At 44.3% G+C, this 58,644-nt stretch overlaps 6 protein-coding genes and 2 long non-coding RNA genes across 10 annotated transcripts in view; 3 read left to right on the top strand and 5 right to left on the bottom strand.

Annotated features, from left to right (window-relative positions):
- Positions 1–7,418: 7,418 nt before the first annotated feature.
- LOC100830419 (asparagine synthetase [glutamine-hydrolyzing] 2) lies at positions 7,419–14,205 on the bottom strand. Of its 2 annotated transcripts, XM_014899265.2 has the most exons (15): positions 14,061–14,205; positions 13,767–13,969; positions 12,696–12,834; positions 12,109–12,204; positions 11,823–11,964; positions 10,825–10,920; positions 10,562–10,656; positions 9,531–9,692; positions 9,291–9,371; positions 8,988–9,209; positions 8,598–8,732; positions 8,408–8,488; positions 8,243–8,329; positions 8,017–8,124; positions 7,419–7,915 (listed from the first exon to the last, which is right to left on the bottom strand). In XM_014899265.2, exons 1-15 carry the CDS (start codon positions 14,190–14,192, stop codon positions 7,664–7,666), a joined length of 2,031 nt encoding a protein of 676 aa, XP_014754751.2. In that variant the 5' UTR covers positions 14,193–14,205; the 3' UTR covers positions 7,419–7,663. The 2 variants fall into 2 exon arrangements, with proteins under 2 accessions (XP_014754751.2, XP_003568184.1); XM_003568136.4 differs by having other exon boundaries at positions 13,767–14,144.
- Positions 14,206–17,064: 2,859 nt separating this feature from the next.
- LOC100846593 (putative E3 ubiquitin-protein ligase RING1a) lies at positions 17,065–22,639 on the top strand. The gene is made up of 10 exons (XM_010232911.3): positions 17,065–17,423; positions 17,572–17,692; positions 19,418–19,476; positions 20,006–20,087; positions 20,238–20,358; positions 20,466–20,507; positions 20,627–21,151; positions 21,743–21,844; positions 21,950–22,150; positions 22,238–22,639. The coding sequence occupies exons 1-10, from the start codon at positions 17,222–17,224 to the stop codon at positions 22,268–22,270; spliced, it is 1,488 nt and encodes a 495-aa protein (XP_010231213.1). The 5' UTR covers positions 17,065–17,221; the 3' UTR covers positions 22,271–22,639.
- A 2,650-nt stretch (positions 22,640–25,289) lies between these two features.
- LOC104582626 (ribosomal protein L11 methyltransferase) lies at positions 25,290–27,523 on the top strand. Its single transcript, XM_010232910.3, has 7 exons — positions 25,290–25,720; positions 25,840–25,923; positions 26,044–26,184; positions 26,377–26,442; positions 26,595–26,762; positions 26,855–27,184; positions 27,288–27,523. Exons 1-7 carry the CDS (start codon positions 25,400–25,402, stop codon positions 27,384–27,386), a joined length of 1,209 nt encoding a protein of 402 aa, XP_010231212.1. The 5' UTR covers positions 25,290–25,399; the 3' UTR covers positions 27,387–27,523.
- Positions 27,524–28,717: 1,194 nt separating this feature from the next.
- On the bottom strand, positions 28,718–33,783 carry LOC100830106 (glyoxysomal processing protease, glyoxysomal). Of its 2 annotated transcripts, XM_010232909.2 has the most exons (15): positions 33,609–33,783; positions 33,460–33,506; positions 33,187–33,370; positions 33,050–33,100; positions 32,790–32,864; positions 32,231–32,347; positions 32,021–32,152; positions 31,813–31,916; positions 31,296–31,381; positions 31,130–31,224; positions 30,362–31,058; positions 30,047–30,248; positions 29,714–29,802; positions 29,439–29,612; positions 28,718–29,323 (listed from the first exon to the last, which is right to left on the bottom strand). In XM_010232909.2, the coding sequence occupies exons 1-15, from the start codon at positions 33,672–33,674 to the stop codon at positions 29,286–29,288; spliced, it is 2,157 nt and encodes a 718-aa protein (XP_010231211.1). In that variant the 5' UTR covers positions 33,675–33,783; the 3' UTR covers positions 28,718–29,285. The 2 variants fall into 2 exon arrangements, with proteins under 2 accessions (XP_010231211.1, XP_003568183.1); XM_003568135.4 differs by having other exon boundaries at positions 28,728–29,612.
- A 1,666-nt stretch (positions 33,784–35,449) lies between these two features.
- LOC100828891 (germin-like protein 8-4) lies at positions 35,450–36,601 on the bottom strand. The gene is made up of 2 exons (XM_003568131.3): positions 36,445–36,601; positions 35,450–36,223 (listed from the first exon to the last, which is right to left on the bottom strand). Exons 1-2 carry the CDS (start codon positions 36,563–36,565, stop codon positions 35,664–35,666), a joined length of 681 nt encoding a protein of 226 aa, XP_003568179.1. The 5' UTR covers positions 36,566–36,601; the 3' UTR covers positions 35,450–35,663.
- Positions 36,602–43,761: 7,160 nt separating this feature from the next.
- Positions 43,762–45,002, top strand: LOC104583134 (uncharacterized protein K02A2.6-like). The gene is made up of 2 exons (XM_010234878.1): positions 43,762–44,258; positions 44,996–45,002. Exons 1-2 carry the CDS (start codon positions 43,762–43,764, stop codon positions 45,000–45,002), a joined length of 504 nt encoding a protein of 167 aa, XP_010233180.1.
- Positions 45,003–45,100: 98 nt separating this feature from the next.
- LOC112270831 lies at positions 45,101–50,194 on the bottom strand. The gene is made up of 3 exons (XR_002963324.1): positions 50,106–50,194; positions 45,671–45,673; positions 45,101–45,112 (listed from the first exon to the last, which is right to left on the bottom strand). It is a non-coding gene; the product is annotated as an uncharacterized LOC112270831 (long non-coding RNA).
- Positions 50,195–55,936: 5,742 nt separating this feature from the next.
- Positions 55,937–58,644, bottom strand: part of LOC112270832 — a 13,841-nt gene continuing 11,133 nt past the window's right edge. The window contains exon 3 of the long non-coding RNA XR_002963325.1: positions 55,937–56,096. This is a non-coding gene — a long non-coding RNA (uncharacterized LOC112270832). The remainder of the gene's footprint in view (positions 56,097–58,644) is intronic.

The raw sequence follows: 58,644 nt of genomic DNA, 5'->3' as shown, positions 1-58,644 counted from the left end.
ATGCTTGTCCACCACTGCTCAACCGACCGCATATGCACCCAGGTCGCTGGCTCGATCTCCGTTGACCTCATCCAATCTTTGATCATGTTCCAAATACGGGTCGAGAATTTACAACGAAATAGCATGTGAGCGGCGGACTCAGGCTCTCTTTTGCACAACGAGCATAGCCCACAGTTGGGCCAACCTCTTTTTTCAAGGCGATCCGCTGTCCACACCCTATTGTTGATAATGAGCCACGCGAAAAATTTGCACTTCGGAGGCGCCCAATTATTCCAAACCACCGGCTTCATTTGACTCCGCGTGAGACCCTCGAACTGGATCCGGTAAGCCGATGCCGCAGTGTAGGCGCCAGAATTTGAGAATTTCCAAGCGATGCCATCCGGGGATCCCTCGGTAAGTTGAATCTAGGCGAGTGTAGTTCCAAGGGAGAGAAATTCATGAATATGTTGCACAGTGAGACCTTGGGAAAATGTCAATCTGTGAGATCCAGTTCTGGTCATGAAGAACATTGCTAATGGTCACGCCCCTCTTCTTGGAGATCCCAAAAATTAAAGGAGCGATATCTTTAGGCTTCTGTCCATCCAACCAAGGAGCATGCCAAAATTTTGCCGTGCGACCATCATCGATAGTTATTTTTGTCGCGGCATAGAACAGGTCCATGTCCGCAACATCGCACGGGTTTCCCGTTCCAACCCAAACCCGATCTGAATCTTTCCATTTAAGCCAAGGCCAACGAAGGCGTAAGGCCCTTGAGGATTTTTCCAGGTCAAGGATCACAAGGCCCCCAAAAAACTTTGGCCTGCACACCATCTTCCAATTTACTTTACATTTGCTTCCAGACACTATCTGTCCCTAACCATAGGAAAGCTCTTCTAATTTTGTCTATGCTTGTGTTGACACCTTGGAGAAGAATCAGCGGGGTGAGATGATAAATTGCTTGAGAGGTGATGACCGACTTGACCAAAGTGGCACGGCCCGCCGCTGTGATATTTTTTCCTTGCCAAGTGACAAGTTTGCTTGCAATCTTATCCTCAAGATGCATGAAGTCAATCCTCCTGAGGCGACGGATGGAGAGCGGCAGGCTAAGATATCTCATCGGAAAGCTCGTACGCACAGTCGGGACCAAGACATCTCATCAGAAAGGTCGTACGCACAGCGGGGAAACTATTAAGGACAACCTGGAGATCAATACCGCCGCATCTAATGGGAGCCACATATACTGTTACCATGCGTAGAAAGCCAACATGATACTCATGACTGGATCGACGCTGTCTCCAACTGTCCATGCTCACATATACTGTTACCATGCGTATGGATCTTGAACCATGCGTCCTAGGGAGGATGTTCGGTGGTGCTAACATGTACGTATGGCCGTGATTGAATCTATTCGATAGACGCCACTAGGTCACTAGTCGATAGATTAGTTAAGAGCCACAGAATAATTAATTGCACGTGATGCACGTGTGGGGAAGAAAAACGAAAGGTACCCGATAGTGAAGTCACGTCTGGGTGAAGCTAACAGACACGGACAAATAGGCCGTTGTAACCATGGTCCGCACATGTATTTCTCCCTACGTGAAAAATATATAATTCAAATACTCCGTATGAAAGAATCTGGTATTCTTACCTCCTGCTCCCCCGACGTACGATATGGCCCTCCAATATTCTTGCCATCTTGTGGAAGATTTGGGCAGAATCGATCACGGCTCAGGCTCACGCCATTCTTGTATACATCATCGATTATCACATCCTCTGGGTAAAGTCACTGTCGGATTGTGGGGATCCTCACCGTCCCCTGTGATTGCTTCAAAAGTACAAAATATTTCATCCATACTAAGAAGTGCAATACGATATGAAGTCACATTCTAGCAGTGTTATTTATTAATTGGGCCAAGGAATTTCAGCTTGGTTAAATGAAGAAGATTTTTTTTTGCATAATAATCCTCCACTCCCTTCTTGCCAAAACCAGTCCCTACTTTCTAATCAAATATCCGTATACTACTCCCTCCATTTCACAAAGGTTGACGTATTTTGTTTCGTTAAGACAAGGTTTTGACCGATGAAAACTCTATTCATATGTGTTTTTTCATACATGAAATTTATATCAATGGATTCATCTTTAAAAGTACTTGCTAATGATCATGATTTCGTATCATATAATTTACATATTAATAAATTAATTTTTGCTCAAAAGTTTGTCTTAACGAAACAAAATACGCCAACCTTTGTGAAACGGAGAGAATAGTATTAACAGAGCTTGCTTTTGGGGGAGCAGTCAAAATTTCTTGTGTCCTTTCGATGTGTTCGGCTAAAAACCATGTCATCCTGTTTGTACATACTCTGCTTTTGCATCGAAGGAAAAGAAAATTCGCATGGATGGTGAACGACGTGGCCAATTGGTTTTCTCTAAACACTCGCGTAGAGGTAGAGTCGACTCGCCGCCTTGAATTTTACTCGCGTCTCCACCGGCTGCTAACCGAGAGACAGTTGTCCCGGGAGAAGCCTGCTCCCCTCCCTCGTGCACCACGCAGGTCGGTCGCCGCACTCTTTTTCCCCCAGATTAGATTAGATGCTAAAACAACCTCGGCCGACACACTTGCTTTATAAAACACACTACTACACAGCAACTTCTAGCCGGAGATCACACCTCCTGCTGTAGCGTGGGTCCCGGCCGGCGGCTGGGTGGCATAGTTGGCGGATTACGCTACGGCGGATCTGGTCGCGGCGGGGAATAATTCGCGTGAGCCGTGGGCGAAGAAAAGAAAGGTGGAAGGGGGGACCCCCCTCCTCCGGGACGGAAAGAGACAGCGAGCCCCAGCGACCCGGCGGCATGCATCCCGCGTCGCAAAGCGCACGTACGTGCCCGCGTCCCCGTGGTCGCTGTCCGCATTACCGCCGCCGCCTGGGGCCCGTCCGCCCGTGTCCGTGCCCACCGCGGAAGAGACGTGGAGCTTACGACGTGCCCGGCCGGCGCCGCGCGCCTTTAACCTTTTCATTTCTCATCCTTGCCCAGCCCTCGGAGTCAGTGAGACGTCTCCGTATGCAAAGAGGCGTACTGCTAGTGCTGCAGCGTCCCAACTGTAGCCGGCCGGCCAGCAAAGTCCTCTCGTCTCGTCTCTCCACGCGGTTTGGTGCCGTGCAAGGAGTGGCCCGCCCGGCTTTGCCGATGGATCGATCGACCTGCCCCGTTCGGGTGGTTTGTCTGTTTTCTGATGATATACGTACGCGAGATTCGGGAGGCGCCGTGGCGGGGTCCGGCAACGCTCGTGGATCGCATGACCCTCGCAGATTCGCCGGATCGTCTTCGCGGCCGCTGCTACTACTACTCTTTTCGGGTCGTTGCCAGGGCGTCTGCGTTCCAGATTCCCGTTCCACGAGTCAGCGACAGCGTGTGCCTGTGCGCGCGTTGGGTTAATTAATCTGCTTTTAATCCATCCCGGTCGTTAGCCGTACGCGTCGTGTCTAGCTGAGATCACTCCGGAAGGAAGAAGACCATGGATTACACATGTCACGGAGTGGTAGTAGTCGTGCTCCTGAATCCTGATCCCCCCGGCTTCTTTTGTCTCCTTGTGACTTTCGTTGACCGTACTCCGTGTAGCAGTAGTAGGTGAAATCCGTGTCATCGTGTGGACGCTGCCCAAAATATCAGTATATTGAATTACTTATCAGATGGGCGAGCTGAGCTACGGCCAACTGCCGGAGGGAGACTGTGACAACGGCGTCGTGTGCTGCGCCTGTGGGGACGCACGATGGAAATCGATCGTGAGTGAGGTGGATTCTGGATGTGTCCGCCCTCCTCGGTGACGCGAGAGCGCCTTGTGGACGCGCGCGGCTGCCATCCCATCCCATGACGTTTCAGATTTCGGCGGATACGCACGGCACCTCGATCGGTGATGGATGGTGGTTTGGTTTGTTCGGTGCGGTTCTTTTTCCGGTTCTTGCCTGGTGGGTGCTCGAAAGTGCGGAGCTTTTGCGTCTGTTATAGGAAAGGCCTTGTGTTCCGGAGTACCGTCCCTGATCTTTATCGATTTCTCTCCTGCCATGCTTATGCACAAAAGCTACCGTTACCATGGTAAATCAGCGTGATGAGTTCGCATGCAGAAAGTGGCTCTGCTTGCAATGCTACCTGTATGCAAATATCTACAAGACGAACATACTAGAAGACTATACAAGGATCATTGTATTTCAGCGGGGAGCAATTGGTTCTCTCGCCTGACTACACACTAGGATTAACACGAAGTGGTGCTCCATTTCCATTCCATGCAATCTCATCACTGGCCTTAGCGGTGCGTGTGTCGAGTAGTGTGATTCCAGTACTGCAATCCAAAAGGTGATGTACTCAATCAAGTAGTACTGTATCTCGCTAGAGCGCGTAGCTGATATCCGGAATCCAGGTGCTGCCGGCGACATTGCAGTGGCCTCATCGGCTGCGTGATTCCTCCTCGCGCTGCATGGTCATGGAAGCTGATGAAAACCGCAAGATGTAATATTTGTACCTAATGGTCACATCACCTCAAATTCGGTGGCCAACAAGGAATTAAAATGCATGGATAATTCGGTAAGCGATTGCAGGTTTTTGTGAGATTTGGTAAGACATGCATGTGGATCTGAAAGAAGTACATTTTTTTAGAGGATCTGAAATAAGTACATGGATCCGAAATAAGTACTCTCGCCAACGATGTCTTAGCCCGGCCCGTGCCAGCAGCACCCTGATCAAACCCCACGGCCCAACTATGGCAAATTGGGCTCGCACAACCTGAAACACCATACATAGCACAAGCTGTCTATTCTAAAAAAAAAAAGCACAAAATGCCTCACATAGAGAGAGTTGTTTTAAAAAAAAAGATGCCTCACATAACAGAGTGGCACAAGAAAAATGCTCGCATATCCAGTGCTTACGGAGAGCGAGCCCAATCCGATCCCGTCATCTTGAATTGTCGCATGGACTGTTTGTCACGTCACTTCAACGATAATAGGTAGTTTCAGTTTACAACTCCATAATGGATCACAGACGAAGCAAACTTCTCAAACTTGATCAAGAGCATATATGATGAGGGCACGGATCCTCAACTGTAACAACATCAAGATATGCGCGAGGGAGGAGAGGAAGTCAGACGCATCAAAAGTGAAGATGAAGGATACAAGTTAGAAAAATGACTTGTGTGCAAGGGGCAGCCAACGACGAGAATGATATGCTCAGGATGCACCACAAGTCGTGTCCGACACGTCTAAGGAGCGCCCGGATTTGTGAGTCCATATTTGAGTCTGAGTCGAATTCTAGTTTGAGTTTGAGTTGGAGTCTGTATTGAGTTTTGGCTACTTCTCGTCTATATAAACAAGGAGTACGCCTAGGTTTAGGGGAGACCACGTTTTAGCTTATTTAGAACCTTTTGTTGAATCATTCATCTGAAAGTATATAATTCCTCTTTGTTTCGATCAGGAATTTTACCTACACCATATTCGCTTCGATAGGGTGTTTTATATACTGAAAGTTTGAGCGTAATCTGTCGTTCCGCTGGGAATTGAAAGATTGCGAAACCGCTTGTGGTCGGCGGACTACTGCGCAAGTGTGTGGTGTTGCGAATTTCCATTGGGTTTCAAGTTCGTCGTGCGGCGACGGGTGAACAGCCGGAAGATTTGTAGAATCATACAAGTTATCCTCGTTGCTCTCTGAGAAGATCGGGCCACCCCTTATCATCTTGGTATCAGAGCGCTACGAAAAAAAAGGCAAGAGGAGATTTGTGGGTGCACGTGTAGCCAAGAAATTCAGATCCAACTTCACGGCACGTCCCGACAAGTCCCGACAAGTTCCAGCAAGTTTCCCCGGCAAGTTCCGGCAAGTTTCCCCTGCAAGTTCTGAATTCTGGGAAGTTTCTGGCTTCACAAGGACAACAAGGAAAGGAATAAAAGGAAAAAGAGACATTGGTTTCCAATCAGATTGCACATACGGGTGTACTCAGCTTATTTGGACTCTTAGCGTACAGGAATTTGTCCTGTTTGTTCGGGGTGATATGCGAGGTGTGCTTCATTACATTCGGAGGATGCTTTATGTCTCAATCAGATTGGTGGCGCCGACAACGGAAGTGGCGTCGAGGGCAGGCCAAGCTAGCCGAGAGGGAGGACGTGGTGTGGCAGACCGGCGAGGTTTGAAGATGGAGTGTGGCGATGTTGCTGATCTGACTCCACCCGCTGGAAAAGACCTTTCAGCGTTGAGGACAACGCTTTTTGAAGAAGGGGGAGGATAATGAGGGTACGGATCTTTAAGCGCTGATATCCGACATCAAGATATGCGCGAGGAAGGAGAGGGAGGCAGACGCACCAAAAGTGAAGATGAAGGATACAAGTTAGAAGAATGTCTTGTGTGCAAGGGGCAGCCAATGACAAGGATGATATGCTCAGGATGCACCACAAGTCGTGTACGAATATGAGGCGCACCAGGACAGCTTACGACGAGTCCGACACATCTAAGGAGCGCCCAAATCTGCGAGTCCATGTTTGAGTCTGAGTCGAATTCTAGTTCTAGTTTGAGTCTGAGTCGAATTCTAGTTTGAGTTTGAGTCGGAGTCTGTATTGAGTTTTGGCTACTCCTCGCCACATTTTAGCTTATTCAGAACCTTTTGTTGAATTGCTCCAAGCATTCATCTGAAAGTATATAATTCCTCTTTGTTTCGATCAGGAATTCTACCTACACCATATTCGTTTCGATGGGGTGTTTTATATACTGAAAGTTCGAGCGTAATCTGTCGTTCCGCTAGGAATTGGAAGATTGTGAAACCGCTTGTGATCGGCAGACTACTGCGCAAGTGTGTGGTGTTGCGAATTTCCATTGGGTTGCAAGTTCATTGTGCGGAGACGGGTGAACAGCCGGAAGATTTGTAGAATCATACAAGTTATCCTCGTTACTCTCCGAGAAGATCGAACCATCCTTATCAATATAAGGTAACACAATGTGTTGCATCAGCTACCACCAAAAACATAAAAAATAACAAAGGTCTCGTTTGTCACTAGTGTATTTTTTTAGTGATTAGTGTATTGATATATGAGGGGATTGGGTATTCACCCAATACTAAAAAAAAACCTTTCATTTCAAAACACTAGTGTTTTTTAAAATACTAGTGTGAGAAGTGTTTTTAATTGATAAAAAATGAAATATTTTATGAGAGAAAACTGGGATAGTCCCCTCTATTCCTTCCCCTGCATGACGCGCCAAATGTCTGTGCCTGAAACCCCAACAGCAGGGATGCTCGGCACCCCTGTTTGTTCGGCGTTGGCACAGGTAACCCGGCGACGGCCTGAACAATGAACTCAGAAAGCACACAAAAAATAGAATGGACAAACCGTGGCTTTATAGTGGTGGATATGTCCTCGATATTGTTCATTCCGGATGTCGATATTATCACCCAAACAAGAAAGCAATGTAGGAGTCTAATGAAACTTTGAAATTAACCAACTGAAGAATATCAATCACTGAGATGTATTTACAATGCGATGCTCAGCCCATAAACGAACTTAGTGCATATGGAACCGAAACATTATGGCAAGCATCAAGGAAAACAAGTCAATTTCTACACTGCATGACTTAAGGAACTGACTACAAGCTGCTGATTAAGCTGGAACAAAACTAAACAACATTTTTTTAAAGCATTTTATGGGACCATGGAGCTCAAACAGCAGCGGCTGGAGCAACGGTTTTGGCTAGGCTTTCCCCATGGGCTGGACGGAAAACGCTTTCTGAGACGGGATCTGCGGATGCAGGAGCCTTTTCTAGAGAATCTTCATAAGCTGCATCATGCACACCGAGAGCAGCACGACCGGAGGGGTCAAGGTGTTTGGACCAGGCGGCATCCCATTCAACAGCTTTAGCAGTGCTGCATGCCACACTCGGGCCTCCTGGTACAGTTGACCTAGCAGCATTCTGCATAATTGACAGGTTCGTCAAATCGAGAGCATGCTGACTTTTTTTTATGCAAATGAAACATCTGAGAATATCATGATAAGAGTAAATAGCTTCCAGACCTTGGGATAGAATTTCTCGAATACTGTCCTATAATAGTAAGCTTCTTTTGTTGTGGGTGTGTTTTCAGGGTAAACAAAGCTAGCATTCATCATCATGGAATCCGACACCTGAACAATGAACAGAAAAACTGAGTTCTGAAGAGGGGATAAAAGTGGTAAAAACATTGCAAGTTGAATTAATATACTGTGAAGTTATGAATAGTTTGACAAAGAAAAGATGGTGTACATGTTCACTAGCATGGTCCTTCAATCCATCAATCCAACTGTACCCAACACCATCGCTGAATTGTTCCTTTTGCCTGTAAAGAATATGCTGCTCGCAGAAAATAAATCGTCAAGTCTGTGCAAATAACAGAGTAAATAGAACACAACAAAAGTTAACTTCTCCAACCTTAGGTAAATAGGGCTTCTCATCATCATCAAATGCATTGCGTAGAACCCATTTCTCAATCCGGCCAAGGTCACGTCTTATCTATTATTATTTTCAAAATGATAATTATAAGTCATAATGCAGGTAAGAATAAACGAAACATAGATAGATTGAAATTACATGCACTACAATGTTATAACAAATTACATACCATCTTATATTCGGGATCAATATCCATTGCTACATTGATGAAGTTTTTGTCAAGGAAAGGAACACGAGCCTCAAGACCCCAGGCAGAAGTTGATTTGTTCGCTCTCAGACAATCATATAAATGGAGAGCTTTTATCTAAAGGTCAGGCGAAACAACTCCCATAAGTTCATCAGCTAGCCATGCTGTGCACATGCACCATCTGAACAACTTAGCATATACTCCCTCCGTTCCATAATTCTTGTCGAAATATTACATGTATCTAGATGCTTTTTAGGAATAGATACATCCATTTTTTTGGCAAATTTGAGACAAGAATTATGGAACAAAGGTAGTATATAAATCAAAAAGAGCAATCGCAATTTAACGGTACTAACACTGATCTTTAATTACCTTCCGGCATGTTTCCTCGTGGAATTCCTTCTTGTTTGGTGCCTTATGAAAGTAAAGGTAACCACCAAATATTTCATCTGAACCTTCTCCTGAAAGAACCATCTTCACACCCAACGATTTGATTTTACGAGACATTAAGAACATTGGGGTACTTGCTCTTATTGTCGTTACATCATATGTCTCAATATGGTAAATAACTTCTTCCAGTGCATCAATGCCCTCCTGGTATTTTATTGATAGCAACGAATAAGAACTTCAAAATGTCTCTTCTTACATGCAAAGGAAAAAAACCCGATAATGAACCTGCACTGTGAAGTGTAATTCGTGGTGCACTGTGCCAAGGTAGTCAGCAACTTCCTTAGCAGCTTTAAGATCAGGAGAACCCTACAAAAATGCAAAGCAGAATGATACTGTCTGTCATCTGTTGATACTCCATAGAAAGTTTCCTCTTTTCTGCTAAGAATACTCATAACAGCAAGAGAACAACTAGATTTAAAAAAAGACCTGACATGATACACCAGCACACAATATTAAGAAATGTACCTTCAAACCAATGCAAAAGGTATGGAGTTGGTTTCCCCACTGCCTGGCAACTTTTGTTTCTGCCAAGTGCCGTGAAACAACAGAAGCCACCAATGAAGAATCAAGTCCACCAGACAAGAGAACACCAAATGGCACATCAGTCATCAGCCTCTTAATAACAGCCTGCAGCATTTGTAAGTTATATAAGAAAATATAGTAGATGGTATAGGTAAAACACTGAAGTTAAGAAATTGTATTTACACTCCCATTTAGTTACACATACAATCAGCATGGTTTAGAACGACACGTCATGTATGTAAGATCTTAATATAGAAATGGACACACTGAAACATCACTGTGGTTGCAGGGTGCTGCAATAACCTATTACTCATGAAATACCAAGCGGGATATTTCGAACAAACATTGCCTAACCAGAGGCATCAATACATCATATCAGCATCAAATCATATCTGGACCATTTTAAGTTTTTAACCCACTATCCAGTCTATGGAAGGATAAACCATACATAATATTTCTAAAATCAATAAATCATACTCCCTCCGTCCAACAAAGGATGTCTCAACTTTGATTAAATTTGAATGCATCTATACACTGAATCATGTCTAGATACATTCAAATTTTGACAAACTTGAGACATCTTTGGTTGGACGGAGGGAGTACATGTAGTTTCTGGGGTGGAGTATACACATACAACTTTTGGTTAAAAAAATATGACAATCTGCCACCTGTGCCAAAAACATGCATATGTTGCTTGCTTTTCCACAGGTCACAAACTTTTCATATTTGTAAACCAAAATATACACGCATATACTTCACACCACAGGCTGCAATTATGTTTTTTACTTTACAAAACGATATCGTCCTCCAAAAATCAGACAGGAGCTCTAGATATGATAGCCCAAAAATGGTTTGAGGGGGCAACTGAGACAGGGGAGAGGGGAGTGGGCTTATTGATAAACCTACATCAACAAATCAAATATACTTTATCCATGGTACGAAAATGTAACAGAGAGGAAATGGAAAGGCACAACCTTCTCAAAACTCTCTCGGATGAGAAGAGGATTGTAAGGAGTTGAGGGAATGCTTTCTGAGAACCATGGTGGGTTGTACCACCTCCTTAGGTCACCTAGAACGGATGTTAGAAAACAGATTAGCAGGCAAAACAAAAGGATACTTGCAGCATAAATAGTACTAGCTCAAACCATTATTGCCTTCAGGGTTTAAAAATTTACATTTCTGGTATCATGCAGAATGAAATTGCCAATTTGTCACAAATGTAAAAAGAAAAGTAAACCTGTTTTGCTCGAGTACAAGTGGCCAGGGGGGAAGGATATGAAGCGTTCGCAATCATCGCTCAATGCCTTCATCTCTGAAGAAAACCAAACTGACCCTGAAAACCAATAAATATACAAATTAATCCTTAGTAGAAACCAATTAAATCGATAAGATTGTGACAACTGTGATAGGTGCTGACACTACACTGTGCAGTTGTTCCAGATTCCAAGGAATTTTTTTACTTGTGTATATCAAAATGAGCACTTCTTTTGTTGTTGGGCAACAGCATTGCCTAGAGACAGGTTTCCAAATATTAGATTCAGCAAGATCAGCCTGGTGGACTGGTCAGTATTAAACAAAAGAAGAGATAGGCAACAGGGGGAGCCGGCATTAAGCCAGTTGACTTTGCATGCAATTTAAACTTTGCGTTTGCTGTATTTGCACATACAGTCAACCGTGTTTTTTGACAATACGAAGAACTCAGCATCTTTGCATAACTATCCATATACTGAATTAGCTGTTAACTTGGCAATTCTTGTGTATATCCCGGATGGCAATCTACATATTCCCTGTCACACATTCAAACTGCAAGATATCGCAACCTAGATAACACTTCTACATTCGAGTTATCAAAGTCCAGATGATGAGATACAAATCCAATATTTTATATTATTTTTACGAATACCACTACAAATTGTTTTGTGGGATTTATGGCTATGATAGATATAGGATTTTTTGCTCTTTTCTGCAAATTAGTTGGTCTTATTCCATTCTACTGTAATCAAATAGGCATTTGTTTGATCTTAATCTGAACTTAAATGAACATAGACACAACCAGTTTTTCTCCACCCGTAGGTAACCAAATTGAACAACTTGATACATGGAACAACCACTAAAACAGTGGTATAAACAAGCAAACCCTGCCAAGGGTCCAGATCAGGAAAAAAAAATTATGACCTAACCTTCCTTGTTTTGTTCAAAAGGACAAATAGCTAAAAGAACCGGTTCTTTACATACCATCAAGACCCCAGCCCATGTATAAAGGACAGATGCCAATTGCATCACGAGCAGCGATAAAGCTTTTATCACGCGTGTCGAGAAGCACAAAAGAGAACATGCCATCCAACATGTCAACAAATTCTTCCCCATATTCCTCATACTGTGAAAAAAAATACATGCAGATGTTAACAAATGTGTGTAGTGGAAGGTGATGTTTAGATGAAGATATCAAAAAGTGTTGGCAAAAGCTACACGAGATGACACCAACAGAATTTGCAAAATGGACATATAGTAGATGACTTACTAAGTGAGCAATAACTTCACAATCACTACCAGTTTGGAACTGGTGAGATTTCAGATTAGCTTTCAGTTCTTCATGGTTATAGATCTCTCCGTTCACCTGAAATGTCAACCAAAAGGTAACAAAAACTATCAAAAAGAACAAACCATTGATTAAAGTCGTGCCAAAAGATGCGATGAGCAGAGCCCAATGACAACACATATAAATCCCATGGCAAAATCATACAGAGACATAAGAATTGCCAAAAGAAGAACAGTAAGACATATCATATGTTATAGGTTGAAAAATGAGCCACTATGAGCACAACAATACTCCCTCCTTTTCACAAAGGTTGGCGTATTTGGTTTCGTTAAGACAAGCCGTTGACCAATAATTACTATACTAATATGTAAGTTATATGATACCATGATCATTAGCAAGAACTTTTAAAGACGAATCCGTTGATATTAATTTCATGTATGAGAAAAACATATCAATAGAGTTTTAATGGTCAAAGCCTTGTCTTAACGAAATAAAATACGCCAACCTTTGTGAAATGGAGGGAGTATGTATGAAAACAGTGAAATTTCATTATAAATCCAGATACATACAGTGACAACAACTGATTTGTCCTCATTGTACAATGGCTGGTCTCCAGATGTGGGATCAACAATAGCCAACCGCTGGTGTGCAAGGTAGCAATCCTGATATGTGTGTATGCCACTCCAATCAGGGCCTCTGTGCCGTAACCTACAATTTTTTTTGGCAAAATTCAATTCAGTGGTACATAAGCAATTCATATAATGTGCCGTACTGCCATATCTTGCCCAAAAAAATTAACTAGCAAATGGCGCACATAAATTTTAGTCACTACAGTACAGAACATCTGCATCTGGATCTAATTCCAAATTTAATGTAACACTACTTTATTTAAATCGCTCTAATCTAAAGATGGAAAAGGCGAACAGGATGACGTAGCAAATTATGCCTTGCCAACATTTGAAATCATACTCTCCGAGCATAACCGTAAAAGATTTTTTTTTACACACAGAAGTGAAATTTTCCACAGCTTGTGTGTAAACTGCCTTTTACCATAATTCTTAACATCCCAAACATCGTTCTGGCGTATTGTCACACGCCAAGGACAACATGCACATTCACAGGCATTAACTTCCCATGCCTTGACAGATTGAGTCAAATTACAGCACACCATACCAATACAAAAATCCATGCTTGTCACCACAAACGCAAGATCCAATAAAATGGACGCATCACTACAGAAACTACATTTTAAGCAATTTGAAGTAAATAGTTTGAAATTTTATCAGCATGCAAGAGGAACATCTCCTCAGATTAAAAAAACTGCCGATACTTTCCAAATGAACACTTCAATAAAACTGTCCATACTTTCCAAATGAACACTTCAATGTTCTGTACTTCGCCAAATCTACGCCGACATACTGTACATTATACTCAATTTCCAAAATCCTCAAGAATAGCTTCACACTGTAGGTAAAATAACTAAGAGTAGTTAACATAAAGCGAGCTCGACATCATCAGAGTTGTCCCACATGTACATGTCGGCAGGACGACGATTCCCAACCACACAAATGCACCACCAAATTTCTAGCAATTCAGGGACAAACGGAAACAGTAGGGGATGAGACGGCCGGGCGTATTACCGGCGGGAGAGCTCGATGATGCGGGAACGCTTGGCGAGGGAGACGTCAGCGACGCCGAGGACAGCGAGGATACCGCACATGGTGGCGACCGGCGGCTGGGCTACTGCTGCCACCACCAAGGGCGGAGGACCCGGTAGGACAAGGTAGGGCGGCCGCCCTACCTTGATTTTTGCCTCGGTTACGAATTGGGGAAGATGAAGGAGCTGAAATGGGGAGCCAAAGGGCGGGATCAGTTCGTGGGGTGATGGGAGGAGAAACGGTCGGGAGCGAGAGAATCGAAGGGGAGATAGATACCGGCGGTGGAGGCGCTCGCGCGAGGAGGAATACTCGCGACGGAGCGAGGGGGTTGGGGCTCTCGGCAGCGGGATGGGGAGGAAGGGTGGCGGCGCTCGCTCGAGGGCGACGGGGTTGGGGTATAGATGCCATCGGGCTGTGCTTTTTTCAAAAGATCGAAAGCCCAGCGAGCTAGGCCCGAGTGTGCCAGGCCCGAACTAATCGGGCCGGGCCGGCCCGCCTGCGCTTCGTCCTCAGACCGTTTATATTTTTTTCTCGGGATTAAAACATTAGTTCATTAACCTTCTTAATTCTGGCCCAACCCACCATTTTTTTTCTTTTAGCCCATCCCTTCTTGTTTGTTCCATCTCAACCTTTTTTTTCCATTTTTTTCTCTAATCTGGCCCACCCAACTTTTTTTTCCATTTTTTCACTGATCTGGCCCATGTGTTGTGGCGGGCTTCGGTGGGCCCACGGGGCTTAACGTGCCCGGGCTTGGTGAGATTTTGAATTTGGCATTTTCATTGAGGAGAGTATTCATGCCTTAGATGCCAAAAAATAGAATTCATTTTTCTCGAAGACCTCCAAAAGTGGAAACATAACTCAAAAGAAAATGACAACAAAGTCCAAAGATTTTAAACGGTGACAAAAGTGGTTACAGAAAGGGCGATTCGGGTATGCAGACAACACATACACGTGATGGACCATCGATATAGAAGGTGACAGCCTCATGTGCCACGTTTTGTCGAGTCCGGCTCTTTCGGCCCTATTTCTAGGAATTAATTTTGACCAATCAACCTTTTTTGCTCACAAAGTTGTATCACACACGCAATCCAGCATCCTAATTAAGGTTCATATGCAGGTTACCATTTTTTTTTACGGAAACAACACAACCCGTTATTTAGTGCCAAGAGGATTGATACGAGATTGACCCCGAGAATATGTAAAGAAACACAGTAAAAATAATAAAAAAAAAGGTAGGAAGAAAAAGGGCATGAGCATATTTACCAAAAACCGTAGATATATTGTGTACTAAAATGTCCTCGCTTTTTACTTGACGACATTTCTTTAGCAACTTACAAATCTTATGTAAATTTAATGAAAAATATCCATGCATGCTAGATCCACTTGATATCTTCGAAGCACTTAATAAGGCCCAAATGAAAACACTACAATGATCGACAACTATTGTGAAAATCGAGTCTCCGATCACCAAATATCTTGAAACGGAGTAAATAGCGACGGACGTACTAAACACAACTAGGGAAACGTGCAGCCGATGCAACAAAAAAGGAATCACATTCTTCCTGGCAATAGCAATCACATTCATCTTTTTCGAAGACCTTCAAAGTGGAAACTGAAATCATAACAACGACAAAAGATGTTAAGGAAATAGCAATGTTGGCGGTTAAAGAAAGAGCGATGCGGGTATGCCGGCCACATATACGCGTGATGGATGGTCGATATAGACGATAACCTCATGTGCCACGTTTGTCGAGGCCGGCTCTTTCGGCCCTATTTCTAGGAATTATTTTTTACCAACCAACCGTTTTTGCTCACAAAGTTGTATCACACACGCCATCCAGCAACCAAATTAAGATTCATACACAGGTTACCATTTTTTACGGAGCAACACAACCCGTTATTTATTGCCAAGAGGATCGATACGAGATTGACCCCAATAATACATAAAGAAACACAAGGAAAATAATAAAAAAAGGCAGGAGGAAAAAGGGCACAAGCAGATTTACCAAATTTCGAAGATATATTGTGTGCTAAACTGTCCTCACTTTTTACTTTTTACTTGACGACATTTCTTTAGCAACTTACAAATCTTATGGAAAATTAATGAAAGTTATCCATGCATGCTAGATCCGCTTGATATCTTCGAAGCACTTAATAAGGCCCCAATGAAAACACTACAATGATCGACACCTATTGTGAAAATCGAGTCTCCGATCACCAAATATCTTGAAACAGAGTGAATAGCGATGGACGTACTAAACACAAATAGGGAAACGTGGAGCCGATGCAACAAAACAAGAATCACATTAGCAATCACATTCATTTTTTCCAAAGACCTTCAAAAGTGGAAACTGAAATCATAACAACGAAAAAAGCTGTTAAGGAAATATCAATGTTGGTGGTTAAAGTAAGAGCAATGCGGGTATGCCGGCCACATATACGCGTGACGGACTGTCGATACAGACGGTAACCTCATGTGCCACGTTTTGTCGAGGCCCGCTTGTTCGGCGCTATTTGCAGGTATTAACTTTAGACTAAATAATCACGCGTTTTTTGCGCACATTGTCGTATCACACACGCCACCCCAACCTAATTAAATTTCACACACAGGTTACCAACTTTTTTTACCTATCTTGTATACAGTACCAAATTGTTCTCAAATCTTACTCGATGACATTTCTTTCGCAACACACACATATCTTATGAAAACTTTATGAGAAATATTCATGCATGCTAGATCCACTTAATACCTCCAAAGCACTTAATTAACGCCGCAGTGAGAACTCTACCATGATTGACAAGCCTTTTGAAAATCGAGTCTGCGATGGGACGATCTGTTTTAGCAGATGCAGGGGCTGTGGTTCCCGTTGACCTAAGAAATTCACCGACGACACTTACCGGCTCCGAGACGGCGACGAGCATTTCTTTTCTGCCGGTCTATTTTGCCTCGGAACAACTCGACTGGAGTTAATTTTTGCCCGTAGCGATCACCACCCCCTGAACACTATTCGCCAGCGGCTTCGGATTTTGCTCGAGGGGACGAGAACTCTCCCATCGAATATCCAACGGCTGGAAAGATTGGGAAACCGCAGAGTAGCCGCGCGCGGGTTTGGCGGCGGCCGGGCGCCCCTGCATGCGCCGCGCCTCGCGGTCACGGCAGACGCGAGCCAACGAAGCCATCCCACGCCGGGCCGGGTCGACGCAGCGGCAGGCACCAACCCAAAGTTACACGCGACACAGGAGTACTACATAGCAGAGGGGCACCCGTCCCCTGCCTGCCTTTGCCTTTGCCTTGCCTTGCCTTTCTTTTCCTCTCGCTCTCCGCCTCGCCTTCCCCCTCTCCTCCTCGACTCGAGCCGCTTCTTCCACCCACCTCCCCCTCCTCCTTCTCACTCGCCCCTCTCCTCCGAGACGAGCGCAGCGCGGGGTGGGCCGGAATGCCTGCGCAGAAGCGCCCGCTCCCGCCGTCCGCTGGCGGCGACCAGGACGGCAACCACGTCGAGGAGGAAGCTCACGGCGCCGCTGTTTCTGGCACCGAGGCCGGCGGCGGCGGAGGCGGAGGCGGAGCGCGCTCCCCGAAGGTGGTGGCCGCCAACGGAGCCGGCCCCGCGGAGCTGGCCAAGGAGCGCCGCGACGGTGGTGAGCTCTTCCACGACGTCCCTCCCGACGCCGACGCAGCCTCTCCTCTCTTTTCCTTCGCGCGATGCGTACGCGTGCGCTACGCATCGCGTTCGCTGTTCCTGCGTTGGGGTCGCTAACCGGCTTGCGTGTCTGATGGGCTTGGCAGATTCCGATGCGGCGGAGGAGGCGCTGCAGCAGGTGGAAGGCGGCGTCGGCGGCGGGGTCGACGACGAAGAACGCGACGACGACGACAGCGAGTCGTCGGAGAGCGAAGGCGACATGGACGAGTAAGTGGACCCGTGAACGACTCTCCTCCCTCCTCCACCCCTTACCATCTCCTTCTCCTCCGCCTCCTCTGCCCTCCGTTGTGATTTGCCGTCTTCGTCGCGCCGCGTCCCCGTACTACGGCAGCTTCGGTTTTCTCGGGGTGGTACCGAGGTCCGGAGGCCACCGTCGGGAGGAGTCTGGCCTGGCCGGCGGCCGCTTCGTCTTACCTCGACGACTCGAACTCTCCTGCAGCCTCTGAGGCAAGGGATCTTCGTGGCGTCGTGCCCCGTATGCTGGCTTGGGTTTTGTCGTGGCGGCGGCGGCGGCGGGCCCCCTCGAGTCCTTCTTGTTAGGCGGTGGGAGCCGGCGGCACAGGTGCTGGCCGCTTCGTTCGTGCCGCGCCGGCGCCAGCCCTCCCGTCACCGCCGAGGCACGGGATGGGATCTTCTGTAGCATGCATGCTTCCGTCATACGGCTCCCCGGAGGCGCAGTGCTCGTGACGGCAAATGCCTGCGGCGTCGTCCAGGATGGATCGCCGCACGCTGAAGCTGTTACGCTGGAACCGCCAGCCACATCTGAATTGGCAGTTCTATTCGTCGTGGCTCATCTGTTCACTGTTTTTCTTCCTCCTGATTCTTGTGCAGCCACGGCCAACACTTCCGTCCTGGCTCGTCGCTGCTAGCCTGACCTGCTGGATCGCAATAATCTTACTATGCTTATGCTTACTCGCCCGTGTGAGCTCCCTGGCCAGGCCAGCATGGCCGCCCTACAACCTGTTCATCATGTTGAATGGTTCTGTGGAGACGCCATGCTCTAGTGGCAAACATCATTCAAGCTCATCCATCCCATATAAGATCTCCCAGTGGGTTATCAGTTTCGTAGCAGGTGTCACCTTCTTCTGTACTGGGACCTCTTCTTCGTGTTCCCTGTAGTGCATTGGAAGAGACTGCGAATTTCTTGGTCATGAATTGTGCTGTCGTGCTCTGAATATCTGCTCTCTGGTTCTACTGTTGCTATCCTGACCTCCATGATTGCGATAGTTCTTACCCTGTTTAGGTGTCTTAACTCAGTTTAGTGCACATGAATTTCTTATTCTTGTGATAGCTTATGATTATGCCTTCCATCAGCTGTCTTCAAGAATCTTTCCTCAGTGCTGAAACTCACAGCTGTGTTTATGAATATGTCCTCGCAACTGAAATTCAGGAATCGAACATTGTAGATCAGAGTTCTTTTGTGTCTTTTTTCTTTTTTTGCGAGAGCTTCTCTATTGTCTACATGTGTCACTGTAGTTAATACTAGCTTCTAGTTGCAACTCTCCTCATCGTGTTACTGTTGGGGGTCAGTGCATTTTCGTAGTAGGAAAACAATTTGTTCATTACATAAACTCTGTTGTCAGATTTCGGCACACATACCTTGTTACATTTGATACAGATAATTACATAGGTGCAGTCTTCGTAGACCTCCTATTGTGTATCTTTTGGACTTCTTTGGTACTGCTTAGAACCGTCAGCTGGTTAATTGAATCCAATCGGCTCTGCTTCCACTTGTCAAATTTGAGTTTCCAATGTTCAATTACTGCTCAGGTGCCAATAGTTCCATTTTTCCTGCTGTTTCCTGTAATCCTATTATGGAATACATTCTCAGTTATTGTTCTCAGTAATTGATGTGCCTATGGATACTGGAATATTTGATTTTGGTGTTGAAGCCTGAAACTGGTAGATAAACAATATTGTTTTCTCATGCAGGTTTATAGTAGTGAAACTAATGGACATACGGAAGGAAGTGCAGTGCCCTATATGCTTAGGTAAGGATATGCCTTTCCATTGCCAACTCGCTTCCAGGTTCATAGATGTGAATTCTTTTTTGCTTTGCGCAATTTCTGTCATGGTAGTGTTACTTGTAATTACAATTGGATGATGTTATTCTATAGATCTCAGGTTTTTACTACTCCCTCCGTCTGGAAATAAGTGACTTGGATTTGTATAAGAATCTATACAAATCCAAGTCACTTATTTCCGGACAGATGGAGTACTATTCACTAAAAATGTTGAAACTAGCAAATTCAAGGTCCACATGTTTCTATTATGCAAGTATGCATACTCGTACTGTTCTCAGATTAATAAGGTGTCTAGGGAATATGTGCCTCGTTTTCGTTTAAAAAAGTCACACAGCAAAGCTTATGATCCTCACACACAGAAGTTTGTACAAGTGCAACTAGCTTTGCACATATTAGAAGCTAGGTTGAATAAGCTTTTAGTATGTGAAACTAAGTAGCATTGTCGTGCAAACTGTCATATCTTACAATTTTCTTGTCTTATGGTCCTATGTTGCAGGCATTATCCGGAAAACAAGAACTGTTATGGAGTGTTTGCACCGGTTTTGTAGGGATTGCATAGATAAGTCAATGCGGCTTGGGTATGACTCTTGTTTTATTTGTCTTAATTGTCTTCTCTCATTGTCGTATTTTTAAAAATGGTGGAGTTCCAACCTGGTTGGGGTTTGAAAAATCCAACAACATAGTACTTTATTTCAATGACAATATAAGTGATGCAGTGCTTTTTGCAGAAATAATGAATGCCCAGCATGCCGCACTCATTGCAAGAGCAGACGTTCCTTGAGGGATGATCCTAATTTTGATGCTTTAATTTTGGCTTTATATCCAGATATTGACAAGTATGAGGAAGAGGTGATGCATAAGTACTCCAGTTGTTACACTTAGTTCATGTAACTCTTTTTTACTAGTTTTTTTGTAGTACCTATGCTAGTGACTCTAATTAGCCTTGACATTGACAGGAACTCGCTTTTGGTGAAGAGGAGAAGACTCGCAACAAAAAGGTGGGTTTATTTGGATGCCAAGCATTGATGCATTTACGCATGGAGATAAATTATTTGCCCTGGCCATTTCTTATTTGGGTTCTTTTTGTTATTGACATTTGTTTCATTCCTCATGGAAGATTCAAGAATCCATTGCCGAAACGTTTCGACGACAAACGGAAGCACTTGTGAAGAAGCGTTCCACTGCAAAAGCAATTGCTTCTTCAAGAAAGACTCGGGGGAATCTGCGGGCAAAGAGGAGAGGACGAACTAGTTCACCTGATATTGTCACATCTGATATTGATGACGAGGATAAAGAAGAAAATGGCAATGATGGCAGCAAAGAGTCGTCTTCTGTCGATGATCGTTCTCCAGATGTAAAGGTAAAAAGAGCTCGGAGGTGGCCTGTGCCACGCCCATCCCCTTCGAAGACTATTGGCAGTATCGATGGTACCTATGAGGGTAACGATGATCTGGGAGGTGTCAGAGATATCTTGACTACTTCTCCACTAAGGGGAGAGATGCCTGCCTGGGGCAAAAATGGCACCCGCAGTCAAACTAGTAGACATGGCAATTCTGGCGGTTCCAGTGGAAGAATGGTAAAGAGTGGGCGTGTTGCCAAGATGGTGGACCATCTCCGTAATGCCGATGAATCTGATAGTAAGGTAAAAACAGACCATGGGATGCAAATAGTTTAATTTTTTTTGTTCCTCTCCAAAGAAACTACAGTTACTGTTTCCTACTTATGCTTTGGGGATTTCATAATACTCCCTCCATTCTGGATAGTATATCAGTTTCCTTTGTCAAACATTTTCTAACTTTAGCTAGCCAAGTTTATAGATAAAATATTAACATCTAAAGCTACCATGAAATATGTTTCATAGTGTATTTATTTGGTATATTGTAGATGTTGATATTTATATCAATAAACAAGTCAAACTTTAAAAAGTTACTTAGGACAAAACTAACATGCACTCTTTTAGGGAATAGAGGGAGAGTACTATAAACAGACTAAAAGCAACGGGGAATAGCCTCTGATGGCATTTTTGCCTTTCTGGTTTTTTGCACATCTGATGCATCCATCCCTCTGTTCAGCTTGTTGTACGTGTTCCTCTGTGTTTTTTAGTGTCGCATAGGCAATACACACATCAACACAAGCACATACATGCTACTCTCCGCTAAGTTAAATCTTGTACAAGAAATCCATGACTTGTATCTATTAGATCTGCTGATCTTTTTGTGTCTCTTTTGTGCAGTTGTATCTTGTTCTAAGTCCACTTGATGGACAAAATATGCCTAAATTGGAGAAGCCCTATCTCAGTTGTCATTCTACATTCTCTGTTAGCCATCTATGCCAGGTGATCACTTGTCACTTGCTTCTACATGCTTTCTTTTTTTAATGCAGTTTCTGTTGACATGGATCCAAATTATTAAGCAAAGAGTACGCTTCTGCATATTTTCAGTTTGTTGCTCTTCAGTTGTCACGGCAAGCCAAAGAAGTTGAGATATACATTAGGAAGAACCCCGGAAACAAATGCTTTGCAATGAAAGACACCGATGCAGCCGAGGAAAAGCTGGATCTGTTCAATGGCTTAGAAAGATTGAAGGAAGAGGAATCACTTGCAGAACTATACCCTGCGTTTGCCTCTCGTCAGGGGGACCTGGTAATTCTCTCTCTAAATGGCTGTCTAACTGCTTGTTTCACTAATGCTGCTTTCTGATGATCTGTATCCTTTTCCTAACACCCCCAGGAACTGATGTACGCTCTGAGAACTCAAGGCTAGATCAAATCTGTGGCACCAGCTCCCTCCTGCAGTACTTGACGAATCACCGCTTGATACCATGGCCTGCAGGGATGTACATGCGGTGAAAAGCCTGTACATAGGTCATTCAATATAGCAAAAATGGGGACAAAGTTAGCGTTTCTTGATGATCGTGTCTTATTTATTTGACTTAATTGTGTTATCTTGTGAAGTATACCTGGTTCTTCGTTGGTTTAAAACCATAAAATTGACTGGTTAAACTGAGTAGAAGTGTAAAACTGGCTAATCAAAGGTACCTGGTTCCATCCTTCGATGTAATTGATGCTGCCGCGCATGCAGCGTGATTCTTGCGTGATGTCTGTCTAATATTAAACCCTGAGCTGATTTTAACCCGGCAGCTCTGTTGCTGCGGATGCTGTAACTGCTACCGTTTACTCCAGTCTCCTGTTTAAAGCGCAGCGGAAGGCGAAGACCATGGCAGAGTCAGGGGTTTCTGGCTTTCTGCACGCGCCAGAGGCCCGTTGGAGACGAGTCGAAGCCGGCGACGGTGCGGAAGTGGTGTCTGGAGACTGGATGACTGTTGAGAAGAATAAATGACCGGTGAAAGAAAAAAACAGATGATCCAACGGTTTCATCGACAGCAATTTTACTTTCTCTTTGTTTGCGAGGAAATTTTACATTTTAGAACAGAACGGCATGAGTCTTTACGCAGTCTTTCCATTTTCCCTTCCGCGTTCAACCAGATCGTGTTAAGTTGTTACTGTGACGATTTCAAAAACCAGAAGAAGCTAGCTCGTGTTAATTACGGGTGACGACTGCACGGGCCTGCAGACGGCCGTTGAAAAATCAGCAACGGACGTCGTCCGGTTCTGCCTCTCTGCCAGTTTGACCATCTCTTCTCGAGTCACTCATGGGCACTGCGTCAGCTTGGCGGAGTGGAAGAGCGAAGAACCGTGTAGACGCTGGTCCGGTCGTTGTTTTGACCCTCCGCCAAGTTGACTGGGGCTGTGACGCTGTGTTGCAGCTGCATGCTGGAGCGAGGGATCCCACCAGACACTAGCCTCTGCCGGACACGCGTTTCGTCAACCCGGGACGCGCAGGTTCTCCAACCGCTAGGCTTGAACGAGGAGGGCCCAGTCTCCGCGCCGCGGTTAAACGGCTGGCACCAGCTGACTCCTAGGCCGAGCTAGTTATGGTTCGTCCATTCAGGGAGATGCTTCTGGCGGCCTAGCCTGGCCACCTAGGGAGGAAACGACCAATGGAATCTCTCAGGGGAGAGAATTGGATTGGAAAAGGGAAATGCCGGATGGAATATCGTCGGAGCTCCGATGTCGCCGTGTGTCTGTTTTGGACTTTTGGTACCAGTGAGAAGCTGCATGTACTCCACGGTTACCGAAGAGGTTGCATGAAAATTCATGCAGTGTAAACGTGACGCGCTCTGTTTCTTTCTTTCTAAAATACCACTTGGCATTCATTTTCATATTCACATGCAATTAATTGCATGAGATATTCAGTTTTTCCCTAATTTCTACTACTTGGTACAACATTCCTTCATCCAATAGGATGTTACCATTAACATTATTTGCATAGGAAAAATAAGAGCATAATGATTAATTAGCCTTTGGAAGTCTAAATGTATACTCCCTCAGTTCCTTAAAAAATGTCAAATTAGCTTTTATTGAGACAAAGTTTTGACTACAAATTAATGTGATGAAGTGTGGTTTATATGACATGAAACCACAAGTAGTATGAAGTATTTTTGATAACGAATCTAGCGATACTAATTTCATGTCATATAAACCACGCATTGACATAGTAATCTGTGGTCAAAATCTTGCCTTAAGCTAATATGCCATCTTTTAAGGAATGGAGGGTTAAGAGCTAATATGACATCTTTTAAGGAATGGAGGGTTAAGATAGATACGTACTAACCACATTAAATATGCATATTGATACACCCCTCTCAATGTGTTTTACTTAAGCATCTTTTAATGCATTGTCTATTAATTAATGTTGTATCTAAAGTATTCCCTCCATCCACAAATAAGTTTTAAGATTTGTCCAAAAAAAATATACTTCTCACTTTTCAAAGCACTTTAGACTAAGAAAAAAATATTTCTCTCTTGTTACACTTTCTTCATGCACTTAGCTCATTGGAGGTGGAAGAATTAAAAATGAGAGAGATGGTGGTTGGCACTTGGCACATTACCAAGCACATACAGCTGTAGTTATTTAACAAATTTGTCGGAATGGCGTATTTTTTTGACCGACCCTTTGACCAAGGGTTACTGTATCAACCTGTGACTTATCTGATACAAATCATGACCATAAACAAGTACTTTTGAATACAAATACAATGATATCAATTTTATTTAACAAAAAATATATTCCCTCCATTTCACAAAGAATGGTACGCACGCATTTCAAGATTTTGCTTTGACCAATAATTAGACTAATAATTTGAGACTTATGTGTTACAAAAATTATATCATTGGATTCGTATTTCCAAAACCTTTCCAACGATATAAAATTTGTAACATATAATCTACATACAATTGATCTAATCGTTGGTCAAAGTTCGACCTCGAAAAGCGTGGACGCCATTCTTTATGAAATGGAGAGAGTATATTAGTAGATTAACTTTTGGATCGGAGAAAGTACTGGAGCAGTTAGTATACAAAATTTGAGACACTTATTATGGATAGGAGGGAGTACTCATGTTTATAGCTAATTATTAGACATGCTGAATGTTAGACTAGTTATAAGCTATATAGACCACACTGACAACATGTTTATAGCCAGCAGTTGGTTGTACCTTGCTCTTAGAAACTCCGTTTGTGCTCGCGACATTGCATTCATTCCTCGATTGTGCATGATCGAAGCTGCCTAGCTTATTGCATAGGAGCATCGCAAGAACGAGACTGGGGAAGAGGTTTTCGATCCGAAAACGCTGCAAACAGCCCTGCAAAAATGAATGGAACAGACGCTGGTTGTACACTTGTACTGTAGTCACTGAAACCACAGGTTGCATTGCATTTACAAACAAATTCGAGCTCCAGAGCTCCACGGTCCGTACTGAAAGACTGAAACCGTTCGTTCCGGCGCAAGGTGCTGCGCGGACGGCGCAGCCGCCGGCTGGCCGAGAGATCTATGCTGCCGCTGGTGCGCGCCGTCGGCCGCGCTCCTCTCCGCCGCCTCCTGCTCTCCTCGCCGCGATGCTCCCCTTACACCGTCAGCGGCGGAGGTGTCGCGCCCCTTCTCCTGATGCTCTCCGCTCGCCCCTTCCGCGTCGGAGAGGGCTCCACGGCCTCGAGGGCGGCAGCGGGCGGAGACTCCTGGCGGGGCATGGGCTCCCGCGCGGTTAGTGTGGACGACGAGGCGCCCCCCAGCTCCAGCTCCGGCGGCGGCGGCGGCTACGACTTGTCCTCGCCTTACCTCTCCGTCCGCATTCGCTGCCGCAAGGAGGATGCTGTCAGTACCCGGCCCTTCCATTCCATGCTTTTACCTATTGCAATGTTGCTCTTTTTAATGTGAGCAGTTTCTAGCCTCTACAAGTGTTTCCCCTGACAAAAAAAAAAAACGGCATCCAGGAACTGCTCTCCGAGTCTCTCCTGTGCTTTGGTGCTAGCTCCGTCACCGTGGATGACGTTGAAGACGCTGCAAATCTTGAAGAAGTGAGTTTCTTCCTCCGTGCATTGTTTAATTCAGTCATGGTCTGGCCAATTCGGGCTGAAGAAAATTTGGGCTTATTGTTCATTCCTTGAAAGTTATAGACACAATCATTTGCTGTGCAGATCTCCATAACCTCCACATTTGCATACGGGGAAAACGTGGGATCGAGCGTTTCAAATGCTGCAAGCTCAGCTGGTCTGGATTACACCCCAGTGTATGAAACCTCTGTAGGAAAACAGTGCGATTGGGTGGCAGTTGTGCAGGTTACGACTTGGGATCTCTATCACTCTATGCTCTACGATTTTCATATACATGATCTGTGAAGTCCATTGTTGTACTCATTTGCTCTCGAATTCTCATACCAGCTGCAAATCTCACTTCGCTGCTGTACTGCATTCACAGATACAGTGATTTTGCTTGGCAGATACTTGAAAAGATTACTGTTATGTCTGCAGGAAACGTACGAGTCTACTCAAGTTATCGATGACCTTTGGATTATTCCTAAATGGAGAACCCCCCCTGTATGTCTGCATTGTGCAAATATCATGCTGTTTCCTTTTAATGTCTTCACAGAATGATCTTTTACTGATGTTACGTTTGACTCAGCATCTACTTAAGTACTTCAACTGAGAATTACTTCATGCATCATGTTCATCTTTTTCCACAATGACAGGATCCACATGCCACAAATATAATTATCAATCCAGGTTTGGCTTTTGGAACTGGGGAGCATCCCACAACTAAGTTGTGCCTTTTATTTCTAAGGGAAGTTATTAAGGGGGGTGAACATGTCTTGGACTATGGAACAGGCACTGGGGTATTGGGTATTGCGGCTCTGAAGGTATGTCTTGGTGCTCTTATTGTTCACTACAACAATTTTCACGAAAAGACAGCAGTAATACCCATGCGCTCATTGTTGGCTTACGAATGCAGATGGGTGCTGCTCTATCCACAGGGATAGACATAGACCCTCAAGCTGTAACATCCGCTTGTGAGAACATGTTGCTGAATGGTTTGGATTCCAACAAAATGCTAGTGTATTTGGTACCGACTGATGCTGAGCCTTCATCCTTCTCAAGTAGCATTGACAAATCAGAAGAGAACAAACCCACCTATAACCCTGAGTTGAAGTCCTCAAGAGGGACATATGACATTGTTGCAGCAAATATACTCCTGAATCCCTTGCTAGAGCTGGTCGAGGACATAGTTGGTTATGCAAAAATTGGTGGAACGATTGCTGTTTCAGGGATATTGAGTGAGCAGGTAAAGGAATAGATTATTTCAAAATTTAAAATGTCATATACCGTTTTTGTTTTCTTAATTGTGATGCTTCTGTACCCCCTGAGTTATGTGTCATCTAATACAGGTTGCAAAGGTTGAAAAAGCTTACTCCAGGTACTTGGACAACATATTAGTATCTGAAATGGATGGATGGGCCTGTCTTCAGGGAATTAGGAGAATGTAGAATTGTGATTTTCTTTTTCTCCAATTGTAAAGGCAGATTGACCATACTTTTTTCGTGACTATTAAGAGAAATTCTTGACCTCGGTAAAGTTTTTCGAGAACATGTCTTCAGAAAAGTAAAAATCCTAGTTTAACTGCTCTGCTCATTTTGGTAGGATTATTTGAATATTGTAGAACTACACTGCACAGTATTCTAATGCATGTTTCACAATGCCTTTGTGAGGTGTGACTCACAACTGTTTCACACCTCTTCCCGGGCTGTAACACATGTAGTTCAGTCTATATATGTTGGGCCTAGATATATGCATATTATACGATTTATTGATTTTTAGTCTTTGAATGAAAGGCACTTCAGTTTGTAGGTATGAAATTGCTGGTGCATTGTTCGTTTGGTCTCATCAAACATCCTATTATTCTGCATGCTCACGCGTTGTGTAGTGTTAATTGATTTATAAAGTTTGTTCTACTTTTCTTGCACAATTTAATTATGAGTGATTTGTAAAGTTTGTTCTACTTTTCTTACTCAACTACACATATAGACATTTTGTAGAGTTTGCTCTACTTTTCTTACTCAATACATATATAGACAGCTAGGTAGCAGTAGCACAACAAATTAGTGGAATCCTCATCTCAACTGGACTCCAGAGAAAGCCTCATCCTCGGCATATAACGAACTCATCGTCCTTCTGAATTCTGATCAGCAGGATAATATGCTCTTACAGTTTCTTAAGCCAGCAAATAGTTTTGCGCAAAAAAAAAAGCCAGCAAATAGTTCGTCTCGACAATACTTGTGTTTTTCTTCCAACTTGGCTAGGAACGAATTGAATTCGTGGTGGGGACGAGCTTGTCATTTTCATCTTCCTCTTGATCCATCCATGATAGCGTCAGCCACAATCTCCTCCTGCTCCGAGGACAGTGGCAGTGGGATGCACAAGCTCATTGCGCGTCCGGCCGTATCATCGGCCATCAGTGCTGGCCTTCGGCTTCTGCAAAACCAACTACTGGGTATTGGGCTATTGGCCATCCCTCCTCAGCTAGCCCAGATAGGATTTGTCATTCTCTTCTTTTTTTAAAGATGGAATTTGGTGGATGGAGAGCATGGGTGTCGTCTCGTTTAAGGCGAGCCCTAGCTCTGCTACGGTCCGGAGGAGTTTCTATATGCCCACCATTTATGAACTTACAAGAGAAAAAAAATACTTTTAATTTTTTTTTATGGACGATCTGTTTAAAAAAAATCCTTTTAAAAATCCTTTCCATGATGGATTCAAAGGCTTTGACAGGATGAATAGGGAAACCTAGTTTCAGACTAACATGCTTTAAAGAAAGTTTTCAGACAGCTGCAGATGCTACAAACAGTATTCTTAGTCCAAACAGCATTGTTAGTACAATTCACGGGGTCATTATGACAAATGGTACACAGTTTTGTTGTCGTTGTCAGTTAGTATAAACTGTATTGCTTCCTGTATATAAGCAATCGCTGAAGATGTCTCAACTTTCTGAAAACAAGCTCAATGCGCGACCCTTATACCCGGAAACAAACTATATATAAACCAACACATGAAGTATCTTTCATGAAAGAAACTTTGTATGAATCAATCTAAAGTATGCCATGAAAGTTTGTGCCGATCTTATAGAACGTTTCAGTCAAGAGCCTAGCATTTCTTTCTTCTTCTCTTTTCTTCTTTCTTTGTTCTTTTTGGCTCTTGCCTTTGTATTGCTGTCTGCACTTGCGCTTCTTGCGCCCCCTTCTTAATGAAAATGACATGTTGCAAGGTGTGTTCGAGGAAAAAAGAGAGTCTAGCATTTCCATGGTGGAAATGACATGCAGCAAGGTGTGTTCGAGGAAAAAAGAGAGCATGGCATTTCCATGGCGGAAATAGACAGTCTGTCATTTTGTCGCTCAATCTGAATCCCTTGATTTTTCATTTTCCTCCTCTCCTATATGTCAAGGGTGCCGGTACTATCAATCGGTGCTTTGCAGAAACAATTCCTTAAATTTTACTAGGAATCTTGTGTCTAAGAAATGCCTCTATATCAGTTCTAGATTTCAAACCTTCTTGCTGATCGGCGAGAAACTTTGAGAACTTCAACACTTTACCCTCTCCGCTTTTTCCAGGGGAACTACTGAGAAATGGGAGCGATGCTGGGGTTTGTGCCAATGCCCACACTGATGAAAGCAATTCATTGGGTTTGTCCAACTGCTCTAAAATTGTGGAATCTTCATTTGCTGCTCAAAAAGGGGACAAGGTTGACAAAAATGCTCCTATATAGCATTGGGAGGCACTGTGATGACTAAAGAGAAATGATTTGAACAAAGTTAGGTAGCACCTGAATACTTGAAGACCATTTCCAAAGAGTTGCAGGGGATGCTGAAATTCAGACGAGGTATTGTGGTCCCACCACCATGCTTTGCATTGCTGGATATGGTAACAACAGAAATAAGTTGCTGAAAAAGGTTAAGGACCTTGCTAGAATCAAAGAGAACTAAGATGACTGCAAATCCAGTTTTAAAGTCTAGAATCAAGGTCATAGCAGAATCAGATCACTGCATGAGTGAAGAAGGAAAACTAAGATGACTGTAAAGTTAGTTTTTGACTATCGCATATCCACCACAATAGTTGGTAATGTTGATACAAATCACATAAAACTTAATGTTAATACCTTGTTATTAGCCCAACCATTCGACCATGGGAATTAATAAGAACACCACCACTAGCCCCTGGATGAACTGCCGCTGTTGTCTGCAGCATTACTGGTGTGTCCATAGTTTCAGCCTCCAAACTGCTAGATAGATGAGAATGTTGAGCTGATGGGATTTTGACAATTTTTGAGACAACCCCAGAGGAAAGAGAGGAACATAGACCTACAGCCAAATACTCAAATATTAACAATATAATAATAAAACAATCAAGATACAAATGTCATAAATTGAGCACTATTTTGAAAACTATGATTCTTACTTATCAGGTTTGTTACCTGATCGAGGTCCAAGAAGGCCATGCCCAACAACATATACAGAAGAGCCTGCTGTTGGACAAATGAATTCTGGTCTAATTGCACAAAGTTCAATTGCAACCATTTCCAGTTGAAGCAAGGCAACATCAAGCGGCCCCTTGGAGATAAAGACCACGCTAGCACTGCACCAGGTCTGTCTTTTCCCATGATCCAAACGAACCGATATTCTCTTCTCTCTTTTGAAACCCAAATTAAACAATGGAGCCTCATGCTTAACAGCATCTTGGTTGGACATTTTGCATTCTTGTGACTGCAATAGTTTATTTTCAACTTCACGGACATGTTCTCCAGTAAGTGAGGTGATTTCATTTTGTAAACCTAAAGGCGAAGTTCTCCCAAATCTCCAAGGCTCCAAAAGATGAGCATTTGTCAGAATTAAGCCATTCTTGTTGAGGACAATACCTGAAGCCCAAGATGTATCACCAACCTTGACAAGAACAACCGAGGATATAGCCTCTTTGAGTGAAGCTGGAATTCTATACTGATTATGATGATTGGCTGAAATAGAGACGGACCTCCTATAGTTATCCATGGCACATGATTCCACCATTTTACTATCTGCATTTTTGTCATCAAGTAGATCATTTGAGGCTTGCTCAATTCCTTCCAGTTTGTTGCTGCTCCATGCAGTGCATATTCCATCCCATGTAATCACAAGCTGTCATGCAGATATCTAAGCTTGATATCGGTTATATGTGCAAAGCATAACACTGGTACCAGTAAACTCACCTGAACTTGTATGCTGCTACCTCTTTGTCTTAATGGCTTCATCAGCATCCCCACAAGACAAGAATTTTTGTCAAACACAGGAGCACCTTCCATACCTTAGAATATTTGAAAATTTGTTAGCAGCTGATGTAATAATTCATGTTCAAAGGGAGAGTGATATTTATACCAGGAAGACAGTGGATATCGGCCATCAGCAGCGAGCTCCTGACAGCGCCTGGAGGTAGGCAATTTGCAACAGCACCAACTGATATACTGCTCAAAGAACAATGATAATAATATGGATTATTCTGTCAGCACCTCTTTGTTTTCAAATAAATGTGGCACAATATAGTGGATGATAGCATGCATGTCTTTCCCATGTCACAAACTACAACAGCTATTTGACAATGAATGAGCCTTTACAGGTTCCTAAGCATGCCCTGAACAAAATTAGGCTGTGCTACTGTTTAGCTTTAGTGAGGGAGGATGCACAGATAGAATACAAAGAGCAACACTTCAGAATTTATTATTATTTCCATAACCAGATATGTAATGACATCAAGTTTTCAACTGTTTGGAGTTTCATGTTACATTGATTAATAGCATAAACTAAGAATTTAATTGAAACTAACTGATTGAATCTACGAAAGAGCACTAGGTGTATATGTTTACAAATGAAATTAAAGCAGTAGAATAAAAATTACCTGTTGAAGAAATGGAATGGTGACAGGATGCCAAAGGGAGACCCTACTACCAGCAAAGAGTCTCCTCGCTGTGGCGCCGGTGAAACATTGATATGTATTTCATTCTGGTCACCATTGGCAAGATCATCAACTCAATAAGTCCACATTTTAATTCTGGAGGTGCTAAAGATCAATGAAATGAAAATTAATTTGAGAAAATGAATCTTACACTTGATGTTAAGGATGAAACTCCTAGTATAGCAATTCTTGTGGCGGACTTGGCTAACATTGATGGTTCAATTGACTCAGCATATGCATTCTTCCTGTTAGACTCAAGAGAAGACCTGACGCCATTTTCAACCTGATAATGACTGATAGTGGTAAGTCTCTGATTGCTATAAAATCAGGAAAGGCAACTTTAGCTTGATGAATAGACAACCTGCTTCTGATTGACATCGGCCAATGGCCAGCCAACATCCCATGATGAGCTTCCAAACACTGAACCATCATGTGTTAATAAGGATAATATAGATTCAGCTGATGCTGCAACATCGACCTAAAAAAAGGAAACTGAGGTGCTGAGTTGATGATGAATCATATATTTTTCATTTATAGTGACATACTATATAAATATCTAGAACCTTGCAGAAGTATTACCAAAATAAATGCAGTTCTGATTTTAAATTACAAGGTCTAAGTTCACATTGTTTTTTTCTGAGCTCCAAGAACATCTTTCAAATCCAAAGAACTCAAAACAGTCATTGTGTGTATTTATTGTCATGTATGACCAGACATTTTACACCTATCGTGTTACTAAGTAGCACTTCCTTTGGTGAAAAACAGCACAAGCACTGGTCATTCATATAGCACATTTAGGGAGTTTTAAATTACTTCATGGTAAGAGTCCCAACTAAGCAGCACTAGAATCTGGGTAAAGAAAATAGAAATACTGGTACTGGTAATGAACATATGTTTTGATTGGGAAAAGAAAAACCCACCATGGCAAGTAACTGAGCTGAAAGCCACTGTGGAGCTCCAGAATCTCCATCTATGATGTTCCCTAATTCCTCATGCTGCATATGCCAGGAGAAGTTCAGGCTTTCAGGAAACTCTTACTAAACTCTCACATTGTATTTCTTGTAATCTCAGAACTGAGCACCCGATATTTGGTGCTCTAATGCTACAGCCCCTTATAATACTGCCCCATTGATCTGAATTCTGAAGTCATAATAACCCAAAGGCCAAAAATGTTCCTCACCTCAACCAGCACATCAAGACACGTCTCCGGTAGTAACCTTGGCTGTAGTTCCTGCAGGCATCCCATCAAGCAAGCAAAACCTCAGCACCGGAATCGCCTCAATTACACAGTTGCGAGCACGAGACGACGCAACCAACCTCGCTGGCGCTATCGCGCTGCTCCGCAACCAGGAACGGCTCCACGAGAGACGCGGACGTAAGCGCGACGCCCCCGGTGTGGCCATGAGCCGCGCAGACACGACCTAGAAGCGGCGGCGGCGGCTCCGCCAGGGCGCCCGGGGGCAGGAGGACAGCCGACGCCGAGAGCGTGGTGGACCCCGACCTGGAACCGAACCAAGTCGCGATTAAGCTCAAATTCCGCGAGGAGATTGAGGAATCGGGAGGGGAAGGGGAGGGGAGCGGTTGCCGAACTGGTGGAGGTGGAAGGCGTGGCGGCGCATCTTCACGGCCTTGGGGTCCTGGAGGAAGCAGAGAGGGAGCGTGGCGCTTTAGCGAGAAATCTCGCGAGAAGATGTTACGGGGAGAGGAAGAGGAGAGGAGGTGGGAAGTGAGAAACTGACCGGACCGACGATCCGTGCCATGGCCGAGAAGCTCCGCGCGGCAGCGGCGATCTCGCGCGGCTCCATGGCAAGCAAGCGGCCGCGGGGAAGGAGGCCGGAGCCCGGAGCCCGGAAGGGACGGCACGAGAAGGTATCACCCTGCGTTGCTTGTTCTGCTTGCCGGTTGAAAAGAGAACTCGACTAATGTTGACTAAGTACCATTTATCCATGTGAGTAAACTGCTCTTCCACCGATTTTCTTAGGATTAACCGCGAAAATGTATTATTGTCAACAAAAATTATGCGTGAACGTCCAAACAGCTAGACTGCTAGAGCAGAAACATTGATGTTGACATGCAAACATTATCCATGTAATTGTATGAACACTATATGACAATTTTTTTACGTGTTTACACACTTGCATCTGAAATGTACATCTATCCTTCTGAAGTCGGTTTGAGAGGAACATAGCAGGTTCACGACGAGCCGAGATCAGCGATGGCACTGGCATTTTGTTACGGCCATTGGACATGGATCGGCGTTCGAAGAAGAACGAACACTGCTCAGCTCGCACAACAACTTAAACTTGTGCACACTGCTGTTTCTGGCACTCGTGGATTTCTAATTTTCTATGCTTGTACCCAAGTTAAACGGCCGGCTTACACATCGATTACCAATTTACTGTACATGTGTTCTAACTCGTGCATGTCTTCAGTTAAACTCATGCAGAAAACTTCAGTACTCCAGCAGTCCTTCCAGGTGATCTGCTCGGATTTCAACTCCCCGGGTCAAAGTTAAAGCAAACAACTCAGTATACGTACCAGCTCTGAATAACACGTGGAATAAGTTCAATGATCATATCTGGGATGTACTAAATCACAATGGAAGTGCTAGTAGCTCGAATGATGGTCTACACACGCTAAGGAACAAAGGGAAATGCTGGATCTACATGCTAATCAGCTAGGTAGTAGAATGGCTAATAAGCAGCAAGTGTGCATTGCCCACTAAATCCATAATAAATCATACACTCCTATTGTTAACACCACACATGCATCCAACGCCCGGGTAACTAGACTGTCGCTCGCATTATTTACGGCCCACCACCATCCGCCAGCGTTCCTCCCGCCTGATCCACCGCCGCCGGCCTCGCCTTCGCCGGCACCGCCGCCCGCCTCACCTCCTCCGGCACCGCCGCCCTCCGCTCCTTCGCCGCCGCCCCTCCCGCCGCCGGGGCAGACGATTCCTTGGAAGCGCGCGGCCAAGCAGATGAGCGCCAGCAGCAGCGCGCAGAGCCGCCGCTTCGTCCCGCCTCTCATGGTGTGCTCCCGTGTGGCTCTCCCTCTCGTTCCTCGGTCAGATGGATATGTATCTCTCGCTCGTAGTACGTCTTCCCGGGCTGGCGGTTGCTCAGCGCGTTACCTGGAGTCGTGGGGGACGAGGGAATCGGCGTCAGTTATTTACTCAGTTTTCAACTATGCTATACGTACGACGCTATTTGTAAGATAGCTTGGTACGATTAGACTCAAATTAATTCACGGTCAGCATGTGGGGCCGTCTGTGCACATTGCTTCTCAGTCTGCTAGTACGCGGATCGTACTCGATTTGATCGTACGCAAGGCAGTTTCGCTCAGTTTTATACGATAACAAACGGTCCCTTCCTCTTGCCACGGGACCACTAGCTAGTCTGCTTCGCTCTTTGGTTCCAACGATCAAACGAATCACCTTGTCAGAGGCAGAAACTGAGCTTCATGTACGTACATACAACTGAGATAGCGTACGTGCACGTGCGATCACTTCGTGGAGTTTTCTAGTCGTATTTCAGTAAGACAATATTTCCTTCGATCCATAAAAAAGACACCAGTGTATACCAACTTCCAAATTTCATTTGTCAAACAGAGAAAACATGTACAAACATCACCAGCATACTATGACATCAATCCGGCGACAAACATATATCTTGTCACGGTTGAGAAGAAAACGAAACTTACAGCTCGCAGGCACGCACAAGTATTGTGTGCCATTTATTTATATAGCATACTGTAACTATTTCATGGGTGCAAACAAAGGAGAATAATGATCAGTAGTGGTTGTTCTCCCAGAACTGAGATTTGAGCCACTTTATCAGATCTTTTTCCACCTGGAACGCCTTGGCCAAAACGTCATCTGAGATCGGTGGCTTGGATCCAAACACCGCGTTGGCGATAGTGATAACCCCAGGGTTCTGGCTGTTGAGCGATGACAGCGCGGCTGCTGGCTTGTCATGCGCTAGGTTCATTTGGAAGTGGATCATGGCCTTTGGGAACACAAATACGTCACCCTTCGTGACCACCTTTGAGAAGAGCCTGTTTGGGTTGGATGTGACAAATCCAAGGTAGAGCGTTCCCTCGAGTACGGTGAGGAGCTCGGTGGCACGTGGATGTATGTGTGGCGTGTTCACACCTAATGGTGCGTAGTCGATGCGTGCCAGAGAGATGCCGAGGGTGTTGAGGCCAGGGAAGTTTGCTATATTGATGTTGGTGACGTTGGAACCGACCTTGCTGGTCATAGTGTCCCTAGGTTTGTCGAGCATGGCTTTATTGAAGAAGTCGTCCGCGACGACAGCCATTGGGTCCTTGCATGGAAATCCATTTACTCGCACTGCACGCATAAAGAAAGTAAATTAACAGTTTAACACAAAGTAGTAAATGTGTGATTTAACCGTTTAAGTAAAGAGAAATACTAATATTTTGCTCACCGTGAGCACCTCATGCAGAACACATGATCAATGATATGATAGCGCTAAGAGAACATTACGACATCGCTAGAAAAATGGACACACATGCATACAGGTACATCACAAAGTACGGAGCAGAACATACCATTCGACTTCATGTCGGCAACGCAGAAGTCTTGGAGAGGGCTATTATCAAAGGCAGTGACCATCGATGAGGCCAGCCCAAGGAGGGCAGCGAGGAGAAACAAGGAGGAAGAGGAGGCCATTGTGGGGATGCTTTAGTGGCCATGGAGGTCTGGATGGATGTGCTTATATAGCCGCAAATGGGGCCGAGGTGGCGCGCAAGCAAAATAGTGTGGCACTGTGGTCAAGCAAATGTGCATGAACTTGCATGTAAGCAAACAAGACACGTCAACTGATCAAGGAATTGAAACAGTCTTGATGTGGGCTAGAACTTAATTGCATTGCATGGTCATCCGACTTCTCAAGTTTCCTTTAAAAAGGGCATATCTGTTCCACTAAGTAACATGCATGGCGCGCTCTCGAGTTTTTCAAACGTCACACGTTCTGCGGATATGGAGGGGACTTGGTGATAGAAAATTCCAGTACGAGAAAAGGTCGACCTAGCTAGCCCCGATGGCTCAGAATGTACACCAAGTCAATTGCAGTAGGCACAATTAAAATCACAAGATGACATGTAATCGCTCCGTCCCATATTAAGTCTTGCTCCGTCTCATACTAAGTGACGAAATATTACATGTATCTAGACACTTTTTGGTATAAATATCTCCATTTTAAGCAAATTTGAGTCACTTAATATGGGACGGAGGGAGTGGTAGCTTACGTAAGTGTTATTTTTTCGCTAATTGGTCAAAGGCATTAAATGACCAGTTTGCTAGGATCAAATTAGTTAAGAAATTGTTACTGGTCGGTTAGTTTCTTTGGAAACTATGCACGAATCTTTTCTGTAAAGAGAGATCAAATGAAGTATAAACACGTTAATTTCCTCTTCTTTTAGGCGCAGCGTACTACGTTGAAGTTTTATTTATTGTTTCATTATGTTTGAGATGCTTTGTGTATCTAGTAAATCTTTATACTACGAAGTAATAGATTTGTGATCTTTTCAAAAAACAAAAGTTTTAATGTGGTAATGCGCCAGAGCCCAGAGTGCTCCACTCCTCTATGCACGCGGGAAAGAATTAAATGTCGATGAAGAACGAGTAACTCTCAACACCTGGATGGGCAGTCAGGCACAACAGTTGACGGATGACGAGGGAACGAGGCTTCGAGTACTCAATCTTCATGTACCCGATGCAGTCCAACAGAGGATCCATTCGAAAGCCCATCAAGTATATGCAGATCGAATCCCTCAAAGTGCGGTTCAAACCAAGAAACATAATCTTATCATACCGGAATGAACTGATCTGATTGTAACCTTCTTGATTATCACGCCCGAAACTTAGCCACCAGTATATAAGGGTAGGAGGGGGATCAGGAATGGCCAACCTCTAGACATACGCCAGATTCATCTGCGCACCATAGCTTCATAACTTCTCTGTAATCTCGATCAATACAATACACCAAAAGCAGGACGCAGGGGTATTACCTTCCGAGGACTACGAACCTGGGTAAACCTTGCGACTCTCCTAGTCTTTGTTAGTCGACGAGATCGCTGGTGCACCCCGTGCTCTCCTCAGTCAAAAACCCTTGAGTCAGGGTATTGCCGAGGTAGCCCCTCGTCATTGGCGCCGACCATGGGAAGAAGTGCATCAGATCTACGATCTTCTTGACCATGCCGCTTTCAATCCACAACGCATCAACCATGAAGGAGCCGATCCGCTTTGGGTTCTTGAATTTCTCAGCTCACCCGCCGATATTGCGCTTAGCCTTCCGCAACCTTCGCGGTCTTTTGGAGCTGTCGTTCGGAGGTTTTGACCTCCGAGTCAGCCGCGAAGGAATCATCAGCTTCACAGATCTGTTACCGACAGGACAGATTTGCGATTCTCTGGTGGCGTCACCGACTGATCCTTCACCCCCGATGCGTTCGCTGGGTCAAACAGGGCCAATTTTGGCCAAATTTTTTTGCACCGAGTGCGATTTGCACCACTCGGTGTTCGCTGAAGATTCCACTCCTTACAGCATCAGAACCTGTTCAAGTGTAGCAATCAATCCCATTGACGCAACTGTGATCCCTCGCATGACCTTGGCACAGGTCTTCGCAGCGGAAGTAGGCGAGAGCAGTGGAGATGGACACCGTGCCGACAGAACCATCTTCGCCGAGGCACGCGCAAGAGACGTGACCAATGATCGGCCAACAATCATTCTCACGTCGGAAGAAGAAGCTCGGGTCGAGGCCGCTCTTAACGACACCAACCCTTTACCAGCAGACGCCACGCGCAACGAGATGATGGCATACCACCATGCGCTAGACACTACGCAGCTCATCTGCGAGAGGAGCAGGCGGAGCTCCAACGGCGGAGAGAAGTCGCCGACGCTTCGAGTGCTCGCAGACAGCTCTCAGCACAGAGTTGCAGTGCCTGCTCTCGGAGCACCCCCTAGATATAGAGCGCCGCGCTATCAATCTCGGTTGAACAATATTCCCGAGCGAGATTGCATCGGCATGACATGCAATTTGGACGATGAACTGATGACGGTCAATACCTAGGGAGAGTTGCTTCCCCAGACGCCACAAGGAGCTGTGGTCGCTGCAAACATGTACCTCCTATCCGCCATGCCACCGGATGACGACCCGAAGGCGGCAATCCACAAGCAGGTCTTGGCCGGCCTGGGCCTCATCGGGAATGCTCTCATGGGCCCCAACTTGAACCAGATGGAGCCCTGACGGCATAGGGATGGCGGCTCCCCACGGCAAAACAATCACACGACTCCTCCACGACGGGGACTGGAAGAACAGTCTCATCGCCGCCGCAACACCCCCGTACTAGGAGATGCTCGTGATATCATTACGCAGTAGAGAATCGATCGCGAGCGGTCAGCTCGTGCTGGCCGCATCACAGAGGAAGAAGATGAACCTTGCGGCGCGGCCTGCTTTAGCCGTCGCGTTCGCAACTCGAAGATGCCCGATAATTTTTCAGTATCGACGAGCGCAATCAAGTTTGACGGCTCCCAGGAGCCGAAAGCTTGGTTAGAAGATTACCTCACAATGGTACGACTGAAGGGAGGAACGAAGAACACAGCCATGCAGTGTTTTGCAGCTCAAGGGGCACGCTCGCACATGGCTGGCTAGTCTGCCAGAAGGCGAAATAGGCTCGTGGGACGAGCTCTACCAAGTTTTCACCCGCACATTTCGGGCAACGTATAAAAGGCCAGTCTCATTGGAAGAACTTCGAGCGTGCACTCAGAGGTCGAGTGAGTCCATTCGATCGTACATACAACGATGGACGTCCCTCAAAAATACAGCAGAAGAGATATAAGACGAAAGCGCAGTCGACGTCAAACATGGGTTGAAGCGTGTCACTTTTAAGGAAGAACTGGGACGGAGCAGGCCAAAAACGGTTGCAGATCTGATGGAGATAGCAAATAATGGCAGATGGAGAAGATTCAATTTGAAATGAGCACAATGCACTACCAGATGATGAAGAAACCGAGCGAGGACACGGTCGCAACACCGAGAGAAGAAAGAAGCGAAAGGAGCAGGAGCCTAACGCCCCCGAGTTTGTAGCGGCAGAGTTCGACCGTAATGGCGGTGTTCGAGGTGAAGGAAATCATGAAGGACATCGGGATAGAAGTAACCGTGGTAACTACCGAGACAGCAGCAAGAACCAGCAGTGGCAGCCTCGGAGGTTGTGGCGAGATGAGCAACCTGCTTTGTCGTTCACGCAACAGTTGTCGTCTCCCTGCCCCTTCCATGGTACCAGGGATGTTGACGGAAATATAAGGTGCATCCACACACTGTTCGAGTGCCGTCGTTTCTACGAGTTGCAGGACACATGCAGCCAGTTTCAGAACTCAACGGTAAGTAGGAATTACCCTCGGGGCCAGGTCAGCAATCAATGAGAATTAATCCCAACACTCTGGCTCTTCCACACGCCAATCAAGCTGGGATGATCGTGCATAACGCGCCGCCACCCCCTCCACTGCCACCAAATTTCGCCGGATCCATGCAACACACGCAGTCCGCGTCATGGCCATCAGAACCACCAGCCACAGCCGACGCGTATCCGGCGCCTTTGGGAAATATCTGCATGATACAGAAAGGAAGGTCGTCCAACAGACATCAAAAAGTTATCACTCGACAAGTTCATCTGGCTGTGGCCGCACCACCCACCACCCTTGAGTACCTCGACTGGTCCGAGGTCGCCATTTCATTCTCGCGGGCGGATCACCCACCTCAGATTCCGAGGCCAGGACAGTCAGCACTAGTCCTTGATGCTCATGTAGGAGGCTATGAGATGAGCAAGGTGTTCATAGATGGAGGCAGTGGCATTAACATCATATTTGCGGATACACTAAGGGCGATGAACAGATCATTAACGAATCTCCAAGCTACAGACACATCTTTTCACGGAATTGTTCCAGGAAAACCGGCAGTGCCATTAGGCCAGGTTAGCCTCGACGTTGTCTTTGGCAACCTCGCCAACTTTCGCAAAGAATGGATCGATTTTGAAGTACTCGACTGGAAATCGCAATACCATGTGCTTTTGGGCCGGCCGGCACTCGCTAGATTCATGGCCATCCCACATTATGCATATCTCATGCTGAAAATGCCTGGACCCTACGGCATAATCACCATCCGAGGAAGCTTTACATGATCGGACAATTGTGACAGAGAGTTCCATAAACTTGCCGAATCATTCGGTATGCAGATGGAACTCGCCTCTTTGAAGGCAACGACGGACAACGACGTACTTTCCATGACGAAGAAAGCGCCACCACAGATAGAGTTCAGCACGAAGAGTGACACAACAGAGCATCAGGTACACCCGACGGATCCCAGCAAAATAGTGCTGGTGTCTCGTCGAGTTCCTGCGCGAGAATTGGAATTTTTTTGCCTGGTTACCATCCGATATGCCGGGTATTCCCAGGGAACTCGCCGAGCACTCTTTACATGTGGACAAGCTTGCCAAGCCCATTAGGCAACCGATGCGACAATTTTCAGAACCCAAGTAGAAGGCTATTGGTGAAGAGGTCAATCGCTTGCTCGACGCAAAGTTTATCTGGGAAATTAAACAAGCTACCTAGGTGGCGAACCCCGTGCTTGTCCCGAAGAAGAACACGAAAGTTTTGCGCATGTGCGTTGATTTCACCTCACTGAACAAACATTGCCCGAAAGATCATTTTCCCTTGCCTCGAATCGACCAGATCGTCGACTCGACTGCGAGATGTGCTCGATTGTCATTCCTTGATGCATATTCTGGGTACAATCAGATTCGATTGAAGAAGGAGGGCGAAGACAAGACAGCATTCACAACACCTTATGGAGTTTTCTGCTACACAACTATGCCTTTCGGACTGAAAAACGCAGTCGCTACGTATCAACGCTGCATGCAAGCATGTCTTGGGGCGCAGCTTGGCAGAAATGTTCAAGTCTACATCGATGATATTTTTATCAAGATAAAGACTAAAGATACTCTATTAGAGGATATTCGATAGACATTCCAGAATCTTGACAAGTATCGGATCAAGCTTAACCTGACGAAATGCATTTTCGGAGTACCTGCAGGGCAGCTTCTAGGTTATTTTCTTTCTGCAAGGGGAATCGAAGCAAATCCAGACAAGATCAGAGCAATAGTGACAATGAAGGAACCAACAAACATCCATGCGGTATAGCAGCTTACAGGAAGAGTGGCAGCTCTCAACCATTTCATTAGCAGATTGGGAGAAAAAGCTCCGCCATTTTACCAGCTACTCAAAAAGGGGGATAAATTCACATGGACACCCGAAGCCAGCAACGCATTCGCCGATCTAAAACGCATGCTATCGACTTCACTGGTCCTTGTAGCCCCACTCGAGAATGAGCCACTCTTGCTACCTCGCCGCCACAAATCAGGTGGTCAACACGGCCTTGGTAGTAGAAAGAGCAGAAGAAGGGAAAGCGCAGCCAGTCCAGAGGCCAATATACTATGTTAGTGAAGTGTTATCTCTCACGAAGCAACGTTATCCACATTATCAGAAACTGGCATACAGAGTATTCATGACGGCCTGAAAGCCGGAACACTACTTTCAGCAACACCCGATCGTCGTGGTGAGTGAGGCTCCACTCGCCAACATTCTCAATAACCCAGAGACAACAGGACGTGTCGCCCAATGGGGAATCGAGCTTTTGCCCAGGAATATCACATACAAGCGCCGGAAAGCAATCAAGTCGCAAGTACTGCCAGATTTCATCGCAGAGTGGACCGAGATGTAGACTCCAAGCCCGCTCGATTTGACGAGTGCCTGGACCATGTACTTCGATGGATCCAAATGGGCAGAAGGCGCAGGGGCAGGAGTAATATTGATCTTGCCAAAAGGGGACATGATGCACTATGTTTTTCAGATGCACTTCCACAACGCCTCCAACAACGAAGCTGAGTATGAGGCCTTGTTGCATGGCATGCGGATGGCAAAAGCATGTGGCGCTACTCGTCTAATCATCTATGGTGACTCCAACTTGGTTGTGCAACAAACAATGAAGACCTGTGACGCAGTATCGGACACCATGATCGCCTACCGTGATATGTGCAACACATTGGAGGGTAATTTTGACCGTTGTGAGCTCGCGCATGTCAGCCGAGCCAGTAACGAAGAGGCCAATCATTTAGCCAACCTGGGATCCACACGGGCAGCAGTTCCGCCTGGAGTTTTTCTGGAGATCATTCATCAACGATCCATCAAAGAGAAGAGCACGACGGCTTCAGTCAAAAAGTCGTCCAACTCAGAGCTTCTAACCGACTCAACAGTTTCACCCGACAGCCCCGTAGTCGAGCAAGCAGAAGACGGCGCAGTCGAAGTCATGGCAATTGGACCAACATGGATGAAGCCACTACTCGCATACATGCTCCGGCAGGAGTTGCTAGAAGATACAACCGAAGCTAGAAGGATTATGCGGTGATCGAAAGCTTTCAAAGTAATCAACGGCGAGCTTTACAAACGCAGTGTCTCTGGCATTTTTTAGAGATGTATTGCACCAGAAGAAGGACATGATATCCTTCTATATATCCATCAGGGCACATGCAGGCACCACGCCGGAAGCAAAACAATCGCCGCCAAAGCCTTCAGAGCCGGATTCTACTGGCCCACGGCCCTACTCGATGCTCAGGCTATCGTCAGCAAGTGCGAAGCATGTCAGATGTTCGCCACGAAGCCGCATGCCCCTGCTTCTGAACTCAAGATAATTCCCATCGCCTGGCCTTTTGTGCAATGGGGACTCGACATGGTAGGCCCGTTGAGGAAGTCGCGTCATGGAGGACATCGTTTTCTGCTAGTCGCGGTTGAGAAATTTTCGAAGTGGATCGAGGCCATGCCAATTGCAAGTGCCACATCTGCAACGGCTATTCAGTTCTTCAGATCCATCGTTTTCCATTTTGGTGTTCCTCACAGCATCATCACAGACAATGGAAGCAACTTCAAGGAAGCTGACTTTCAAGACTTCTGTGAGCAGATGGGGATCCGAATCAACTACGCTGCAGTCGCGCACCCGCAGACAAATGACCAGGTCGAAAAGGCCAATGGTCTGCTCACTGAAGGCATGCATAAAAGGTTGATGACACCCTTGCGGAGAGCAGCTGGCGCGTGGGTCGAAGAACTCCCCTCGGTACTCTGGAGCCTTCGAACTACACCAAATTCTTCCAGGCAGTTCACCCCTTTCTTTATGGTGTACGGGGCAGAAGCAGTGCTGCCATCTGAGGTGAGGTATAATACACCTCTGGTCGCAGCATACGCCGGACCAGATTGCACAGAAGGTATGGAAGATTCACTCGACGCAACAGATGAGGCATGCGACATCGCCCTCGCTCGGTCAGCAGTTTACCAACAGAGTCTCCGCAATTATCACGACCGTCGACTACGCCGTCGCTCATTCGTTGAGGGTGATCTAATCCTTCGGCTGAAAACGAAAAGTCATCACAAATTGGCATCGCCATGGGAGGGGCCTTACATCATATCCAAAGTAATCCCAGGCGGTGCCTACATCCTGAAAGATCCAGCCACCAGCATCGATTTCGGCACGCCGTGGAACGCCGCACAGTTACGGAGTTTCTACGCTTAGTTTTCTCTACAAACAGACTGAGTTTATCTTTTCATCGTCTTCAGTTTCTATTCAGTCATATTATCTTCGTCAGTATATCATTGAATAAATACTAATTTTTCCCTCGTAGGAGAGCTGAATTACTACATTAAACACCTCCGTCTCTCCAAAGACCTGAGGGATGTATCTATAATATCGCTAGAGAGGGGCAACTCCAGTGCCGCAGTTAAAGCTCCGCGGGTGGCACTCACCCGAAAGTCAATCAGGACTCGGGGGCTGCGCGAAACACCCGCCAATGCAAGCGTTGTACATATACATTGCATAAACCACAATTATCCCCGTCCAGGCGAGGACTCAGGACCATCAGATCGCCGCTCTTATCGCAAGCGACACTCATGCGCAAGTCTGTCGCACTTCGTCACGACACAAGATATTCAACATCGTCGGGAAAGATCAACTGATAAAGGTTCGTATTCCAGATATTTAACTAACAAAGTTTTGGTTGCAGGACATAACAAAAGGAGATGAAGCACGTGCTACTCAACACCTAATTGCAAGAAAAGACTCGGGGGTTGTTTCCCCCAAAAGTACTAAAACTCAACGACGCAGTAGAAGTCTATATCATCTCGACAAGGTTGACCAGCTCTCGAGCATGCCACTCGACGATGTCATAGTAATACTCCATGTTAATCTCGCCGTCTTCAAAAAACGGCACAACATGCAATCCCCCCAGATCCAGGCCGGGATATCGAAGCCGAACAAAGGCCAGGCCAACAGTGGCGCCAGTTACAAGCTGCTCATGTATATAACTCTTGATGACAGCCGAATCCGTGAACAAACGGACCAAACCCCGAAGATTGTCAAGAACCGGCGTGTCCGAAAACAGCGCTCGATGAATATCAGTCATAATTTGGTGGCACGAGCTCAAACAAACTTTGGCCCGGGCAGCCCGATCCTGCAAAAGCGCTAATACATACCCCCTATCGGAGTCAAACCAGAAGGAAGGAATCGTCGGCCCCGCCCGTTGAAGAGTGTTCAGGCAATGGCGAACGCGCTCAGCTTCCTTGTGAGATTCGGGGATAAGTTCTGCAAGTACAAGACAGTCTGTTAAACACAGGAAGCAATACAGAACGAGTAATCACTACGAACAGTGCTTACCGTGCAGATCTGAGCTTATCGAAACAAGCTCCCCCAGAAGAAATTCATCTCGGGTGGCAGCAGCACGAGCCTTCGACTTCCACACGGCAACCTCCCCGCGGAGTGCCAAGAGCTGACGTTCAGCGTCCCTCACGCGACTGCGAAGGTACACGATCTCATCGGAGCGACTCATCTCAGCGAAAGCAACGAAGCAGTTGATTTAGCCAGATATATCAATCAATGAGTCCAAGCCCGACTATAAATACTCGGCCATGGACTCGGGGGCTACTCCCATCGGAAGCGCTGTCCGCGCACCCGACGAAAGTTTCTATATCAAAGTCTGTTCGAGTCCATGCCTAACTCCGCGCAGTTAGCCACGCACTCGGGGGCTACTCCCATCGGGAGCGCTGTCCGCGCACCCGACGAAATTTTCCTATATCAAAGTCTATTCGAGTTCGTGCCTAACTCCGCGCAGTTAGCCACGCACTCGGGGGCTACTCCCATCGGGAGCGCTGTCCGCGCACCCGGCGGTAACCCAAGCAGAGAATATGGATAAGATGTATAGCACAAGGACATCGATTTATCATATACCATCAATATAACAGATCCATTACAATGGCCATATACAAATTGAATTTCTTTGATTCAGTCCCCAACTACAAGCAGTTGGACACGCACTCGGGGGGCTACTCTCGGACTCGGATTGGGGGTCAATACTACGAACTATTATAGCAAGGCAAAGGCAAGTACAAACATCACGACGAAGGCAAAACCCCCAATCTGGTCAACACGATCTTGCATCAACGTCAAAGCTCGCCCCTGTCCCTGTCATACCAAAAGGACGATCTGTTCGAAGTATTCAACCTGCTCAGTCGGGAGTTCACCCTCTCGAACTCTGATTGGACTTCACCCTCTCGGACTCTGATTGGGGGTCAATACTACGAACTATTACAGGAAGGCAAAGGCAAGTACAAACATCACGACGAAGGATGAGCTCCAACCTCATCCATAGCTTCCTGCGCGGTCCGGACAGTCGCCGGGTTCAGCTGCTCGATGACGGCGGTAAATTTCTTCACTAGTTTTCGCCCCCGCTTGGCATAGCGCTTCAAGTTGACAACTTGCCCGTCCAGAGTCGATGGGGCACCATCAGTAACCTTCTGCAGCGCCGCTTGGTCGAGTGAATGCGCGAGCGAGAGAATGAAGGCAGCTTCAGCACCGGCTTGTGTCTGCGCTCGAGTGAAATCTTCGAGTGGATCTTCCCCGTCGAAGAAACTCAGCAAGCCGTCGAGTGAACCCGGCACCTCAGCGTCTGGATACATACTCGTGAATAATGACCTCAGAGAAGAAGTCACCTTCGCGAGCATGTCACCCGCGTGATCGCAAAGTTCTCCGACGGAGCCCACCATGCCGCTCAGCTCGGTCACTTGGTGTTTGCCACGAAGGGCGGCCAAGGAGCCAAGGGAATCTGCGCAAAAATCGCATCAGTCGAAGTAATCGAAGGGGAAAGGAAACTTCCTAAGAAAGGTCAAACTCACTGGTGAGTGCGTCGACGGCAGCCGAAAGTTGCGACTTCAATTTGTCGTCTCGAGAGGCAATCTCCTTCCTCTCGAGTGCAAGACTCTCCTGCGCCTCTAATTTGGACTGCTTGACAGCTGCGTCCACCTCGGCACGAGCAACCGCCAATTCCTTGGCGGAATCGGCAACTAGTTTCTCGTACTTCGATCGCCATTCTTGACTATTGCCAACCGCCACATCACGCAGTCGGTTGGTTTGTTCAGTCAAACCTACAAATGCAGACGTGGCTACACAGGCAACAGTCCATACAAACAGTATGGAGAAGGATTAAATCTGGCTAAAGAACACAAATTCATACCATTGGCGTGAACAGCGGCCTCCTTCACTTGGTCTAGCTCCAGGCGTAGCTGCCGGTTCTCCTCCTCTAATATCAGTTAGTGGTCGCCAAGATCCACCAGCTTTTCGACAAAAGGCTGCAATGAACAGAAGCATGAGTGAAAACCCTTAGCAGAAAAATTTCACTCAGCACTCCCATCGGGAGAATACTTACATGACTTTCCAGAGCCAACGACCCAATACGAAGCTGAGACGCAGAAGTTGACGGCTGCGCGATCGTTGGAGCCTGTGGTGTCTCGGGAAGCCCTGCCGGCGAGTTCCTCGCTGGCGAAGAATCTTGCACCTCGCACCGAGCCAAATACGCACTCGGTTTCGAAGGACTCCGGGCTGGAGAAACGGCACGAGAGTTCTTGGCCGTGGCATCACCATCACTCTGGATTTCGATTACCCGTCAACCCAAAAGAGAGAAACTCGAACAAACAAAAGGGATCGTTTTTTAACAAAGCGTACCTGGAGGAGCCACTCGACGAAACATCAAAGATGCGAAGACGTCCTTTTGGTTTGACAGCAACTTTGGCCTTTTTGGTTAAGGGATCCGACAGAGACGGCGATTGGAGCTTCGGCTCGTCGGATGCGGCTGTGGCATTCGAAGGAATCATCTCCTCATGCATCTTGTGCTGATAGGAGTCTGCAGTCGACTGTTCCGCCTCACTCGACCGACCTCGCTTTCAGGATTGTTGATCGTCCTCGTCCTCATCCACGTCATCTTCGTAAAGGGCGTCAGAGTTGGAACAATCAGCCAGATCGTCATCGTCGACTGGCACTCCCTCATCAAGCGGAGGCTGGCTCATGAGCTCTTGGTGGCCCTACAGTAAAATCTTTCAATAAGACTAATCTGGAGATTGCAGAGTAATAAATGGTGAGTACGGAAATAAAATCACCTCTTCACGCGATCGGTCGGGTCCGTAGGGGGGAAGAGGCGACTCCAGATTTTCCAAGGTGATCTCCTTTCGAGTGACCACTCTAACCCGGGTCAGAAGGTCAGACGACCAATTGTATTATTTCCTTGTGTATTCCTATAGGAGGTTTTTGTACATGTGTCTTTGGTTTCTCTTTTATCATCTCGTCCAAGAGAGAAAGTTCTTCTAATTCTATGAATCTTTCTAGAATCCTTTTCTCTTGAATATCAGTTAAGAGAGTTTCAGATTGTCTGGTATTCCACCAATTCTTAATCCAAAGTTCCAGACATTTGTTAACTGAGAAAGAGGCCCCCCAGGGCAAAAGTACGATAAATACAAGATATAGTAAAGAAGGCAATGCTTTCTTTTTTTTCATTTTTGATCTATAAATTGAGTTGTTAATGAATCCGCTTCATTCGCTGACTCTATGATGATTTTTTTTTCTTTGAAGCAAAAACTCTATAGCAAGGTTTGAGACCCTGTATCTATTCTTCTTTTTTGTATTGTATATTAGTGGAATTTCATTGCATTGGGTTCTTTCTTATATCTAGATGGACTGGAATAGAAAAAAAGATGAAAATGAAAGAATAGTATGCCATATATCCCACTTGGGCAAATAAATTTAAAGCAATTTTATCTTATCCTCGTTTGTTTCTTCCTTTAGATAAATACTAAAAAAGCCCCTTACAATACAATAACAAATCAAATTTCGAAGGGACTTCCAATCCATGTTGAGAAAACTTTTCTTCTTCCAATTCTTCTTCATTCTATTCAGTTCCAAAAAATACAATGGATACTCAAAATACTTCAATTGGTACGCGCAAGAAATAGGCCAATTCGGTAGCTTTTTGTTCAATTTCTCGTGGAGTAAAAAACTTATCATCAGTACGAGTCAAGGGAATGACCCCCTGGCCCCGGATTTCCATATAAAGGATATGACGAGGATAAAAACCCTCTTTAATCTGAATTCTAATTGATTGGATATCCCGCATAAGGAATCGAAGGAAGACGCGACGTTTTATTCCAGGGGATCCCCAACGAAAAATGCACACGATTCCCTCTTTTCTATCGAATCGGTCATAACCACTACCTACATTTCACAAAATAGCACACCACAAGTAGGAGCTAATGAATAAGCCCGCGATTCCGTAGAAAGACATCACGACCCCCTGCGGAAAAAAAATAATTTGTTGAGATGGAAGTATAGATATCATATTCTTACCAAGATAACTGGAAACCCCAACTGATAAGAATCCTAGTGAACCTAGAAAAAGAATAGAGGCCCAGAAAAAATTACCCCTTTTTCGAGAACCTTTTAGAAGTTCTACCCATATGTGTTCTGATCGCCAATTCATATTAGATATACTAAATCCAGCAGCAGTCGATTGAAATTGAGAGAATAAGCTAAATGATTTTGACTTTACTTTTTTTGATTCTGAAATCGCCTTCAGCAACCAGTACTCTTGTGAAATAATAGGTTAGATACACTGACTTTCTATTCAAAAAATATTCGTTGATTCAATTAAAATAAAAATAGCTATACCCGGCTCCGCATATTCATGCATTTATGCTTGTAGCCTATATCCGCATCCATAGCCGTTTTTCATTTGTGTGTAGAAAGAGCCACATACCCTACCATATTCTATTACTTACACTAAAAAAATACTAGACAATCTTATTTTTCTGCACATAAAGAAATAAAGAAGCCATTGCAATTGCCGGAAATACTAAGCCTACTAAAGGCACGAAAATCAAAGGTAAGTTTAAATCCGTCATAGTATAGGTGTCTCAATTCAAATTAACTATTTCTATCTATTCGAAAAATGTCTTAAGATTCTTATGATATAATTAAGTATATCTATTATGAGGAATATTGACTATTGTATTTTTTAGTTTGCAAAATAAATATTTTTTATAGAAGACTTTTCTCTGTAAATACTGCGTATTTGATTCTATTATCATATGATAATAGTATATTTGATTTGTATTTATTTATTATACCTTTATATATTCTAGATATATAGAATAGGCGAATCTCGATTTGTGAAGTCTCATGATCGTATCATAATCCATTTTTATTCGGCTCAATCTTTTTTTTCTAGATTGAGCCGAGTTTAATTGCAGTCAATTAGAAGAATAAAGAAGAATTACTGCATTTCGTAACTTATTTTTTCTCTTTTCATTTTGTTTCTTTTTATTTAGACCTTCTTCATATTTAGTTTTATCTATTAATCGATAGTATCTACCGGCTCGAACTTGAATTTGATCGCCTTCCATACTTCACAAGCTGCGGCTAGTTCAGGACTCCATTTGCAAGCTGCTCGGATAATTTCATTACCTTCACGAGCAAGATCGCGCCCTTCGTTACGAGCTTGTACACAGGCTTCTAAAGCCACTCGATTAGTTGCTGCACCAGGTGCATTTCCCCAAGGATGTCCTAAAGTTCCTCCACCAAATTGTAATACAGAATCATCCCCAAAGATTTCGGTCAGAGCTGGCATATGCCAAACATGAATACCACCTGAAGCTACTGGTATAACACCTGGCATGGATACCCAGTCCTGAGTGAAAAAGATACCGCGAGCACGATCTTTTTCAATAAAATCGTCGCGCAATAAATCAACAAAACCTAAAGTGATTTTGCGTTCCCCTTCTAACTTACCTACTACTGTACCGGCATGGATATGATCTCCCCCAGACATACGCAATGCTTTAGCTAATACACGGAAATGCATACCATGATTTTTTTGTCTATCAATAACTGCATGCATTGCACGGTGAATGTGAAAAAGTAAGCCATTGTCGCGGCAATAATGAGCCAAAGTAGTATTTGCGGTGAATCCCCCAGTTAAGTAGTCATGCGTTACAATAGGAACACCTAATTCTCTCGCAAAAACAGCTCTCTTCATCATTTCTTCACATGTACCCACAGTTGCATTCAAGTAATGCCCCTTGATTTCACCGGTTTCCGCCTGTGATTTATAAATAGCTTCGGCACAAAAGACAAAATGATCTCTCCAGCGCATAAATGGTTGTGAGTTTACGTTTTCATCATCTTTGGTAAAATCAAGTCCACCACGTAGACACTCATAACATGCTCTACTGTAATTTTTTGCAGATAATCCCAATTTTGGCTTAATAGTACATCCCAATAAAGGACGACCATACTTGTTCAACTCATCTCTTTCCACTTGGATACCGTGAGGCGGGCCTTGGAAAGTTTTTGAATAAGTAGGGGGAATTCATAGATCCTCCAGACGTAGAGCACGTAGGGCTTTGAGACCAAATACGTTACCTACAATGGTAGTAAACATGTTAGTAACGGAACCCTCTTCAAATAGATCTAATGGATAAGCTACATAACAGATCCATTGACTGTCTTCCCCAGGAACAGGCTCGATGTGATAGCATCGTCCTTTGTAACGATCAAGACTAGTAAGTCCATCAGTCCAAACAGTTGTCCATGTACCAGTAGAAGATTCGGCAGCTACCGCAGCCCCTGCTTCTTCGGGCGGAACCCCAGGTTGAGGAGATACTCGGAATGCTGCCAAGATATCAGTATCCTTGGTTTCATACTCCGGGGTGTAGTAAGTCAATCTATAATCTTTAACACCAGCTTTAAATCCAACACTTGCTTTAGTTTCTGTTTGTGGTGACATAAGTCCCTCCTTACAACTCTTGAATTAAGAATTCTCACAATAACAAGGTCTACTCGATGTGAATTAGGCGTAAATGAAACTTTAGCAAAAATCTCATAAAAAAAAGAGATATTCAATTAATAGCAACTCATTACAGAAAATTGAGGGCATGCTTAAGTTCATTAATATTTTTCATTCATATATAATGCGTACACCCTGTGTATGTTCTATCCTATAGGAATTTCACTATAGGAATTGAGTTGTTGTTATGGTAAGTTAACACCGTTCGTTATTAAACCAAGGATTTGATTTAACAAATCCATCATTATTGTATACTCTTTGATAGATAGAGCGCAACCCAAATCAATCCTTAACCTTTGTTTTTTACAAATTATTAAAGGGCCCCTTTCTTATTTTGAAAAGAAATACCTAACTAAATACTAAGAAAATTTTCTGTTGACAGCAATCTATGCTTCACAGTAGTATATATTTTGTATAGCGAAGTCCTAGATAGGAAAGTAGAGTAGGCACAGATCCTCCACAAAAGGAAAAATCTATCTTATGAAAAAAAGATTGATTGAACTTTCCAACGGCCTCATTCCATGAGTAAAGGGTTGAAAGGGATTCGCTTGGGCAACGAAATCAAGTCATGTTCCCCTTTTTTCTCTTATTGAATTAACTAATTGATTTCCTTTTTACTTTTGGATTTTTGGATATTTTTTTGGATTTGGTATTATTCAACAAGAAAAAAAGAAAAATTTCGACAAATTCCTTTTTTTTATTATGTGATAATTATGAGAACCAATCCTACTACTTCTCGTCCCGGGGTTTCCCCAATTGAAGAAAAAAGTACAGGCCATATCGATCAAATTATTGGACCCGTGCTGGACGTCACTTTTCCCCCCGGTAAGTTACCTTATATTTATAATGCTTTGGTAGTCCAGAGTAGAGACACTGCCGATAAGCAAATTAATGTGACTTGTGAGGTACAACAATTATTAGGAAATAATCGAGTTAGAGCTGTAGCTATGAGTGCTATAGATGGGTTGATGAGAGGAATGGAAGTGATTGACACAGGAGCTCCTCTCAGTGTTCCGGTCAGCGGAGCTACTCTCGGGCGAATTTTCAACGTTCTTGGAGAGCCTGTTGACAATTTGGGTCCTGTAGACAGTAGTGCAACGTTCCCTATTCATAGATCTGCGCCTGCCTTTATCGAGTTAGATACGAAATTATCCATCTTTGAAACAGGTATTAAGGTCGTTGATCTTTTAGCTCCTTATCGACGTGGAGGAAAAATAGGACTATTTGGGGGGGCTGGAGTAGGTAAAACAGTACTCATCATGGAATTAATCAACAACATTGCTAAAGCTCATGGGGGTGTATCCGTATTTGGTGGAGTAGGGGAACGGACTCGTGAAGGAAATGATCTTTATATGGAAATGAGGGAATCCGGAGTAATTAATGAAAATATTGAGGAATCAAAGGTAGCTCTAGTCTATGGCCAAATGAATGAACCACCGGGAGCTCGTATGAGAGTTGGTTTAACTGCCCTAACTATGGCGGAATATTTCCGAGATGTTAATAAGCAAGACGTGCTTTTATTCATCGATAATATCTTTCGTTTTGTTCAAGCAGGATCGGAGGTATCCGCTTTATTAGGGAGAATGCCCTCCGCGGTGGGTTATCAACCTACTCTTAGTACAGAAATGGGTTCTTTGCAAGAAAGAATTGCTTCTACTAAAAAGCGATCTATAACTTCGATCCAAGCGGTTTATGTACCTGCGGACGATTTGACTGACCCTGCTCCTGCCACAACATTTGCCCATTTGGATGCTACTACCGTACTTTCCAGAGGATTAGCTTCCAAGGGTATTTATCCAGCAGTAGATCCTTTAGATTCAACCTCAACTATGTTACAGCCTCGGATCGTTGGCAACGAACATTATGAAACTGCGCAAAGAGTTAAGGAAACTTTACAACGTTACAAGGAACTTCAGGACATCATCGCAATTCTTGGATTGGATGAATTATCGGAGGAGGATCGTTTAACTGTAGCAAGAGCGCGAAAAATTGAGTGTTTCTTATCACAACCGTTCTTTGTAGCAGAAGTTTTTACTGGTTCTGCAGGAAGGTATGTTGGTCTTGCAGAAACAATTAGGGGATTTCAACTAATCCTTTCCGGAGAATTAGATGGCCTACCCGAGCAGGCTTTTTATTTGGTGGGTAACATCGATGAAGCTAGCACGAAAGCTATAACCTTAGAAGAGGAGAACAAATCGAAGAAATGAAATTAAATCTTTATGTACTGACTCCTAAGCGAATTATTTGGGATTGTGAAGTGAAAGAAATCATTTTATCCACTAATAGTGGTCAAATTGGGGTATTACCAAACCATGCCCCCATTAACACAGCAGTAGATATGGGTCCTTTGAGAATACGCCTCCTCAACGACCAATGGTTAACGGCGGTTCTGTGGAGTGGTTTTGCGAGAATAGTTAATAATGAGATCATTATTTTAGGAAATGATGCGGAACTGGGTAGTGATATTGATTCGGAAGAAGCTCAACAGGCACTTAAAATAGCCGAAAATAACTTGAGTAAAGCTGAGGGTACGAAAGAATTGGTTGAAGCGAAACTAGCTCTCAGACGAGCTAGGATACGAATCAAGGCTGTCAATTGGATTCCCCCGTCCAATTGAAGACAATCCAATGGTTTATAGTTGATACAAAGATAAAGGGAAGAGGGGTAGAAAAAGTTATTAGATAGCGAAGCAAAATAAGCCCAATGCTATCTAGTAATTTTTCTACCTACCTACCTACTATTGGATTTGAACCAATGACTCCCGCCGTATGAAAGCAATACTCTAACCACTGAGTTAAGTAGTCAATTTATGATCACAAAGGAAGACCCATTACTTCGATCGATTATATATCGAATCCCTTTTCTAAGCAATAACGCTTCCTTATTGGTATGTTATATACTAAACAGATACATATTTAAAGAGATACCCTCTGGCATTAGAGAATATTCATCTTGACAATAAATTATCTATATGTTAAGATATCTCTGATAAGGGCTATAGCTCAGTTCGGTAGAGCAACTCGTTTACACGTGCGCCAATGCTTTTCAAAGGAGCTTATTATGCAATGAATATAATGGATCTTATTGCAAAATCAATGTCTTACTTCATAGATTCGACAGAATAGGAGAACAGTAGCCTGACAAAGAGTCAGTTCAGTCCGATTCAGGTCCCCATTCTGGTGCCTAATCAAATAGAACCCTTATGGATTTGCTAGTTGATAAGGTAAATATCCAGCCCACTAAATGCTAGGCGTAATGAGGATAAGGGCCTCCAAAAAACTTCTTTTCGTTCTATGAACTTTAAGGTGTATGAAGTCTCATAGTTAACTCTTGCAGTGGAACGATAGAGACTCCATTTCACTTAGGTTGATTTAATTTAGGCCGGAGGCAGACCTAAGTCAAGGTAATCCTCCTTTGAAACACTTTGGTATTGCTCCTAGATAGACCATAATACAAATAATCAATCAGAGCACAGGGAGCCATCTCATTATCTTTCCGTAAAGAAAACTATGGTGGACTAACTGATCTTTAAATCAGTTGATGAAAGAGCCCAATGCAAAAAAAATGCATCTTGGGTCTTTGAAACAGTTCGAATCATTTCGATAATAATCTGTTTGATCTGTTTTACCGAGAAGGTCTACGGTTCGAATCCGTATAGCCCTAATATGTCCTATTTTTGGATTTTAGTATAGATATCCTATGTTTTCCTTAGTATAGCTTTTATTTTCACATTAGTACTTGTTTATAGACTGGGCGGGCGCCTGCGACATAGAATAGGCGTAAAAGAATTACCACAGGCTCATTCATCAAAAATCATAGAGATAGGAAACGAAAAAGTGATTTCTATCAAATCAATAGAAGAAAAGAGCCCTTCCCTGATTTGAATCCCGCCCTTCTTCAAATAGGGTATCTCTAGACTTCCCTATAAAACTGCAATGATTTTCTCCATCTTGCGAATTTATACTTTGTTTTAGGTATATTACTTTGCTTATATATACATTATCTAAATCGATCTACTTAAAATCCTAAATAGAATTTTTTTAGAAAGAATTAAAGTAAAGAGTAAATAAGAAAACAGAATATTATGTCTCATAGTTCTGAAATAGAGTTCCTTATTTTTTTATAGTATTACTTCTCAGTCTACTGCATAGACTAGTCCTCTTATGTTAATTAGGTTCTAAAGATTATAGAGAAAGCAAAATAAAGTGAAGGGATAAAGTATTTTTTATATAAGAATTAGATCTAGACCATATCTAAATAGAATGGAGAAAAAAGAAGGGGAGTTGGGATTCCATTGGATGAATCTTTAAAGAAGACACAGCACAGAGAAAACAAAGGCTAAACTAAGCGATTTTGTTTGAACAAAACAGATTCTTGTTTCACCGAGGAAAAGAGATAAGTTCTGGATGAATTGACAATGCATAATTGAATTGATTAATTTAAGTCTCGTCTATTCTACATTAATGGGAGTACATTATGTTTCTGCTTCACGAATATGATATTTTTTGGACATTTCTAATAATAGCAACCCTTATTCCGATTTTGGCATTTTGGATTTCAGGGCTTTTAGCCCCGATTAGTGAAGGACCCGAAAAGCTTTCTAGTTATGAATCGGGTATAGAACCCATGGGAGGGGCTTGGCTACAATTCCGAATACGCTATTACATGTTTGCGCTAGTTTTTGTTGTTTTTGATGTGGAAACCGTCTTTCTCTACCCTTGGGCAATGAGTTTCGACGTATTGGGTGTATCCGTTTTTATCGAAGCTTTCATTTTCGTGCTTATCCTAGTTGTTGGTTTAGTTTATGCATGGCGAAAAGGAGCCTTGGAATGTCTTAACTGAATATTTAGAAAAAAAAAAAGAAGAAAAAGATTCCATTGAGACAGTTATGAGTTTGATTGAGTTTCCTTTACTTGACCAAACAAGTTCCAATTCTGTTATTTCAACTACACCAAACGATCTTTCAAATTGGTCAAGACTCTCCAGTTTATGGCCCCTTCTATACGGTACCAGTTGTTGTTTCATTGAATTTGCTTCATTAATAGGCTCGCGATTCGACTTTGATCGTTATGGATTGGTACCAAGATCAAGTCCTAGGCAAGCGGACCTAATTTTAACAGCTGGTACAGTAACAATGAAAATGGCTCCTTCTTTAGTGAGGTTATACGAGCAAATGCCTGAACCAAAATACGTCATTGCTATGGGAGCTTGTACTATTACAGGGGGAATGTTCAGTACGGATTCCTATAGTACTATTCGAGGAGTTGATAAGTTAATTCTTGTGGATGTCTACTTGCCGGGTTGCCCACCTAAACCGGAGGCGGTTATAGATGCCCTAACAAAACTTCGTAAGAAGATATCGCGAGAAATAGTTGAGGATCGAATTCGATCTCAAAATAAAAACCGATGTTTTACTACCAGTCACAAGCTTTATGTTCGGCGCAGTACTCATACTGGAACTTACGAGCAAGAATTGCTCTATCAATCACCATCTACTTTAGATATATCTTCTGAAAAAATTTACAAATCCAAAAGTATAGTACCTTCCTACAAATTAGTGAATTAGGAGGGGGGTTCTTTCGTCTAGAAAAATAAAAAGCAAGGCAATCTTTGAAACTTGCATCCGAAATGTGAAATATTTATACAAAACAAAGAGGGAGAGATCAAGACAATGCAGCAGGGTTGGTTATCTAATTGGCTAGTCAAACATAAGGTGGTTCATAGATCTTTGGGCTTTGATCACCGAGGAATAGAGACTTTACAAATAAAAGCGGGGGATTGGGATTCCATTGCTGTCATTTTATACGTATATGGTTACAATTATTTACTCTCCCAATGTGCTTATGATGTAGCACCCGGTGGATCTTTAGCTAGCGTGTATCATCTTACGTGAATACAGTATGGCATAGATAACCCGGAAGAAGTATGCATAAAAGTCTTTGCCCAAAAGGATAATCCTAGAATTCCGTCTGTCTTCTGGATTTGGAGAAGTGCCGATTTTCAAGAACGCGAATCTTATGATATGGTGGGAATCTCTTATGATAATCATCCGCGCCTTAAACGTATCCTAATGCCTGAAAGTTGGGTAGGCTGGCCCTTACGTAAGGACTATATAACCCCCAATTTCTATGAAATACAAGATGCTCATTGAATGATAAGAAATTCATGCGGACTTATACAACACAACTCCAGATTTTATTCAAGTAAAGGAAAATTTTTACGTTCTGTTCCTAGATGAAACGGAATACCTATTTCGAATTAATTCCTATTATACAAAAGTAGTCCAGATAGACTGAGCAAAAAAAGGGTTTCATTTGGATTCCCTTATTTGGAAAATCACATATGAATTTCCCTCATATGAACAGAAAAATAGGATGACTCAAAGAAGTTCTCTACCACGAACTTTGTATCGCGCGCATGACTTAGCACAATTGGAAAAGTAAGATAAGCAAGAATAAAAAAATATTCGTTGTAATATGCAGAATACAAAA

The sequence above is a fragment of the Brachypodium distachyon genome, chromosome 2, assembly GCF_000005505.3.
Source record: "Brachypodium distachyon strain Bd21 chromosome 2, Brachypodium_distachyon_v3.0, whole genome shotgun sequence".
In the NCBI taxonomy this organism is placed as follows: Eukaryota; Viridiplantae; Streptophyta; class Magnoliopsida; order Poales; family Poaceae; genus Brachypodium; species Brachypodium distachyon.
The sequence above is the reverse complement of the archived record's forward strand: the minus strand, read 5'-3'. Positions and strand labels throughout refer to the sequence as shown.

Excerpts from the sequence above, each read along its gene's own strand:
- LOC100846593 (XM_010232911.3), top strand. The coding sequence starts at position 17,222 with ATGCCTGCGCAGAAGCGCCCGCTCCCGCCGTCCGCTGGCGGCGACCAG. Across the intron at positions 19,477-20,005 it reads GCAGTGCCCTATATGCTTAG|GCATTATCCGGAAAACAAGA; the intron begins GTAAGGATATGC and ends CCTATGTTGCAG. Across the intron at positions 20,088-20,237 it reads GATAAGTCAATGCGGCTTGG|AAATAATGAATGCCCAGCAT; the intron begins GTATGACTCTTG and ends TGCTTTTTGCAG.
- LOC100830106 (XM_003568135.4), bottom strand. The coding sequence starts at position 33,674 with ATGGAGCCGCGCGAGATCGCCGCTGCCGCGCGGAGCTTCTCGGCCATG. Across the intron at positions 33,371-33,459 it reads CACGCCTTCCACCTCCACCA|GTCGGGGTCCACCACGCTCT; the intron begins GTTCGGCAACCG and ends GTTCGGTTCCAG. Across the intron at positions 31,382-31,812 it reads CCATTCCATTTCTTCAACAG|TATATCAGTTGGTGCTGTTG; the intron begins GTAATTTTTATT and ends TTCTTTGAGCAG.
- LOC104582626 (XM_010232910.3), top strand. The coding sequence starts at position 25,400 with ATGCTGCCGCTGGTGCGCGCCGTCGGCCGCGCTCCTCTCCGCCGCCTC. Across the intron at positions 25,924-26,043 it reads ACGCTGCAAATCTTGAAGAA|ATCTCCATAACCTCCACATT; the intron begins GTGAGTTTCTTC and ends TTTGCTGTGCAG. Across the intron at positions 26,185-26,376 it reads ATTGGGTGGCAGTTGTGCAG|GAAACGTACGAGTCTACTCA; the intron begins GTTACGACTTGG and ends TTATGTCTGCAG.
- LOC100830419 (XM_014899265.2), bottom strand. The coding sequence starts at position 14,192 with ATGGCATCTATACCCCAACCCCGTCGCCCTCGAGCGAGCGCCGCCACC. Across the intron at positions 10,921-11,822 it reads CATGGGCTGGGGTCTTGATG|GGTCAGTTTGGTTTTCTTCA; the intron begins GTATGTAAAGAA and ends ATTGGTTTTCAG. Across the intron at positions 8,733-8,987 it reads ACGAGGAAACATGCCGGAAG|ATAAAAGCTCTCCATTTATA; the intron begins GTAATTAAAGAT and ends CCTGACCTTTAG.
- LOC104583134 (XM_010234878.1), top strand. The coding sequence starts at position 43,762 with ATGCCAATTGCAAGTGCCACATCTGCAACGGCTATTCAGTTCTTCAGA.
- LOC100828891 (XM_003568131.3), bottom strand. The coding sequence starts at position 36,565 with ATGGCCTCCTCTTCCTCCTTGTTTCTCCTCGCTGCCCTCCTTGGGCTG. Across the intron at positions 36,224-36,444 it reads TGCCGACATGAAGTCGAATG|TGCGAGTAAATGGATTTCCA; the intron begins GTATGTTCTGCT and ends TTATGCGTGCAG.